This window comes from Pan paniscus, chromosome 18 (assembly GCF_029289425.2).
Source record: "Pan paniscus chromosome 18, NHGRI_mPanPan1-v2.0_pri, whole genome shotgun sequence".
NCBI classification, from domain to species: domain Eukaryota; kingdom Metazoa; phylum Chordata; class Mammalia; order Primates; family Hominidae; genus Pan; species Pan paniscus.
In genome coordinates, this window is record NC_073267.2 from 26,625,305 (window position 1) to 26,696,709 (window position 71,405).

General features: G+C 45.1%; 2 protein-coding genes across 2 annotated transcripts; one reads left to right on the forward strand and one right to left on the reverse strand.

The window, feature by feature from the left end:
* The first annotated feature begins 313 nt into the window (after positions 1-313).
* On the forward strand, positions 314-13,728 carry AQP8 (aquaporin 8). Its single transcript, XM_034950905.3, has 5 exons — positions 314-2,312; positions 6,325-6,451; positions 9,143-9,357; positions 11,862-11,996; positions 13,240-13,728. Exons 1-5 carry the CDS (start codon positions 2,071-2,073, stop codon positions 13,286-13,288), a joined length of 768 nt encoding a protein of 255 aa, XP_034806796.1. The 5' UTR covers positions 314-2,070; the 3' UTR covers positions 13,289-13,728.
* A 7,107-nt stretch (positions 13,729-20,835) lies between these two features.
* ZKSCAN2 (zinc finger with KRAB and SCAN domains 2) lies at positions 20,836-44,800 on the reverse strand. Its single transcript, XM_003813687.5, has 7 exons — positions 41,508-44,800; positions 39,980-40,166; positions 37,716-37,807; positions 36,676-36,802; positions 31,539-32,222; positions 28,617-29,108; positions 20,836-25,549 (listed from the first exon to the last, which is right to left on the reverse strand). Exons 1-7 carry the CDS (start codon positions 41,904-41,906, stop codon positions 24,627-24,629), a joined length of 2,904 nt encoding a protein of 967 aa, XP_003813735.3. The 5' UTR covers positions 41,907-44,800; the 3' UTR covers positions 20,836-24,626.
* Between the last annotated feature and the right edge of the window lie 26,605 nt (positions 44,801-71,405).

The window sequence follows — 71,405 nt, forward strand, 5'->3', positions numbered from 1 at the left end:
TATCATCCATCCCAAAACTTTCCTCCCAAACAGGAAATCTGTACCCGCTAAACACAAACTCTTCATTCTCCCTTCCCCTCGGGCCGTGGAAACCACCATTCTACTTCTGTCTCTATGAATTTGACTAGTCTAGGTACTTCATACAAGTGGAATCAGATACAGTATTTATCCTTTTGTGACAGCCCACAAGTTCTGTGATCATATAAGCTGTGTAATCTTGGGAAACTCAATCTTCCTGACACTCCACTTCCTCGTCTGTGAAATGGTTGTAATAATAGTACCTGCTTCACAGGGTGGCAGTGAGGTTTAAATGAGATAATAGAAGGCACTTAGCGCCAGTGCCTGGCACATAGAAAGTGCTCACTATTAGCTATTAGTTACAGCTAAGCATGTATTGTAAATTAGTGGACACTGGTATTGTGTGTCTAGCACTGTCCTGAGCACTTTACCCGTATTATCTCATTTAAACTTCTCAACGACCCTATGACATGGTGAAACCACTAACATCCACACCTAACAGATGAGAAAACAAAGGCCCAGAGAGGCCAAGTCATGTGCCCAAGGGTTACATAGCTAGTTTACAGCAGAGCTGGGATTGAACGCCAGGCAGCCTGTTTCCAAAGTTCGTGGGTCTTGCCGCTGCATTGCATTACCTCTTGCCAGTCTCTGCTGCCTCTGTCTGTGAAGGATCGTCATCTATACACTCAGTCCTGGCTCAGGCTGTCAGGTGACTGCAGGTGTTTGAAGCTGTGGGACTCATTGGAAAAATAATTGAAAATGGGATTGCTGTTTCTTTCTTTTCTTTTTTCTTTCTTTCTTTCTTTCTTTCTTTTTTTTTTTTTTTTTTTAGACAGGGTCTCACTCTGAGGCTGAAGTGCAGTGGCGCGATCTTGGCTCACTGCAACCTCTGGGTCCTGGGTTCAAGTGATTCTCATGCCTCATCCTCCTGAGTAGCTGGGATTACAGGCAAACACCAACACGCCCTCTCTTTCTTTCTCCTTCCTTCCTTTCTTTTTCTTTCTTTCTTTTTCTTTTTTCTTTCTTTCTTTCTTTCCTTCCTTCTTTTCTTTCTTTCTTTCTTTCTTTTTCTTTCTTTCCTTCCTTCCTTTCTTTCTTTTCTTTCTTTCTTTCCTTCTTTCTTTCTTTCCTTTCTTTCTTTCTCTTTCTTTCTTCTTTCTCTTTCCTTTTTTTTTTTTTTTTCAGAGCCTTGCTCTGTTGCCCAGGCTGGAGTGCAGTTGCACAATCTTGGCTCTGCGCAATCTTCGCCTCCCAGGTTCAAATGATTTTCCTGCCTTAGCCCCCCAAGTAGCTGGGATTACAGGCGTGCACCACCATGCCCGGCTGATTTTTGTATTTTTAGTAGAGACAGGGCTTCGCCATGTTGGCCAGGCTGGTCTCGAACTCCTGACCTCAAGTGATCCACCTGCCTCGGCCTCCCAAAGTGCTGGGATTACAGGCGTGAGCCACTGCACCTGGCTGTTTGCTGTTTCTTAACATGTGAGGTTCCAACCCAGTGGGGCCCACTAACATGTGCTGTTCTGCTTTGGACCGTGGGGAGCTGGAGTGCTGGACCCATCTCCCACCTTCTACAGCCTGGAGTGTGCTCCCAGATGACACAGCCAAGCTGGCGTGTTTTTCCCTCATTGGCGGAAAGTTCAGCAATCCCTGACTCCCTCACCCTGCCCTGTTGAGATTTAAAAAAATTTCCTCTTCTGGGCCTCAGAGCCGCCTCCTACCTGAGGTTTATTGCTTTCTCTGCACTTGCATTGAGCCTCTGCAGCCCTTTAAAAGGGGCAGAGCCCATAGTGTGATCAGCAGGTCCTGTCCCTAGGAGATAAGAGTATCTTGCACAGCAGGTGCAGGTTTCCCAGCAGCTCAGGCAAGAGTCCGATGTTTGTGCCATCTGATCCTGATGTCTGGAGAGGTGAGCCCTCTGTCGGCATCTTCCTCTCCAGGCTGGCAGAGCAAGGGGGGCTGTGAATTAATTCAAGGTTGGGGGTCGGGGCCTTCTATATCTGGACTTGCCTCCCACCCGTGTCCTCTGTCCCTTTTTCCCTACGGCAGATAGCCATGTGTGAGCCTGAATTTGGCAATGACAAGGCCAGGGAGCCGAGCGTGGGTGGCAGGTGGCGAGTGTCCTGGTACGAACGGTTTGTGCAGCCATGTCTGGTCGAACTGCTGGGCTCTACTCTCTTCATCTTCATCGGGTGCCTGTCAGTCATTGAGAATGGGACGGACACTGGGCTGCTGCAGCCGGCCCTGGCCCACGGGCTGGCTTTGGGGCTTGTGATTGCCACGCTGGGGAATATCAGGTGAGACCAGCTCTGAGGATTCAGCCTGATGCTGACTTGGGGCGCTGGGTGTGGAAAGCAAAGCCGTTGTCAAGGACCCCTGGGTGCATACGTATTTGGGATTTCAAGGAGCGCTCTGGATAACTATGGGGTTGGGAGTCAGACTGGGGTCAACTCCAGACCCCGCAGCCTGTGAGCTTGTGACTTTGGGCAAGTCATTCTCTTTTTGAGTAGCTGGATCACAGGCATGCACCACAGCACCCAACTAATTTTTAAATTTTGTTGTAGAGATGGGGTCTCACTATGTTGCCCAGGCTAGTCTTGAACTCCTGGTCTCAAGCGATCCTCCTGCCTTGGCTTCCCAAAGTTTTGGGATTACAGGCATGAGCCACCATGCCTGGCTGGCAAGTTACTCTCTAAACCCAAAGTTCCCCGCCTATAAAATGGGAATAGTAGCTTTTAAATGTTTTTTTTTTTTCAAGCCAACATATCTATATTGCTAACCATGTACCAGGCACTAGTCTAATTACTTTATAGATATTAGTTATTTAATCCTCACAAAAGCCTTGTGGGGTAGGTCCTGTTATTAGCCCCATTGTACAGCTGCAAAAGTGAAAGGCCGTGTAATCTGTCCAAGCTTAGAGGGCCAGAAAGTGGCAGAGGCGGGAGTCAAGAACAAGCTCTCTGGCTCCAGCGCTCAAATCCAAGTGCCTCATGCAGAAGTGATGAGAATTAAATGAAGTAGAGTGCCTGGCACACACCAAACATACAATAGGCATTGGTTGCTGTGTTATTGTTACCACTAGAAGGGGGTTTTAGGGAAAGCAGAAATGCATAGAAGACCTGAGCCAGGTTTTCCCACTTGGGTATGCAGAGATCTGCAGTGGTCCTGGCTTGTCAAGAGGTGATCAAGAAGGAGGGGCAGGGAAAGGGACAGGCTTCTCTGGCTTAGCTCTCGTCTGGGTAGAGGCTCAATGGGGAGGTCTGTGGACATGGCTGCTGGTTCCCAGAAAAGCCAGCCATCACGACAAAGATCTTGAATGGGGTGCCTGGCAGGGTGATCTGGGACATGGTTGGTCTGTATTAAATCTCACTCAAAAAATAGATCTGAATGAGGAAACAGAAATACTGTTTCTGAGAAAACCAGAATGGGAAAGAGCTTTAACATCTCTTTAGGCCGGCTGCAGTGACTCACGCCTGTAATCCCAGCACTTTGGGAGGCTGAGGCGGGTGGATCACCTGAGGTCAGGAGTTGGAGAGCAGCCTGGCCAACAGGGTGAAACCCTGTCTCTACTAAACATACAAAAATTAGCTGGGCGTGGTGGCAGGCACCTGTGGTCCCAGCTACTTTGGAGGCTGAGGCAGGAGAATTGCTTGAACCGGGAGGGAGAGGTTGCAGTGAGCCGAGATTGTGCCACTGCACTCCAGCCTGGGCAACAGAGTGAGACTCCATCTCCAAAAAACAAACAAACAAACAAACAAAAAACAAAAAAACCACATCTCTTTAGACGTCCAAGGGAGGCTGCAAGTGAAACAAAAAGTACATGATCTTCCCTTTGGACGGATCTGAGATTGAAGGCAACCTTTATCACTTCTTAGCAGGGTGACCACAGCAAGTTGCTGCAGCCTCTGTGTGCAGTGGTATAAATATGAGTAATAATAATAGCTGATGTTTTTTGAATGCTAACTACATAGATACTACTATGGGCTGTACAAATATTAATTCTTAATATCTTTGCAATAGCTTTATCAGGCAGAGATCATTGAGGCACAGAGAGGTTATGTAACTTTGCCAATGTCACACAGCTCTTCAGTGGCAGAGTTGAGCTTTGAACCCAGGCCAGCTGGCTGGAAAGACCATCTCTTTGGCACTGCAAATACTGCCTCTCTGTTTGGCTTTTTTGACAAATATTTATTCAGCACCTACTGCGTGCCAGACACTGACTTTGAGGTTGTTCACTGGATCCAGGATAAGCTATGTATGTAAGTTATAAGCACCCAGCATAGCACCTGGCACACAGTGTCAGAGAAATATATGCTGAGTGAACAATGAATGAATGAATGAATGAATGTGTCTTGATTGTTTTATTGCTAATGAGTGTAAACCAGGAAATGTGTGGTTTTCATCACCTGGCCCTCCTGGTAGAGCCATGCTCTGGGTGACAGTTTCTCTCCCCTTTGGGGCTCCCCTGGGAAGCCGCCTCACCCTGACTTCATCTGTGTATCTCAGCAGAGCCCAGGCTAAGCTACTTGAGGCCAAGTAGGCCTGGCTGCCCCTCTTCCCAACCTGTGGAGTCTGAGCACTGGCTGGTGCTTTCAAACCATGCATGGAGGTCAGGCGCGGTGGCTCACGCCTGTAATCCCAGCACTTTGGGAGGCCGAGGCAGGTGAATCACCTGAGGTCAGGAGTTCGAGACCAACCTGGCCAACATGGTGAAACCCCGTCTCTACCAAAAATACAAAAATTAGCCGGGCGTGGTGGCAGCCCCGTTATCCCATCTACTTGGGAGGCTGAAGCAGAAGAATCGCTTGAACCCAGGAGGCGGAGGTTGCAGTGAGCCGAGATTGCACCATTGCACTCCAGCCTGGGTGACAAAGGGAGACCCTGTCTCAAAAAAAAAAAAAAAAAAAAAAATCAAATCAAATCAAACCATGCATGGAGCTTTTCTGAGGGCCTGGGCCCAGAGCTGAGCCAGACAAGTTGGGGTAGCTGGTCTCGAGCTATCAGGGTGTTGGACAAAGTCCTTTTGGGCAGAGCTGAGGTCCTCTGCCCAGTCTCAACTGAATGTCCTATGTCCGTTGGAGGATGGGTAAGCTCATTGGTGGGCTCTTTACATTTGGGGGGCACTTTGGTTCTCGAGTGACATGGGGAGTCTTGGGGTCCCTTTCTCTCTCATTGGGGAGTATCCATTCCTGGAAACCAGATGGATTCAGGAGGCCAAACTGTGACAATATTTTCTCCATCAGAGTGGGACTGGTTGGGACACTGATGTGAGTGCAGCCACCCTGGCTCTGGGGCCTGGGCTGGTTGAACATCTTGGTGAACATGAAGGCTCTTTACCCATGAGCCAGGGAGTGGCTGATCAACTGCAACCTGCCCTTTGACCTCAGGTTCTGACTTGTCTAATTCCCTTCCACACCCCAAACTCCCAATCCCAATCCCTAACCTGGTCATGAACCTCCAACTCCACCCCGTGATTCTCAATGCCATTTTCAGCCTGAACTCCAAATCTGCATTTTACACCCATCACACTTTCAGACCACAAGTAGGGTTTTCACTGGCTGAGCAGTTCAACCAATCAGGAGGTCTTATTCAGGGCCTAGCTACTCATAAAGGGAGACCCGGGCCGGGCACGGTAGCTCATGCCTGTAACCCCAGCACTTTGGGAGGCCGACGTGGGTGGATCGCTTGAGGTCAGGAGTTTGAGACCAGCCTGACCAACATGGTGAAACCTCGTCTCTACTAAAAATACAAAAATAAGCCAGGCGTGGTGGCACACACCTGTAGTTTCAGCTACTTGGGAGGCTGAGTCAGAAGAATTGCTTGAACTCAAAAGGTGGAAGTTGCAGTGAGCCGAGATCACACCACTGCACTGCAGCCCGCGCGACAGAGCAAGACTCCGTCTCGTAAAATCAAACAAATCATAAGGGGAGGCCTGGATACGGCTCTTGGGCTACTAACTTGGAGCCTTGGTGTCTCAATCTGACCTGTGGCCACATCTCTGAAGGGCTGGAGGGAGGCTTGGAGGGAGTCAGGGAGGAGTTAAGGGATGGTCTCCCTACACGCTCTTCCTCCAGGGCCATCCTGGGGGCTGGGCTTTGGACTTAGAGGCTGCCCTTTATCTCTTACCCTCTGCCTGGCATCTCAGGGAAAATGGAAGCAATTTGGTGCCTCTTTGTATTTGAGCTGGGCCCCGGACTGACTCTCGCCCTGAGAGGCCAGCCTGGTGGGTTGGCTGGGACACACTGTCTCAAGTGCCAGCCATGTGGTCAGCCCTGGGCTCATGACTTCCTCTGCTCTTGTGGGTTACAGTGGTGGACACTTCAACCCTGCGGTGTCCCTGGCAGCCATGCTGATCGGAGGCCTCAACCTGGTGATGCTCCTCCCGTACTGGGTCTCACAGCTGCTCGGGGGGATGCTCGGGGCTGCCTTGGCCAAGGTGGGTGAACCCCAGGGGCTGGGCTAGTCTTCCTCTCTGATGGGGCTGCTGGAGGTGCATATGTGGGTGTGTGGGGGGGACAGTGGGGAGTGGGGAAATGTCCAATCTTTTGCTTCTTTCTGCCAGTGGAATTGGTGGACGTTTTTCTTCTCTCTTTCTTTCTTATTGCATTTTATTGTATTTTTTATTTGTTTGTTTTTTTGAGATGGAGTCTCGCTCTGTCACCCAGGCTGGAGTGCAGTGGCCTGATCTTGGCTCACTGCAACCTCTGCCTCCTGGGCTCAAGCAATTCTCCCACCTCAGCCTCCTGAGTAACTGGGATTACAGGCGCATGCCACCACGCCCAGCTAATTTTTGTATTTTTAGTAGAGATGGGGTTTCATCATGTTGGCCAGGCTGGTCTTGAACTCCTGAGCTCAAGTGATCTACCTGTCTTGGTCTCCCAAAGTGCTGGGATTACAGGCATGAGCCACTGCGCCCGGCCTCTCTTTTTAATTTTAGAGATAGGGTCTCACTCTGTTGTCCAGGCTGGAGTGCGGTGGTGCAATCATAGCTCACTGCAGGCTCGACCTCCTGGGCTCAAGTGATCCTCCTGCCTCAGCCTCTTGAGTAGCTGGGACTACAGGTGTGTGTCACCACACCCAACTAATTTTTAAAAATTTTCTGTAGAGGCGGGCTCTCACTGTGTTGACCACATTGGCCTCCAACTCCTGGCCTCAAGTGATCTTCCTGCCTTGGCCTCCCAAAGTGCTGGGATTACAGACATGAGCCACCGAGCCCGGCCAGCCACAGAGTTTTCATAAATGCATAAATCCATGGATAGACCTTCTCCCTTCATCCCTCTTTTTCTTGTTTTTCCCTCTCTTTCTTTCTTTTCTTTTGCCCTTAAGTCTTGGTTCAGCCAGGGATACTTCAAGCCCTTCAAGATGTGGGCCTTGCTTGGTGTGTGTGTGGGGGGTGGTGGATGGGGGAGCTCTGAGCTTGGCTGTGATAGGGTCTGAAGCTGTAAGTGCTGTAAGTGCTGTAAGCTGTAAGTGCTGTAAGTGCTGTAAGCTGTAAGTGCTGTAAGAACAAAGTGCTCAGACTTTGTTCTCAAGCCTCACTTTACTGTCATCCCCTGCTGTGGTCTCTCCATGTCCCAATTTGAGAGCCACAGCCTGTTCCCCTGTCTATGGAACACGCCCGGGACCTTCCTTCTCGGCTTCTGCTCTGAAAAGCAGTGGCCAGACTCGAGCTCAAGCTCTGCCACTTAAAACCTGTCAAACATGGTTCTGACAGCTGCGGGGCAGCAGGGTTCCCTAAGCACATTCTTCCTGCTAAATGTTTTACACATATTCTCTTATTTCATCTCCCAGCAACTTTATGAAAAACCATAGTCAGTTCATAGAGAGCGCTTACCTTGTGCCAGGCACACCAACGGCCTTGTCTGTGAGCTGGGAGCTGTCAGTATCATCCCTATTTTATAGATGAGAAAACAGAGGTGCAGAGAAGCAGGTAACTTGCTCAAGTTCAGATGTGCCTGTAAGCAGCACAGCCCCGACTGGATCCAGAGTCCAGAAGCTTGTGCACTGCACTGTCTTTCCCCTTCGGGGCTGTGATAGCCCTGAGGCCGATCGCCCATAGAAATAATTGAGCTCAGGCTTCAGGGCTCTCCTGCACATGCCCCTTCCATGGTCCTATGGGGGCTTAGCAATGAGTTCACCTGATCATATGTGTTTGTAAAGTTTCTAAGAGTAAGGTATTTTTAGCCGCGCATGGCGGCTGGTGCCTGTAATCCCAGCATTTTGGGAGGCAGAGGCGGGAGGATCACTGGAGCCTAGGAGTTCCAGACCAGCCTGGGCAACATAGTAAGACCTTCCATCTCTACAAAAAATTTTAAAAAAACATTAGGTGGGCATGGTTGGTATGTACCTGTGGTCCCAGCTACATGAGAGGCTGAGGTAGGAGGAACACTGGAGCCCAGGAGGTCCAGGCTGCAGTGAGCTATGATCGTGTCACTGCACTCCAGCCTGGGTGACAGAGCTAGACTCTGTGTCAAAGAAAAAAAAAAAGATAGTTTATGTTCTTTTTCTCAAAGAGGATCATCTAAGTTACATAAGTTTTAGGTCTGTAACCTGGAGCCATGACTGGGTTATCCCCATTTTTCTTTTTCTTTCTTTCTTTTTTTTTTTTTTGAGACGGAGTCTCGCTCTGTTGTTCAAGCTGGAGTGCAGTGGTGTGATCTCAGCTCACTGCAACCTCTGCTTCCAGAGTTCAAGTGATTCTGGTGCCTCAGACTCCTGAGCAGCTGGGATTTCAGGTGCCTGCCACTTCACCCCGCTAATTTTTGTATTTGTAGTGGAGATGGGGTTTCACCATGTTGGCAAGGCTGGTCTCAAACTCCTGGGCTCTAGTGACCCACCCATCTCAGCCTCCCAAAGTGCTGGGGTTGCTGGAGTGAGCCACCATACCTAGCCCCATTACTATTTTTCAGCTGAGCAAAGTGAGGCTCAGAAAGGTTCAGTAGTTCACGCAGGGTCGCACAGTAAAATCTGGCAGAGCTGGGATGTGGATGCAGGTATATCTAACTGAAATTGGACATAACCCTTCACTGGCTCTTAAGGTGGGTAGCATGCGTTTTTTAGGCCCTCTCCCCTCAGTTTCCAGCTGTCTCTCTGCCCCGCTGTGAGGCTCAACAGCTTCTCTGTGCAGGCGGTGAGTCCTGAGGAGAGGTTCTGGAATGCATCTGGGGCGGCCTTTGTGACAGTCCAGGAGCAGGGGCAGGTGGCAGGGGCGTTGGTGGCAGAGATCATCCTGACGACGCTGCTGGCCCTGGCTGTATGCATGGGTGCCATCAATGAGAAGACAAAGGGCCCTCTGGCCCCGTTCTCCATCGGCTTTGCCGTCACCGTGGATATCCTGGCTGGGTGAGTGTCCCTTGGCAGTGGGGTGACCATGCCCAGATCTGTGCTGTTCAGCTCTGGGGGATTTCAGGCCTGAGGGTCACAGATTCAGTTGCTATTAGGGGCCAGGAAGGTGCTGCAAATGGGGAGGTGGGCTGGCATCAGGCAGACAACAGGGAGTGGTGGGGACTGCGGTATCAGAGGTGCTGCAGTCAGTTCAGCTCTTGTCAATTATTGCTGGGTACATGGGTCTGGGGTGATGCTTTCATTCAAAGGAAGTCAGAAATTTAAATCTGTATGTGATGTTTTCCAATGTTGGTAGCGTAAATACAACATTTCTGTGAACTGTGTTCATTCGGTCAGCGGGCAGCCGGGTTTTAGCCTCAGGCTTACAAAGAGCATGTGTAGCTGTTGTCTCATTTATTTTTAGACTCCCAGCAGGCTTTGGAAGGGATTAAGGAGACAAGATTGGGGATGATGTCTCCTGTTTTATAGATAAGGAAACTGAGGCTTAGAGAGGACAGAAGTGACTTATTTAAGGTCAGTGGGCAGTGGCAAATTAAGTGATAGATTTGGGACAAGAGGCTGAGTGAACCCTTTTAATTTTTGTTGTAGAGATAGGGGTCACGCTCTGTTGCCCAGGCTGGTCTTGAACTCCTGGCTTCAAGCCATCCTCCTGTGTTGGCCTCTCAAAAGTACTGGAATTACAGGCATGAGCCACAGTGCCCAGCCCAGGGAGCCCCTCCCTAATGTCTGACTCTTTCCTTTCTTTTGGACACAGAACCAAGTCTAACCTTTCTCCTGGGTCAGCTCTCCCTCAACTTTGGGAGGTGGAGCCTGGAGGTGGAGCCTGGGGCAGGCTGGGGAATGTGTGTGTAAAGCTGTGGCCATGCTTTGCTGCCCCCTAGTGGTCTCTGATTCACTTACAAGCCCCTTTTTTTTTTAGCTCCGCTTCCCGGGTTCACGCCATTGTCCTGCCTCAGCCTCACGAGTATCTGGGACTACAGGCGTCCGCCACCACGCCCGGCTAATTTTTTTTTGTATTTTTGGTAGAGACGGGGTTTCACCGTATTAGGCAGGATGGTCTCGATCTCCTGATCTCATGATCCGCCCGCCTTGGCCTCCCAAAGTGCTGGGATTACAGGCGTGAGCCACCGTGCCCGGCCTACTTACAAGCTTTTTGACTTCGAAGCTGGACACAGGGTGGGGATGAGGTCTACAGGCCCCCAGCTGGAGAGAATGGGGTAAAGACGGAGCCCCAGAACGAGAGGAGTGCACCTGGGGAAGAGTCTCCCTGTAGGAGATTCTGGGTCTTAAGCTTGTGGTGCAACAAGGGTCTCATCTGGACCAGCTAGATTAGTTAATGCTTTTTGTACATTAATTATATTCGAGGTGTGGGCTCCATTTGCATTTTCTCATTCGCTCCTGATGACAACCTATGGGATAGTCACTTTCACCTCACCTGAACACAGAGAGGTTCATGGAGGTTCCCACACCTAGAACTATCTGGGCTGGGGTTTTTCTTTCTTTATATGTATATTTTTAAAGTTTTGTGGGTGAACCTAGTAGGTGTATATATTTCTGGGTTACATGAGATGTTTTGGTACAGGCATGCAATGCATAATTATCACATCAAGGTGAATGGGGTATTCATCCCCTCAAGCATTTATTTTTTGTGTCACAAACAATCCACTTATACTCTTCGTTATTTTATTTTATTTTTAGTTTTAGTTTTTGAGACAGAGTCTTGCTCTGTCACCCAGGCTGGAGTGCAGTGGCATGATCATGGCTCACTGCAACTTCCAACCCCCAGGTTCAAGCGATTCTCCTGGCTTAGCCTCCCCAGTAGCTGGGACTACAGGCGTGTGCCACTATTCCCAGCTAATTTTGTATTTTTAATACAGACAGGGTTTCACCATGTTGGCCAGGCTGGTCTCTAACTCCTGACCTCAAGTGATCTGCCTGCCTTGGCCTCCTAAACTGCTGGGATTTCAGGCATGAGCCTCTGTGTCTGGCTGAGGTTACATGAGATGTTTTGATACAGGTATGCAATGTGTAATAATCACGTCAAAGTAAACGGGGTATTCATCCCCTCAAGCATTTATTCTTTGGGTCACGAACAATCCTATGATACACTTTTTGTTATTTTATAATGTGTGGGCTGGGTTTTGAATCTAGGTCAGCTTGACTCCAAAAGGATTGAAACTGATTGACTTTCCTTTGTAGACTTTGGAGCAAATGTAGCTCCAGCTTCTCTTCCTGCCATCACCCAGTAGGCATTTTTGCTGGGCATTCTAGAGGAGTGTGTGGGGAGTGCTGGACTGCACGCCCAGCGGGGAGCCATGCCTTCTGCTTCCTGGTGCTAATAGCCCCTCTGCCTTCTTTAGGATCTACCCAGGAGCTCATGATGTAGGAGTTTAGAGAGGGTTTCTGGGTGGTGTGTGACTAGGCCTAGTTGGGGACATGAGTGTGAGGTGAGGTGGGGTCTGGCTGGGATCCTGGTGACCTTGGTGCCTGGGTGTTTGCAGGGGCACTGTGTCTGGAGGCTGCATGAATCCCGCTCGTGCTTTTGGACCTGCGGTGGTGGCCAACCACTGGAACTTCCACTGGATCTACTGGCTGGGCCCACTCCTGGCTGGCCTGCTTGTTGGACTGCTCATTAGGTAGGAGTGTGACACAGGGTCACCGGCCCATTGGATGGGCACTTGGCAACATCTCCCAGGGAGTCCGGGGCTAGAGGGCTAGGCTCTCACTTGGGTTTGGAAGAGAAAAGAGGGAGCCTCTTTAGAGGCAAAGAAAATGGCTCCATCTAGGAGCTTTGGTTGCAAGTGACAGAGATCTATTTCAAAATAGCTTATGTCATAAAGAGGAATTCATTGGCTCACATCATCAAAAACTTCACAGGTAGCAGTGGTTTCAGGTGGCGCTCAAACAATGTCTTTAGGACTTGGTCTTTCTCCTTTTCTTTTTTTGACAGAGTTTCCCTCTGTTGCCCAGGCTGGAGTGCAGTGGTGTGATTCTGGCTTATTGCAACCTCCGCCCCCAGGTTCAAGAGATTCTCCTGCCTCAGCCTGCCAAGCAGCTGGGACTACAGGCGCCGCCACCACGCCCAGCTAATTTTTATATTTTTAGTAGAGTCGGGGTTTCACCGTGTTGACCAGGCTGGTCTCCAACTCCTGACCTCATGTGATCCACCTGCCTGGGCCTCCCAAAGTGCTAGGATTACAGGCATGAGCCACCGCGCCCAGCCAGTTTTTGTGATTTTTTTGGTAGAGATGGGGCTTCACCATGTTGGCCAGGCTGGTCTCCAACTCCTGACCTCAAGTGATCTGCCTCCCAAAGCGCTGGGTTACAGGCGTGAGCCACTGCACCCGGCTTCATTTAATTCTGGGCTTTCAGAGTGGCAGCAATGAGCATCTTCAGGAAAAGGGTTAGAAACCAAGCAGGACCCGGGCATGTGGCTCACGCCTGTAATCCCAGCAGTTTGGGAGGCCAAGGTGGGTGGATCACTTGAAGTCAGGAGTTGGAGACCAGCCTGGCCAACATGGTAAAACCCTGTCTCTACTAAAAATACAAAAATCAGCCAGGTGTGGTGGTGCTTGTCTGTAGTCCCAGCTACTCGGGAGGCTGAGGTATGAGAATTGCTTGAACCCAGGAGGTGGAAGCTGCAGTGAGCTGAGATCATGCTACTGTACTCCAGCCTGGGTGAGTGAGACTCTGTCTCAATTTAAAAAAAAAAAAAGAAACCAAGCAGGAAACTGTCTCTCTCTCTGCAAGGGGATCTGGCTATTAAGGCTGGGGAGGCTCAGGAAGTCATCTTTCTGGAGACTTCTGAGCCTGGAGACATGGCGAAGGGCTGGGTCTCACCTCTGGGGCAGAGACCTTACTGGGTCATCTTTCTTGCAGGTGCTTCATTGGAGATGGGAAGACCCGCCTCATCCTGAAGGCTCGGTGAAGCAGAGCTCGTGGGATTCCTGCTGCTCCAGGTGTCCTCAGCTCACCTGTCCCAGACTGAGGACAGGGGAGTTCCTGCATTTCCTGCCAGGGCAGAGGCCCAGAGGAGCGACCCCCTGCTTCCACTGCTTGGGCCTGCTTTCTCAGATAGACTGACTGCTGAGGAGGCTCTAGGTTCTTGGAATTCCTTTGTGCTCATCAGAGACCCCAGCCTGGGGAACACGCTGCCTGCACTGCCCAGAGAGCAGTGCAAACACCACAACACGAGCGTGTTTCTTGAGAGGAATGTCCCCGAGTTGGACAAGGAGGCTGTTTCTGCACATCAGCTCATTTCCCGCACCCCATTTCTCTCTTGATTGCTTTGTTGGGGGCCTGGCCACTTCCTTGCTTCTCAAGCTGACAATTCTCACTTTGCAATAAATAGTCCAGTATTTCCTTCCACGTGCTTACTGGCTTGCCTTTCATTTGAGAAATGGGCACTGCTGAGGAGAAAGCAAGCAAAAAAAAAAGTCTGGGGTTAGGCCTTGGCTGGGGTTAGTTAGGCCTGAGCTGATCCTACAGCCCAACTCAGAGTCCTGGGCCACGGCAGGCTCTTGAAGTTGAGGCCAGACCAGAGCCTGTCTCCACTTGGACGGGCCCATCCTGGAGCTCTGTCTGGAGCTCAGAGTGCATATTGAGTCCAACTTGGAGTCTAGTCAGAGTCAATTCCAGATCACAGACCTCAGGACCCTGCTGAAAACCCCCAGGCAGAGTCCAGGGTCTGGCTGAGTGCCCAGTGCTGTCCCTACTCGAGTGCTTGGTGCTGTCCAGGACATGGGTCAGCCCATTCATTCACTCTAGGTGGGGAGGTGGGGGGGTGGGTGGGATTGGGATGGGCTGCAAGAATTTCCTGAGGAAATATTAGGTTGGTGCAAAAAAATTTTTTTTTTTTTGAGACAGAGTCTTGCTCTGTCACCCAGGCTGGAGTGCAGTGGCATGATCTCAGCTCACTTCAACCTCTGCCTCCCAGGTTCAAGCGCTTCTCTTGCCTCAGCCTCCCAAGTAGCTGGGATTACAGGCATATGCCACCATGCCCAGCTAATTTTTGTATTTTTAGCAGAGACGGAGTTTCACCATGTTGGTCAGGCTAGTCTTGGACTCCTGACCTCAAGTGATCCACCCACCCCGGCCTCCCAAAGTGCTGGGATTACAGGCGTGAGCCACGGTGCCCAGCCAGTTGCCCAGCCAGCCCATTACTTTCAATGGCAAAAACTGCAATTACTTTTGCGCTAACATAATAGAATCCTGAACAAGTGACACAGTACAGGCCTGAAGAACCAGTGGCACTTGGGTGGAAGATAGGAGTATAACAGATAAGAAAGGACAGAAAGACACACCCCGGAAGTCACCCCTTCGAAGTGGAGTATGTGTCTTCTCCATAAGAATCGATGGGTCATTTATGGAAGATGATCATTATAACACCAGAAAGAAGGGCCAGGGAGAAACCACTCTCAACAACAACCGAAAACTCACCCACTTCAACAAGATGAGCAAAATGCTCACTTGAGCAAAAATGAAGAAAATCACCACTACAATAAGAGACTGTCCATGGAGGAAATAGATTCACGATATAGCCACACATCCAAACCATTCTCAGGGAAAAGGAGAATAACAAACAAGAATAACAATGACAACCCGACAGAATAGAAAAGGGGAGGAAAAAATATGATATAATCAGAAACAAGCAAATTAGGACATTTACAGAGTTCAAAATGGGTCAGCCATGGTGTTTCACGCCTGTAATCCCAGTACTTTGAAAGGCCAAGGCGGAGGATTGCTTCAGGCCAGGAGTTCGAGACCATCCAGGCAACATGGCAAGACCCTGTAACTACAAAAAACAAAAAAATTAGCTGGGCAGGTGGCACATGCTTGTAGTCTCCTCTACTTGGGAGGCTGAGGTGGGAGGATCGCTTGAGCCTGGGAGGTTGGGGCTGCAGTGAGCTATGACAGCACCAATGCACTCCAGCCTGGGCAACAGAGTGAGATCCTGTCTCAAAAAAAAAAAAAAAAAGGCCAGGCGCTCTGGCTCACACATGTAATCCTAGCACCTTGGGAGACTGAGGTGGGCGGATCACTTGAGGTCAGGAGTTCAAGACCAGCATGGCCAGCATGGTGAAACCCCTTCTCTACTAAAAATACAAAAATTAGCCAGGCATAGTGGCGGGTGCCTGTAATCCCAGCTACTTGGTAGGCTGAGGCAGGAGAATTGCTTGAAACCGGGAGGTAGAGGTTGCAGTGAGCCAAGACCATGCCACTGCACTCCAGCCTGGGCAACAGAGTAAGACCCTGCCACAAAATAAAGTAAAAGAAGAGTAAAAAATATTAAAAGTTACTATTTTGTTTGGTGAAATAATGAAATAAATCTTTGATTAATCTAGTAAATAACAAAAGTTATACATCCATACATATGTATACTTATATGTATATAGCTAACATTTATGGAGAGTTTATTACATGTTAGGCACTGTGCTGAATGCTTTACACGTATTATGTCATTTACTCCCTACGACAATCCTATGAGATAGTACAGTGGGTTGAATAGTGTCCTCCCGAAATCTGTGTCAGTCTACAGTCTTAGAGTGTGACGTTATTCGGAAATAGGGTCTTTGAAGATGCAATTAAGGTACGGGTCAAGACGAAATCCCACTGGATTAGGGTGCCCTTTTCTTGTAAGAGATAGTAAAAGAGGCGCAGAGACACAAAGGAGAAGGCCACGTGAAGATGGAGGCAGAGGTTAGGGTTATACTGCCAAAAGACAGCACCAGGAGCCGCCAGGAGCAGGGGGAGGGAAGGAAGGTTCTCCTCTAGAACCTTCGTGGGAAGCCTGGCTCTGCTGACATTCTAATTTCAGACTTTCTGGCCTCCAGAACGGAGAGAGAATAGTTTCTGTCATCTTAAGCCACAAGTCTGCGGTGTTTGTTCGAGCAGTTCCAGGAAACGAATAGATAGATTCTCTCATTATTCTCATTCTGCAGAGGAGCCAGTGGAGGTTCTAAAGGATGGTGTTAATGCTAAGCTGCATGGTTAGTGCACTGGTGGGCAACTGTAGAAGGTCAGGTATATCTGGCTGCAGGGTCCATGATCTTTGTCATCATACGTTTCTGTTTCTGAATAAACGACAATATTTTGTCCTCTGCCTAGTCTCCTACTTGCCTATTAGTTCCTCATTAAAAAGGGGACAGAGCCATGGTGGCGCATGCCTGTAGTCCCAGCTACTCAGGAGGCTGACATGGGAGGATCGCTTGAGCTTGGGAGATCGAGGCTGCAGCAAGCTGTGATTATATCATTGCACTCCGGCCTGGGTGACAGAGCAAGGCTCTGTCTGGAAAAAAAAAAAAAAAAAAAGGAGGACAGAAAGACATTCATTGTTAACTCCTCATTTCAAACTTGCAATTGGATTTTAAGTTGTGGCTTTCATTTCAATTTCTAGACCATAAGCTCTCAAGAGCAAGATGGATATAAATTCATATTTGTATTAAATAACTGTACATTATGTGTTTGGCATTTGCTGAATAGAAGGGACTCAGTTCTTTTCTTTTCTTTTTTTTTTTTAAACGGAGTCTTGCTCTGCCGCGCAGGCTGGAGTGCAGCGGGGTGATCTTGGCTCACCGTAACCTCCGCCTCCCGGGCTCAAGCGATTCTCCTGCCTCATGTTGGCCAGGCTGGTCTTGAACTACTGACCTCAAGTGATCGGCCCACCTCGGCCTCCCAAAGTGCTGGGATTACAAGCGTGAGCCACCGTGCCTGGCCAGAAGGGACTCAGTACTCACTGACTGGAAGAATGGCATAGGCTGATCCCAGTGATTCCCAAATTCATTCTGACCCTACAGAGTGGAATCCAAAACTGATCCAGATCACCAGGTTCATCTCTATCCCAGCTCCCTTTTCCTCAGTAACAAGGAAGTCACAGAATTTTGGGGTGTTAGAGCTAGAAACTCTATTACAGTAGTGAAATATGGTGGCTGTAAGTTTACATCCTGAGGAAGATCCAAGTTTAAATTTCAGAACTGTCACCTTTTTGCTGTATGTGCTTGAAGAAGCTATTGAAATTCTTTAGCCTCAGCTTTCTCATCTATAACATGCAACTACTACCTCAGACTGCTTATGACAATATGTTTATAAAGCATTAGCACAATGCCCAGTACATAGTAAGTACACAATGTATTAGCTCTTATATTTATTATCAAAGGTTTTGCAATTTGCAGGTATCAGAATAATGACAACGGGTGGGGTTTGGAACTTCTTCTTTTTTTTTTTTTTTTTTTTGTTGAGACAGCATTTCGTTCTGTCATCCAGGATGGAGTGCAGTGGTGCAATCACAGCATGCTGCAGCCTCGACCTCCTGGGCTCAAGTGATCCTCGAACCTCAGACTCCTGAGTAGCTGGGACTACAGGTGTACATCACCACAGTGGCTAATTAAAAAAATTTTTTTTTGTAGAGATGGGGTCTCACTGTGTTGCCCAGGCTGGTCTTGAACTCCTGTCTTCAAGTGTCCTCCCACCTTGGCCTCCCAAAGTGTTGGGATTACAGGCGTGATTACCAGCCTTGGCAAGTAACTTCTAAATGGACTTGGGACATATGTATTTTCTCAGTCAAGTATTCTCATATAGGGACTATTAGGGCCTCCCAAGTGAAAAAGGTTGGAACCCCTTCATCCCGTCCAACGTCAAATTTCAAAACCCAGAGAAGCTAAATAATTTGACTGTAATTACAGAGTTGTCTAGCAGCAGAGCTCAATTAGAATCCAGGATCTTGGACACACATCTAGTGCCCTTTCTACTGCAACATGTGTGTACTTAATTCTCCAGACCCTTGGGGTACAAGTACCGAGCCATTTCCTTTTGCCAGAATTGTGTTGAGGTCCTCACATGCCATGTTGTTGGGAATCCTAGTATCCCTACTAGGATTATATTTTCCAAGAACCCTGGGGGTTTAAGCAAGCCAAAAGGGAAGTGTACCAATCTTTTATTAATACTTGCATGGGCTGGACGCGGTGGCTCACACCTGTAATCCCAGCACTTTGGGACGCCGAGGTGGGTGGATCACCTGAGGTTAGGAGTTCAAGACCAGCCTGGCCAACAGGGTGAAACCCCTTCTCTACTAAAAATACAAAAGTTAGCCAGGTGAGGTGGCGCACGCCTGTAATTCCAGCTACTTGGGAGGCTGAGGCGGGAGAATCTCTTGAACCTGGAAGGCGGAGGTTGCAGTGAGCCAAGATGGCGCCATTGCACTCCAGCCTGGGTGACAGAGTGAGACTCCATCTCAGACAACAAAACAAAACAAAACAAAACAAAACAAAACGAAACATAACACCTTGCATGATGTCGTAGGGAAAATTTTACTTCGCGCCGCAGCTGCTGTTCTCTCCGCTGCCACATGGTGCCGCTGTTGGAAGAGGTTCTCAGAGATGCTGTATGCTATAGCAAAGTCACACTGGTGTCTTCAAAGAGGGCTCCTTTACTGATAATTCCACAACTTCCATGCCAAGCACACTTGCATGCGCCATGGACTCTGCACATGTATCCAAGCAAGGCTTATGGCCTTTCAGGTCCCTCCTCTCCCCTTGGCCTACCTAGAGCCCTATACCCACCACCACCATCAACATCATTTTCCTTCCAGAGTCCGACCACCTCAGAGTGAGTAAGATATTTACTTGTCTTGGAACCCAAAGCCACTGTTCCCCCTCCAAGTCCCTGGACTCATCATAAAGTTTGGGGGTTATGATGAGCAATGCTCCTTTTAGTGCTTGGAACACAAAGCATTCATTCTCCTCCCTTAATGTCTAATTGCCTCAACTGATTTTTAGGAATTGAAAATTTGTAATCCTTAGAGATTTTTTTTTCCCCTCAGAGACTTAAAGTCTCTCATCCAATTCCCAGACCTGAGTGAGTTCACAGACTTAAGTCTCTGTGAAGGAATGGGAGGTCCGGTAACCCTGCGGAAGAACCCTGATGGAATTCGGCCTGTGAAGATAATGAGCTTTTATCTTGGCTTTCGCCAAAAAGGTTTGTGGCCATTTACTCAAGGAAAATACAGGGGGACTCTTCTAGTTATGGATACTCTGCAGACACTGGCTCTGAGCAGCTACACCTCCTGAGGTCTCTGGGTCCCATTGAAGCACGCTGCATAGAGCAGAGGCTTATCAAGTCCATGTGACAGATACTTTGTCTGGAATCGACCTCATGTTTAGGTGGACTGGCTCTTGGAACGCATCCTATAGTTCTCTCTACAGTTCCTGATGGTGTAGTTGGAAATAGTGCCTCAGCAAGTGCTAAAATCTCTACCCTGCCTTTACAACCCATGGAGCTGGAGTTATGGTAGGAAGAGCTAAGTGGAAGCCACTGGAACACTTCCTGTATGCCAAAATTTTCAATCAAAAGCAACGCTCAAGGATGACAGAAGATGCCACCCCCATATGTGCCACTTTTGGGAATAACGATTATCTTGAGTTAAAGGCACTTGAGAAACAGCAGGTGCCACAGGGCACTCTCACTCCTCTTTTACTCCCTGAAAGCAGGAGTTGAACCCCCAAGTGAAAGACGCCCTCCCTGTCCTGGGAAGAAAGAAACGTTCTTATCACAAGATGGGGAGGCAAGGCCGAGGGAATCTGTACAGACCTTGTTAAAATAATCCTTATCTTCCTTTGGTCTTCCCATATATTTTAGGTACTTTTTCACAACTGACTCTTTGTTCAATCCATAATACAGTTAGGTTTTGCTACTTCTTTGGGTCTTCATTTCTTTTCTTTTCTTTTTTTTTGAGATGGAGTCTCGCTCTGTCACCCAGGCTGGAGCACAGTGGCGTGATCTCAGCTCACTGCAAGCTCCGCCTCCTCGGTTCACGCCATTCTCCTGCCTTAGCCTCCGGAGTAGCTGGGACTACAGGCGCCTGCCACTACGCCTGGCTAATTTTTTTTGTATTTTTAGTAGAGACGGGGTTTCACCATGTTAGCCAGGATGGTCTCGATCTCCTGACCTCGTGATCCACCCGCCTCGGCCTCCCAAAATGCTGGGATTACAGGCATGACCCACGGCGCCTGGCCGGGTCTTCATTTCTTGTGGAGACTCCCGTGTATGCTTTTCTCTTGTTTATCTGTTTTGTGTTACTTTAATCCTCAGGCCTAGCCTGAGACCCTAAAAGAGTAAAGTTTTGTCTCTCCTGTTACTCTATCTTCGAAGAAACTTTTAAGACTTCTTCCACCATTAGGCTATGGGGGAGTGCCTCAGAAACACAGGCAGCATGTGTATCCAAGGCTAATTAATTCCCTCCTAGCACTGGAGATGACCATTACTGGGACAATGGCAGGGACAACCACCAGAGGACTGCTGCACACAGCTGTGGACTCACAAAAGACCCCTGCTACTTGTGGGGGACAGCACTGAACTAGAATGAGACTGGAATTCTTTTCATTGGCTGGTAAGATCAGCTTTTATCAACTTCTTGGTACATTATATTTTCTCTTAATAGAATGACGCCCTTCAAATTATGGCAGAAACCAGTGGGAGCCATTTATTTTAGACATTTATTCCACAAACAAGTTTTCAAGAAGACATCTAAGTGAACACTGATACAAAACAATGAATGGACATCCATTTGCACCAGGTCTTGGAATGCATTCAGAGGCAGAGGCTTCCAGTTTCACAAGTTACTCAGACATTCCTTTAGCCAGGGCTGCCCCAGCTCCCTCACAGCTGTCTTGTCTGTCACTGGGCGTCAGACCTCCTGACAGAGGCTTCCTTCACTTCAGCCTACCTGCCACTGGTGATCGAGGTGCTTGGGGGGCTGCCTGCTGTGGACCACGAGGGACTTGCCCTTTCTCCTTCCCCAACAAGCTCCTGGGCTGAGTTTGCTGTCACAGCATCCCCTCCCTTTCCTGAAGCATGCGATGGATTTGGTATGGCCAGATGCGGCAGGCACAGGAGAGCTGGGCCGGCAGCCTGGTCTTCTAACCTCTTCCGCGTCTATATCACGCTCCACAGCCTCATGAAACATTAGAGCCAGAGCAACTCAGCAGTTAAGTTCAACTTCTCTTCAGATGAGGAGCCGAGGCCCAGAGAGGCTATGATGTGTCAAACAACACTCATTTAGTGACAAGATTAAAACTTGCTTCTTTCAGCTTCCGGTCTCATGCTCATTCCACCAAGGCCAGGCTGCCCTGAGCCATTTATGTGTGAGGTTTCCCTTTTTAAAAAACTGTTTCTTTCCAGATGAATGAATTAGGTTGAATGCATAATAACATCACTGGTAAGAACTGGAGGTATTTGTGGCAGTAACAAAGCAAGCCTAGGTGGGACATACGACCCCAGTTTCCAAAATGCCTTCGATAAGATGATAGTGAAAAGTTGTCAGTCTATGCTGCTTTTCAAAAACAGGATTTGACACAATTTACAAGGAAATAAGACGAAATTAAATAAATATAGGTTGGGGTAGTTGGTTGAGGTGGGCTGTAAGTTTTGTTGAACTTTCCAGCAGCCAGAACAAAGAGAGAAAAAGCAGCTTAAGTTACAAAAATCACAGTGTTTGTAATACATACATACAGATCTACACACACATGTAGACGTGTGTGTGTATACATACTGCGCTTAGGATCAGAGCTTTCCTTGGTACTGAGATTTAGATAAAAAAACCTTTTTCTATGAATCTTCATAAAGGCGATGTTATGTGATCTAAAAGACACATTGGTCAGAACATGATTATTCATTTTGACTTACATGTACCAGGTGAAAACAAATAAAATGCAGGAAGACAAGCAGTGTTGGTCTAAAATGGGGGGGAGACCTTCCATTTCTTCAGAACAAAGTTCATCAAATTAATGTAACACATGTCTAGACAGCCCATTTACAATTAGGAGTAGAGGTAGGGGAACCCAAATTCCACCTCAGCTTGCTCCCAGGCATATGAGAGTTAAACAGAATCAGTTTGTCCCACTAGAGAGGGAATGGGTCTTGCTTGACCCTTTCCTGCCACTGGGGAAGGTTGAGAGATGAAGGTACAGAATATGATTCTGGGCAACTTAGCGCAACTCTTCTGCAGGGGAAGGTGATGTTCTCATGACTGAGCTCCTGGCCTTCTGTAACGGCCATGGTGTAAGTGGCCCCAACTTTTGCTGTGATGCTTCCTCTATCAAACTGTGAGTTCCTTGAGCCCAGGCACCATGCCCCTTCCTTCCTTTTTGTATCATTCACTGTGGCTAGAACATGGCCTTACATGTAACAGTGCTTCATATTTATGAATAAGTCATCTACTTTCCTGAATCATGCTTCCACATAATATCAATCCTGTGTACATATTACTAAGTGGTGATTTCTATTAATGTACATCTTCTCTAGAGCTGGAATTCCAGAACATCTACACAATATAAACACAAGCCCACTGGCACCACAAACATCTTACTGTGCTACGCACACTACCAACATGGAACTGTACTTAGCATTAGAAATCTATAACTTGGACAACACAGAAAAATCAACCTATTGAGATGTGAACAGTGATAATATTTCCAACAAACGTATATCAGAAACATTTATCAATGTTTACCTGAGTCACCTGCCTTCCAACAGGCCACACCCTATTCTGGCACCATAAATTAGATTTCTTTCTACAGTGCCTACCCTCCTAGGTACTTTGCTGAACAAGTTTCAAAAGATTGAAACATACCAAAAGGAAAAATATCATTTCCAGATGGCTTCAAATAAGAGCATTTGACAAAGAAAGGGAGAGAGAAGAGCAAAATAATCACCCACAAACAGCCCTAACTCCGGTTCCCTTCCCATTAAACTTGTGACTTCTCCCTTGCCAAAGCAAAGCCACCCTGGGTCACCTACATACTAAGGGAATAAACGCCACTGACTCCATCCTGAAGCAACTGGCCATGGAAAATCAAATCTCTGGGTTTCATCTGTAACTTCAAAAGTCAATTAACCATCCCCCATCAGAACTTTTCCTTCAGTGTTTACTGGGTTACTGCCGGGGGTTCTCAAAGAGATTTTTCAGACAAAACAAGTAAATGAGGAAAACAAAAACGGTGTTCTGGATCTCTGGATTGAAGTTTTTATAAATGTTCCCACTTTTCACCCAGTGAGCTCTAGAGTTGTGTTAAGTTACTTGGTACACTACAGTTAGGTTTCTGATGCGGTGAAAAGGGACTAGAAGCCTCAGGAAAAGAGACTGGGAGATTAAACAGCCAGACCTGAGAGCGCTGGTCTAAGCTGAGGTGGCTATCTGATCGACAGCAGGCCAAAGGAGTCCAACTGGTCTTAGAAATGCTTCAGGTGTCTATTACCTCTTCCCTATCCCCTTAAAGTTTTAGAAACACTATTATTATACTGCAGTGCGGGGGTGGGAGGTACGAAATATGCCAACATGCCAGTCATGTTCTAGATAAGAGCCAGAGAAGTTAGAGGATAGAACTAGAACGCATCTGAAATCCTACTTTGCTTTAGTGAGACACACCACGAGCAGGCCTCCTATGTTATCTGAGGAGGGCATGGTAGTTCAGAAGAGGCCGGCAGGAGCACCCAGAGCAACTGAGAGGCAAGTGCAGGGCTATGAGAAACAGTAGGAGGACCTGGGATTACTTATAGGCTGGAGAAGCAGCAGCCAGGGGATTTAAGTCTTCGGGTACAGAAAAGGATGAGGGGTGATCAATTGCTTCTCACCTCCATGGAGGGCAAGGCATTAGTAACAGGATTTCAGTGACAATACAGGGATTCTGCCCTAGCTATTTGGATCAACTTCTTGACAAAAAAAAAAAAAAAAAAAAGGTACACTGTAACAGACTTCTGAGGAAAGCTATAAAATCTTCACTCTTCTTTTGTGGATCTCTTCAAAACCAAGATGGATTTGATGTAGTTCTGATCAGACTCCTCAAAGTTCTATCTAAATGTGAAAATCTGTTATCAAGTTGCATCCACGATCTCACGGAGTAGGTAATAACAACAAAAAAACTTTTGGCGTTTTTTATATCCTTGAAGACAACTCTCACCCATATGGAAGATCTTGAATGTTGCCGAACTTAGCAATCCAGTTGCAGTGGCCTCAATGTACTGAAGGGTATTTCATTCTGAACTCGGACAATGTATCTTCTCCACATTCTTAAAGGAGAAGCTGAGACACACAGAAGAGGAGGAACAGACTGATGAAGTTAGAGGCAGAGGTGAGAACAGGATGAAAGTGTTTAGTTTATTTATATTCTCAAGTTTATCTTGGAAATTACACTTCATAGCTAAGAAAAGATTGCTTCCAAGAATGAGATTAGGGTAAAATGGCTAAGGGGGCATTTAGGAAGAGAAGATCATCATCAAAAAGTTTTCCTAAATTCATCAGTCTTTCCCTTATGTGGGTTCTCAGGGCAATACAGAGATGGAGGGTGTGGCAGAGGCTTTTCTCTCACATGAACTTCCCGATGTTTGGTAAGAACAGAACTCTTACTGAAACGTTTGCCACACTGGGCACAACCATAGGGCTTCTCTCCAGTGTGTATTCTCCGATGTTCTCGAAATCTCGTACAGTTATTGAAACTTTTTTCACAGTCCACACATTTGTAGGGATTCTCCCCAGTGTGAACTCTCCGGTGGGCGCTGAAATGAGAACTGTTGGTGAAACTTTTCCCACACTCTCCACACTGATAGGGCTTCTCACCAGTGTGCGTTCTCTGATGTATAATAAGACTAGAGCTCTGACTAAAGCATTTTCCACACTCTCCGCATCTGTAGGGTTTCTCTCCTGTGTGGATTCTCTGGTGGGCACCAAAATTTGAGGAGTCATTAAAGCTTTTTCCACAGTCAAGACATTTAAAAGGTTTTTCGCCTGTGTGGATTCTTTGGTGTCTGATCAGGCTCCTGCTTCTACCAAAGCACTTCCCACAGACACCACACTTGTAAGGATTCTCCTTGTGGTGGGTCATCCGGCACATCAGACGAGTGCTCCTTCCAAAGCTTTCTCCATATTTGAGAAGTCTGTAGGGTCTCTTCCCCACAAAAGGCCTCTGATGCACAACGGCTTTCCCTAAATCTCTAGGCTGAGACATCGGCTTTCCCTGTCTAATTCCTTGAAGATTTTCCCATTGTCTTCCTGAGATGCATTCCCTTTTGCGATATTTGCTGGGGTCGGTACTCTGGGAAACAACTCTTTTGGACTTTTCTATTAATGCCCTATGCTGTTCCATGTCCTTATATACTATCTGTGTTGGATCCTCCTTGATGCTACTTCCGATTTCAAAATCTGAAAAAATGAAAGACAATACAAATTTTATACAAGTCTGATATTAACCATAAACCACCTGGCTTGCAAGGCTTGATCCGCTTGCTTTCCATACACTTCTCTAACCTCAGATCCTGTGACTCTTCCCTGATTCATTCTGCTATATTTCTTTCCATTCATAAACAGGCCAATAACAGCCAGTACAGAGTAGGCCTTCAGAAATGTTTCCTGCATTATAATCCAAGCCATCATTCCCCATCCATATCCCGATTAACAAGGGGGCAACCTGGCTTATCTCCCTGAGGTTCCACTCGAATTCATCCTATTTTCATAATTTCACCTCTGTACTAAAGCACACTACACCACACTGATCTCTAGATTAGATTCTGACTAAGTCCAGGTTCCTCGAGGGACTTGACGAACTAAATTCCTCTACATATCTAATCATATCCCACCCAAGGGTACCTGTTTCTTTTCAAATGTTCTTCTCACTTTGTTTTTCAGGCTGTCCCATAAACCACACTAAATGAAATCTTAATTCTCACTGTTACCCAAATTGGATTATTTTCTCACTCTTTTCACCTACATCCCACGTTCACTACATCTTGGATCCAGATTTTCTGTTAAGTTTTCTGGACAGAGAGCATGACATGGTGAACAGAGACAAGTTTTGGAATTACACGGCTCTGAGTCTGGTCCCATCTTGGTGAGTTATTAACTGTGTGATTTTTGTATTAACTTATGGAAAATTCAAACACAGAAAAGTCTGGAGAACAGTATGTATAATGAACTCCCACAAACCACTTACCTACATTTAACTATGGCCTATTCATGGCCAATCTCGTTTCATTTCCACTCCCACATACTCCCTGCTCCCTCCATCCAGACTACTTTGAAGCCAATTCCAGATATCACGTTATTTCATCCATAAACATTTCACAAGCTGTGCAACTTAGGCCCAATTCAGGTTAATCCTTGTTCTTAAGCATCTGCTCTCCTGCCTTGTTTCTACTGCCAGTTTCAACATTACTTTCCTTCCACACATTCAGTAGAAACCACAGATAACTCTCAATCCCAAGTGTGGAGGCTGTGGCATGGGACGGGGAGAGGAGGGCAGCCATCAATCAATCTAGACACTTAAGTAAAAAGCCCTAACAATTCCATCTTTCACTTATTAGTACTTTTTTTGTCACCCAGGCTGGAGTGCAGTGGCATGATCATAGCTCACTGCAGCCTTGACCTCCCAGGATCAAGTGATCCTCCCACCTCAACCCCAGAAGTTGCTGGGATTACAGGTGCACACCACCACTCCCAGCTAATTTTTTATTTTTTGTAGAGATGGGGTGTATGTTGCCCAGGCTAGTCTCAAACTCCTGTGCTCAAGCGATCCTCCCACCTTGGCCTCCCAAAGTGTTAAGATTATAGGTGTGGGCCACCACACCTGGCCTGTCAGTACTTCTTTTGAAGTTTTCTGATTGAGTTCAACATTGTTCTGGGATTTGGAGGAAGTCACAGCCTAGGAGTTGGCTCAGAGAAAGCTTGATAATTTGATGATAGGTTTGGAGCTCACTTTAAAAACAAGATTCACAAGGACTTTGTTTCCAGTTATCAAAGCCAGGGTTCTACAGGACTTAATTCAAGCCTTCATACTATAATTTCCCATATATATACTAAGCTAGAGTCACTTGCTTCAATAAACTAGTCCTGAATTACCCTGCATATTCAACTGATTGCCGGGGGCTTAATCTAGTGTTATGGGAAGACGGAGCTCCTGTCCTTCAGGAGCTCACCATGTCTGGGAGATCTTACATACAAAGTGTTCAGTGCCATAAGACAGAGACAGACAAAGTATGGGAGGTGAGAGAGAATTTGGACATGGAGATATGTAGAGCCAAGGACATCCAAGGTGGAGGGAACATCGCAAGCTAAAGTTTGGATGTGAAAGAGCTTGAGGTGCATGTAGGAAATAGCCAGTAGTTCCGCTCTGAATAAGCAGAGTTGAGGAAGGAAAATGCTGACATGTAGACTAGAAGAGTAAGATGAGCTCAGATCAAAAATGGCTGTGAAACCTTAATAAAAGTGTGGGTGGAGAAAACTGGTTTGGAGGCTTTTACAACAGTCTAGGCAAGAGAGAGAGAAGACTAAACTAGACAGTGGCTAATGGTAACTGAAGAGGGGACAGATAGACGTGATAGTCTGGATGAGGGCGGGAGCCCACAGGGAAGAGCCGTGGTGTGGTAAGGAAGATGGTGAAGTTAGTTTTGAACATCTTAAGCCTGAGTTACTAGTGACAGGCCCACGAGGGCGTAAGTCAGTGGGAAACATGCAGGTGGAGCTCAGGACCAGAATAAAGTCTTTTATTTAGTCTCTGCCTATCTTTTTTGTCTTGCACACCCCATATAACCATAAGATATTCTTCTTTTGTGCTTACTGAAACACTTTCTTCATCCAAGTTTTTTCTCATGTGTAATTCCAAGTTTTTCTTCCCCACGGTACTTCCAGGAGATACAAAACACTGTCTGACCCATACCAACAAAAACCAAGGCTGAGAACCCAAGGACTGAGTCACTCTAACGTGAGTTCCTCCTTTGAATAGAAGCACCATGAGAACAGGAACTTTGTTTTTTTCAGATGGAGTCTCACTCTATCACCCAGGCTGGAGTGCAATGGCACGATCTCGGCTCACTGCAACCTGCGCCTCCCAGGTTTCAAGTGATTCTCCTGCCTCAGCCTCCTGAGTAGCTGGGATTACAGGTGCTCGCCACCACACCCAGCTAATTTTTGTATTTTCAGTAGAGACAGGGTTTCGCCATGTTGGCCAGGCTGGTCTTAAACTCCTGACCCCAGGTGATCCACCCGCCTCAACCTCCCAAACTGCTAGGGTTACAGGTGTGAGCCACCATGCCAAGAACATCACTGCTATATCCCCTGTTCTTCAAGTAGCACAGGCACTCAAATATTTCTTGAATGAAGGAATATTCATGAGCTATGTGCAAGATCTACTGATTTTTCAGTAAATCACACTTATTCCTCTTTTGGACTAAAACTCCTTGGTTTTGCACCAAAACTCCTTGGTTTTGCACCTTACCATTTGGGCTCTGCAGTAGACCTGGAGGTCCCTGGAACTCTGGCTCTTGCACAATTTCCTCCTCGCTCATTCTCTCACTGCAAGAGTCTTCTATTACTGCCTCCTGTGAGGTCTCTTCAGGTTCCCAGCCTGTAGGTTCCTGGGGTTCAACCTCAATACCCCCTCTTTCTTGCCTTGAAGGTGATGGGACTTCCTCTGGGGTGCTGGGGGAAGGAGCAGATGCCCGAGAGTTAATCAGGGCATCCATCTCCTTGTAGAACGCGCAGGACTCTAGCACGTGGCCATTTTTCACCTTGCGGTAACTCTTCTGAAGGCTTTTGAACTTGGTTCGGCACTGTTCTGGTGTCCGGAGGAAGCCGCACTCTCGAAGCTGTTCAGCTACAGCCCCATACAATTTGCTCTTCCGATGACAGGCTTGAAGCGCTTCATAAAACCGAGTCTCACGGAGGATATCAAGAAAAGTCTTGGTTTCTTCATAGCCCCAGTGCACGCCTGCCATTTGGGGATAAAGTTCACAATGTAACAAAGAAAAGGAGTCTGTAGCCTCTATACTATATACATTAAGAAATGTAGAGGTAAAAAAAAGTCCCATTCACAGTGGCAACAAGAACTACATATGCCTAGGAATAAGCTTTGCAAGAAATGAGAAGGTCTATATCAAAATGTGTAATATCATACAACTAGAAAAAATGACAAGACACTGTTTATGAATAGGAAGACTCAAGTTGTACAGATATCATTTCTCATATGAATCTATAGTCAAAATCCCATTCAGATTTTTAAAATTGAAATCGGTAAACTAATCTCAAAGCTTATTTGGAAGAATAAAAATGCAGTCCCCCAAATCTGCCATTGCTATGGTGATTAACTAAATGATTTAGTTCTCTAGAAGTCTCTTTCCAAAGTGGTTAAGAATAATGACTAGAATTTCCAATAGGAACTTTCCCCCTCAAATTTCCTACCACTTCTGTAAGCAGTCTTCCTTGAGGAGCAGAACTATGTTCAGAGTAGTTTTTGGATGTCATTGAATCCTCTACTTTGAGATGAAATGATCTGTAAGACAAGACTATGTTCTGCATTTATAGCAGAATAAAACTTTTCAGGGCATATCTAAATATAATTTGTAAAACATGCTTTTTGTATGTTTTGTAATCTATTGTAGGAAAAATCTCTATCCTCTATCTTACTAGGTGGTTTCTTCCAGGCCTATGACTGGATTCCCATATTTGAGACCACCCCAAGAGTCCCAGCCTCATGTTGATGGATTTTCAGTTTGGTGAGACCTGTCTAGGCATAATGCATCTTCCCATCTTAGCAGATGTTTATTTTTTATTTTTTGAGACAGAATCTCAGTCTGTTGCCCAGGCTGGACTGCAGTGGCACAATCATGGCTCACTGAAGCCTTGAACTCCAGGGCTCAAGCGATCCTCTCGCTTCAGCCTCCTGAGTAGCTGGGACTACAGGAGTGTGCCACCATGCCTGGCTAACTGTTTTATTTTTTGTAAAGACGGAGTCTCGCTGTGTTGCCCAGCTGCTCTCAAACTCCTGGCCTCAAGGGATCCTCCCATCTCAGTCTCCTGAAGTGCTAGAATTACAGGTATGAACCACCACATCCAGCCAGATATTTCTTTTGAATGGGTTTAGTCATGGATACATTCCCTAGCCTGATTTAGTTTTCCATTCTATGTAAGAATTTATAGGCTGGGTGCGGTGGCTCATGCCTGTAATCCCAGCACTTTGGGAGGCCGAGGTGGGTGGATCATTTGAGGTTGGGAGTTTGAGACCAGCCTGACCAACATGGTGAAACCCTGTCTCTACTAAAAATATACAAATTAGCCAGGCATGGTGGTGGGTGCCTGTAATCCCAGCTACTTAGGAGGCTGAGGCAGGAGAATTGCTTGAACTCACCCAGGAGGAGGAGGTTGCAGTGAGCCGAGATTGCGCCACTGCACTCCAGCCTGGGTGACAGAGTGAGACACTGTCTCGGAAAAAAAAAAAAAAAAGAATTTATCTCTAGCTGTAGTAAAGAAACATTACTAATAACAGTGATACCAGGCAATGCTGTATTATATTTTAGCATTTTCACAGTGCCTTCATTTATATTATCCTATTTAACACTAATAACAACCCTATGAGGTATTCTTAGCCATATTTTACGGATGAGAAAATTGAAGCTCAAAGTAGTTACGTGATGTGTCTACTGTCACACAGTTATTAATTGGCGATTTAATTCTGCATGTCTCAGTCACAAAATATTTAACACCAGCTCTCTTTTGCATGGTGTATCTGTCTGCCTTTTTAATTTTAATGTCTCTGTATTATATTTAAGGTGGATCTCTTATAAGCAATTAATGTCTGATAATCTTAGTTCTTTAAGTTTGTAATTAATTATATATTTGGATTTATATCTTATTTTTTTCCATCTGACTCATCTATTTTGTATTCTTTTTTCTCTCCTTTGTCTTCTTTTATATTACACAAAAAATGTTTATTTTATTTTTAATGAAAACCTGTTGAAACTGTTACAAAATTTTGTACTGGTTATTTTAGATAACGTAATAATGCATGCTTGACTTATAATGCAATATAATTGATTGCTTTATGCCAATTATCAGATAATACAAGATCCTTAGAACCCTGTAACTCCATTTGTCTTCCTTTCACAAGGACCCAAACACTCAAAATCCATGCTGTGCTCTAAAGTGAAAACGACTCCTCCACGGCCACTTGGAGCTGTTACTCTGACTGCAATGGGGGCAGCAGCAAGCACCTGAGAGTACTTCAGTGATGTGGCCACACCACAGTGAAAGTGGTGAGGTGTGCGTGACAGCACCCCCCGAGTTTGGCCACTTCTGGTCTACTCCTTTTTCCACAAGATCACACATCTGTTTTCCTACCAGAGAAACAAAGCACAATTCTTACCACTGAGGTTCTGAAACAAGACAGGGGCACCATGGATTTCAGACTTGCGGATAAATTCGATGCCTATTTCATCACCATCAGAATCTTCTGCAGCTTCCTCCTCCTCCACCAAGCTGATGTGTTCCTTAGCACTGATGGCAATTCTCTTCAGTCTGGGGACAGGTATCATCTCCTTTGGTTTATCAGTGGACGGAGCACGGGCTGCAGGGTTCAACAAAGCATCCATGTCCTCAAAGAAGGCGCAGGGTTCTAGCATGTGGCCATTTCTCACCTTTCGATAGCTTTTCTGGAGACTTTTGAACTTGGTTCGACACTGTTCTGGGGTTCTAAGGAAGCCACATTCTCGCAACCATTCAGCCACAGCACCATACACTTGGCTATTTCGGGGACAGGCCTGAAGTGTTTCATAAAAGCGAGACTCTTTGAGAATTGCCAGGAAAGTCTTTGTTTCCTCATAGCTCCAATGCACACCTGCTATCTTTTCATCTTCTAAACCCCACTGCTGCTGCTCTCTCCATGTTTTTCCTGCACTCCTTGCAGGGACCTGAATAGCATGAACTGACTTTTCCTTGACGTAGTTGCTTCGTAGGATACTTCTCTTGTTAGAGGAATGCAGACCTAGAGTCCATGGCTCCTTTCTCTGTTCCAACCGGGTTATCTTGTTAGATGTAGACACTGCACTTCCTACAGTAAAATAAACATATTTCATGGTAGACATAGAAGTCATTACTGCATGCCTCAATCTTCTGCTGTCACATGCTCTCCTGGGCCACTTGTTCACACCCAAACCTTCCTCAGCTGTGACACTGCACATTTATTTTTACATGACTTCCTTGGTACAAACATCTACTAACTTACACGATCATTTTACTTCTCATATATGTACCATTTCTTTTCCTAGCTAGTTCTTACAGGAAAACCTTTAAGGGTAAGAATATATATTTTTAACCTTTGATTCTCTCTCAGTAGCCAGTGTTGTGTTAGGTTCAGGGTATGCTCCTACTCAGTATTTGTTACTTGTAAAATAAAGTGTATCTTTTCCCCACATTCCCCTCCATGCCCACCCCAACATACATAACATACATACATATATAGGCACTGGGACTATAAGAGATAAGAAGCCAAGAATTTTTTGTTAAACTATATTACAAAGCCACAGTAATCAAAACAGTATGGTACTGGTATGAAAACAGACACAAAGACCAGTAGAACAGAATAGAGAGCATAGAAGGAAGTCCACACATGTATAGCTAAATAATCTTTGACAGAGTGCCAAGAACACATCACTGGGAAAAGGTCATCTTTTCAACAAATGGTGCTCGGAAAACTGGATATCCAGATACAAAAGAGTGAAACTGGACCCCTGTCTTACACGACTCACAAAAATGAACTCAAAATGGATTAAGCCTTAAATATAAGACCTGAAACCATAAATCTCCTAGAAGAAAACACAGGGGACAAAGCTCCTTGACACTGGTCTGGGCAATAATTGTTTTGGATATGACATCAAAGCACAGGCAATGAAAGTAAAAATAAATGAGTGGGACTACATCAAACTACAAAGCTTCTATACAGCAAAAAAAAAAAAAAAAAAAAATCTAATCCAAAACAACAACAACAACAGAAACAGTCAACAAAGTGATGAAAAAATCTATGGAATAGAAAAAAAGATTTGCAAACCACTCATCTGCTAAGGGGTCAATATCTAAAATCTATAAGGAACTCCTACAATTCAATAGCAAAATAACAACAACAAACCAAACAAATAATCTCATTAAAAAATAAGCCAAGGATATGAATGGACTTCTTCCCAAAGAAGACATACAAATGGCAGATAGGTACATGAAAAGGTGCTCAACATTGCTAATCATCAGGGAAATGAAAATCAAAGCCACAATGAGATATCATTTCATACCTTTCAGAATGGCTATCATCAATGAGACAAAAATAAGAAGTGTTGGTGAGAAGAAAATGAAACCTCTGAATACTGTTGGCAGAGCTGTGAATTGGGAAGAGTCATTATGGAAAACAGTATAGAGGTTCCATAGAGAACTAAAAATAGAATTACCATATGATCCAGCAATCCTGCTACTGGGTATATATGCAAAAATATTAAAATTAGTAGGCCAAAGAGGCACTACCATGTTCACTGCAGCATTATTCACATACAGCTAAGATACGGAAGCAACCAGGAGGCTGAATGGATAAAGAAAATGTGGTCTATATACACAAAGGAATATTATTCCGCCTTAAAAAAGAAGAAAATTCTGCCTTTTGCAACAACATGGACGAACATGGAGAACATTATGTTAACTAAGGTAAGCCAGGCACAGAAAAGACATATATCACATGACCTCACTTTTTTGGCAGTATCTAAAAAAGTCCAACTTATAGAAGTAGAGAGTAGAAGATGGTTACCAGAAGCTGGGGGAGGAGGAGGGAAGATGGGGAAAGTGGAGATTTGATCAAAGGGCACAAAATTTCAGTCAGATGGGAGGAATAAACTTTAGTAATCTATTATATAAATTTAGTAATCTACTATATAGTGACTATAATATGTAGTAATGCTTTGTCTATTTCAAAATTGCTAGAAGAGTAGATTTTCTTTTATTTTTGAGACAGAGTGAGCCCAGGCTGGAATGCAGTGGCACGATTTTGACTTGTCTCTGCCTCCTGGGTTCAACAGATTCTCCTGCCTCAGACTCCCAAGTAGCTGGGATTACAGGCACCCACCACCACACCTGGCTAATTTTTGTATTTTTAGTAGAGATGGTGTTTCGCCACGTTGGCTAGGCTGGTCTCAAACTCCTGACTTCAGGTAATCTGGCTGCCTTGGCCTCCAAAAGTGCTGAGATGATAGGCGTGAGCCACTGTGACTGGCCTAAAAGAGTAGATTTTAGATATCTTCACCATGGGAAAATAAGCATGTGAGGTGATGAATTTTTTTTTTTTTTTTGAGACAAATTCTTGCTCTGTCGCTCAGGCTGAAGTGCAGTGGCACGATCTCAGCTCACTGCAACCTCTGCCTCCTGGGTTCAAGCAATTCTCCTGCCTTAGCCTCCCAAGCAGCTGAGACTACAGGTGCATGCTGCCGCGCCCGGCTAATATTTGTATTTTTAGTAGAGATGGGGTTTTACTATGTTGGCCAGGCTTGTCTTGAACTCCTGACCTTGTGATCCGCCCACCTCAGCCTCCCAAAGTTCTGGGATTACAGGCATGAGCCACCATGCTCTGCCGAAGTGATGGATTTGTTAATTAGCTGATTTAATCACTCCCCAACGAAAACATGTATCAAAATATCACATTGTACCCCATAAATATACACAATTATTATCTGTCAATTAAAAAAAGACAAATGATAACAAGGTTGTGGAGAAAAGGGAATGGTCATGCACTATTGGTGGGAATGTAAACAGGTACAGCCATTATGGAAAACATTAGGGAGGCTCCTCAAAAAATCAGAACTACAATATGATCCAGCAATCCCACTTATGGTACATATCCCAAGGAGACAAAATCAGCATCTTGAAGAGATAGCTGTACTCCCGTGCTCAATGAAGCATTATTCACAATAGTCCAGACATGGAAACAATCCAAGTACCTGCTGACAAATGAATATTGAAAATGTGAAAATATAGGAAAAAAAATATAATGGAGTACTAGCCAGTCATAAAAAAGAAGGAGCCTGGGCGCAGTGGCTCACACCTGTAATCCCAGCACTTTGGGAGGCCAAGGTAGGTGGATCGCAAGGTCAGGAGTTCGAGACCAACCTGGCCAATATACAGTTAATAATATTATAGTGTATACTTGAAATTTGCTGAGAGTGTAGATCTTAAGTGTTCTCAACACACACATACATAACTATGTAAGGTGATGGATGTGTTAACTCAAATGTGGTAATTATTTTACAATGTATATGTACATAAAATCATCAAGTTGCAATATGACATTCTTAAATATACACAATTTTATTTGCATTTATATACATATATATAGTTTTTGAGATGGAGTTTCGCTCTTGTTGCCCATGCTGGAGTGCAATGGTGTGATCTCAGCTCATTGCAATCTCCGCCTCCTGGGTTCAAGCTATTCTCCTGCCTCAGCCTCCCAAGTAGCTGGGATTACAGGCATGTTCCACCATGTCCAGCTAATTTTGTATTTTTAGTACAGATGGGGTTTCACCATGTTGGTCATGCTGGTGTTGAACTCCTGACCTCAGGTGATCTGTCTGCTTTGACTTCCCAAAGTGCTGGGATTACAGGCATGAGCCACTGTGCCTGGTCTTATTTACATATATTTAATAAATAAATATTAAATTTATTTGTACCCCAATAAAGCCGAAAAAAATTTGGTAGAAGAACCTAATTTCCAAACAAAACTTACAGGAACCCACAAATACATATATCAAAGAAATAAAATTGAGTTGTTTTGCTTAAGGAGGTTGAGGGTAGGTGGGCAAAAAAAAGCCTTATATCTTATTATAGCTTTGTGGTCCTGAGACACGTCAAAGATGTCTTTCTCCTTAAAAGAGACTGAAATCCACTTTTCTATTACATGAAGGGGAAAAATAATCTGTGACTTCACATTTGAAAATTATTGGTACAGATATATTTTCGTAAGTATTTATTGAAAACAAAATATTTCATTAATAAAATATTTCATTAATTAAAAAAAAACTTCTGAAGACATTTTGGTGAGGTTAATAGGAAAGAGCTGTTAAGAACAGAAAGCAAATTGAGAATTTGCCAGCTTATGATACAAAAGAGATGAACATGTCGTCATTTGAATCCTAGCTACATTGCTTACTTTACTTTGACCAGGGGAAGTTTCTTAAGCTCTCTAAGCCTCAGTTTCCTAAGGAATAATACCATTTACTGTACTACACCATTTTATGTAATACAAATATGATAGTCATATGTAACTCCTCTCCAATGTTTTAATCACTAAATTATTATTATTATTTTTTTACTGGAAGGAGGAGTGGGTGAGGGAAGAGAACCTGGCTAAGTGATTACACTAGACAATCCTTAGAGATCCTTTAAGTGTTAACATTTCTATCTGCCTATCTTCTAATCAGTAGAAATGAATACATTAGAAAGCTCCAAGTCTTATATTTGGAAAGGGAAGGAATCCTTACCCAGGGAGACCACGTTCCCAACATTCTCCTTCCTGAAATCCCGGTAGAGGTCCCTTTGGGCAGGAATCTGATGCACACTCTTTCTGTAGGAAAAGCCTCTGGCCACGTGGACATCTTTCACTGGTTCCTGTAATGACACTAACACCAATGACTACCAAGATAACTGCACAGGTCTTCAAAGGATGAGCAATCATAGATGAGGCAGAGAAGAACCCTAAAGAAGAACTGAAATCAAGGAACAAGTGGATAGTTTGTGCCAAATGAAGCAGAATAGAAAGAATCATAAGATGACAAGATAAACAAGATGATCCAGCAAGGAGTCTCATTACTCAGAAGACTGGGTCCCATCTTTTCAGGAAAAGGAATAAGGGGGAAATATACTTATACACTTGTGACGACTATAAGTATATTTACAGTAAGTAAAGTAAGTATATTTAAAGTAAGTATAAGTAAAGGAATAAGGGGGAAATATACTCTTGTGGGGAGTATATTTAAGGTAAGTAAAGTAATTATATTTAAAGTAAGTATAAGTAAAGGAATAGGGGGAAATATACTTTTATACTCTTGTGGGGAGTATAAGTATATTTAAAGTAAGTATAAGTAAAGGAGTAAGGGGGAAATACACTTTTATACTCTTGACGGGAGTATAAAAATTTGAGGACAGTGAAGGCACAGAAAGCATTGCGCCTAAACACCCTAGTAAGGAAGGCCAGAGAAGATAATTACGGCAGGGCATGGTAGCTCACACCTGTAATCCCAGCACTTTGGGAGGCCGGGTCGGGCGGGTCACTTGAAGTCAGGAGTTTGAGACCAGCCTAGGCAACATGGTGAAACCCTGTCTCTACTAAAAATACTAAAACTTAGCCAGGTGTGGTGGCATGCACCTGTGGTCCCAGCTACTCAGGAGGCTGAGGCAGGAGAATCGCTTGAACCCAGGAGGCAGAGGTGGTTGCAGTGAGCTGAGATTGCGCCACTGTACTCCACCGTGGGTGACAGAGTGAGACTCCATCTCAAAGAAAAAAAAGACAATTACAATGTACCTGGGACCCAGCAGGAAGCCGTGTGGTTGTCACTTCCTGATCTAGGGTATTCCATTCATCAGCAAGGGCAGGAACCCAGGGAGAAGGCCGAGCTGTAAGAATAGAAAGAAACGATTAGTAATCTGGGCTTTGACCCTTTAATTCATGCTGTCTCTCTTTTTAAGAGATGAGTACGTATTGAAACACCAACAAATATAAATTCATCATTTTCTCTGTGAGTTCAGAACAATCCCCAAAAACACAGTACCCTAAAGCTGGGATCACAGCCTCAAATGCTTTCCGGGGGTAAGCAAGTAAATACAGGATGAAGGGGACCAGGTAAGGACTGTGGGAACTGGAGAGCACACATCTGATTGAAAGGGCACTGCCAATGCCAATGCTCAGGTCCCGCTCATGTCTCAGTGTGAGACTATGGCTGTGGTACCTTCCCTCCTTCCCTACCCCCTTTCCCTTCCCCAGCCTTCCTTTTCCCCTCCCTTCCCTTCCCTTTCTCCCTTCCTCTCTCTCTCTCTCTCTCTCTCTCTGTCTCTCTCAATCATGGACATTTGCAATGCATTCCATCATAATATAAATTTGGGGAGGCATAAAACAGTATAGTAGTACTGAATCTTGCCTCTCAGTGAAGGGCTGGGTAAATCAGACAGACTTGAGGTTTAAAAATAATTGTGCCATTCTGGGGGAAAGGAAACTAGCATTTATTGAGCACTATTATGCACTGGCTCCTTCATGCTGCCGCATTTAATCTGCACGAATAGCCTTGCTATATCCCTCTTAAAGATGAGAGGACTGGGTGTGGTGGCTCACGCCTGTAATCCCAGCACTTTGGGAGGCCAAGGCAGGCAGATCACCTAACGTGAGGAGTTCAAGACCAGCCTGGTCAACATGGTGAAACCCCATCTCTACTAAAAATACAAAAATTAGCCAGGCATGATGGCACATGCCTGTAATCCCAGCTACTCGAGAGACTGAGGCACGAGAATTGCTTGAACCTGGGAGGCGGAGGTTGCTGTGAGCTGAGATCGTGCCACTGCACTCTAACCTGGAACAAGACTCCACCTCAAAGAAAAAATAAAATAAAATAAAATAAAGATGAGAGAATGGAAAGTTTGAGAAGTTAAGTATCCTGACCAAGGCCACATAGATAAAAAAATGGCAGAGCTAGGTTTTGAATCTAGGTCTGTCTGTCTCTAAAGCCTAAGCTCTTAGCCTCTGTGCATTCATGCGTCTTTTCATATTATTTGCCCAAGATCACAGACAGAGGGTGGCAGAGACAAGATATAAACAGAAGACTTCTGACGGCAGGTTTAGTGATGTTTCCATTCCTCTCTTTAAGACTGAGATGAAGCCACACTTCAGGAGATGGAGAGATCACTGTGGACTGGGAAGGACAGGGTATTCATTTCCTAGCATTTGACCTGAGTCATTAATGTGCAGGGCAGCTGTGAATGTCAGTGGTCCCTTCCCTGTGAAATCTTAACTGTTTATCTCTCTTGTATGCCACTTCTGTGATGGCCTGTGAGTCAAACTTTGAACACAAATGCCTTGTTCCCTTTCAAACAGCTTTTTGACTTATTTATAGTCAGTCAAGAGCACATACACATGGCAGGACTGAAAAACACAGGATGATTGTAGAATGTAGATCTTATTTTATTTTTTTGTAGAGAAAATGTGTTTGTCTCGCTATCTTGCCCAGGCTGGTCTTGAACTCCTGGCTTCAAGAGATCCGCCTGCCTCGGCCTCCCAAAGTGTTGGGATTACGACGTGAGTCACTGTGTCCAGCCGTGGAGAGTTTACCACCACAGGATCTCATAGCTGGCCCAGGCAATCTAAGTTTCCCCAGTTTGGATCTTTTTTTTTTTTTTTTGAGACAGGGTCTCGCTCTGTCACCCAGGCTGGAATACAGTGGTGTGATCACGGCTTACTGCAGCCTCAACCTCCTGGGTTCAAGCAATCCTCCTGACTCAGCCTCCTGAGTAGCTGAGACCACAGGTGCATGCCAACACACCTGGCTAATTTTTTTTTTTTTTTTTTTTTTGCGATTTTGTAGAGACTGGGTTTTCCCATGTTGCCCAGACTCAGTTTCCACCTTTATGATACCTTTTCACTTATATTGCACATGTTCCTAATTCTTGAAGTGAATGAAACCTTTCTCCTATTCTGAATATGTATCAAGGAGGCCCTCCACTGCACATTCACAGCGTTGGGGTACTGCGGAAATCTGCCCCAGCCTCTGCACTGGGCGTGCTCCGAGTCTTCCCTCTTACCATTCTTGGGTAAGGGCCGACGTTCTCGCTTTCGGTTCAGCTGTTCCTGGTGTCCTGAGTGGAGGCTTCCAGGTTCCTCCCGAGACACCGCCCTGGGTTGGGTCTCCACCTGCTCTGGCGGCAAGTCTGCCACCTCCCACGCTGCTCCAAGTGGGGCGTGCTTCTCCCGGTGCACGGGACTGCTGACCTGAGAAATGAAGTCAATACCATAAGAGGGAGTAAAACAGGCCCATATCAGGGCGAAATTCTCCCAGGAAAGACATCAAAGAAGGACAGAGACATGAGAAGGAATGAAAATTCCACTCCATTCCCAGTGGAGTCTCTGAGAGCGCTGGGCTGAGAGTACTGTCCAGCAGTCTGGGTGTAAGGTAACAGAACAGTGTTCTTTTTTCTGAGACAGAGTTTCACTCTTGTTGCCCAGGCTGGAGTGCAATGGCACGATCTTGGCTCACTGCAACCTCCACCTCCCAGGTTCAAGCGATTCTCCTGTCTCAGCCTCCCAAGTAGCTGGGATTACAGGCATGCACCAACACGACGGGCTAATTTTATATTTTTTTAGTAGAGTTGGGGTTTCACTATGTTGGTCAGGCTGGTCTCGAATTCCTGACCTCAGGTGATCAACATGCCTCGGCCTCCCAGAGTGCTGGGATTACAGATGTGAGCCACCGCGCCTGGCCAGAGTAATCTTTAATACTAAACAGAGGAGGAAATCTGTCAGGAGTGAAAGAGCCTCCTTGTTGCTAGAATAGATATTATTTGACTCTATATCTGTTACGTTCGCAAAGAAGTTACCAGGACATGAATATATTCAGTAGTGATATGAAAACTTACAAAATTAATATCCACATCTATCTGTCTATCCCTGACCAACACAGCAACCTGCTGATAGATCTCTACACAATGCAAGTCCGATGCAAGGTGAAACTGCAAATCTTGCAAATGTTGCAGGATTTCACGAGGTTCATGAAAGTGAGGTTGAAGAACAACTAGAAGAGCATGCAAGCCACTGAGAAATGAAGATGTGGCAGTTAGACTGGAGGAGAGTGACAGAAATGACGGCATGAGAGCACTTCAGAAGACACTGAGTGCAACAGTAAAACGCTTGGAGACGGCTCTGGGATAACGGATGAAGTCCTTTTTTTTTTTTTAAAGGGGGAACAGAATAGCCTTTTTTGATCAAAATGCGTAAGTGAACCTCTGTGACGCAAAACCATATTGTTCTCTTATATTGTTTTGTTGCAAACATTATGCCAAAGATGACGATAAATGCTTAGGTGAATAACGTCTGGTTTCCATTGTAAGATAATATTTCAACCAAAGCTTTTATTTTTGTATTTCACGTGAAATTCTGATCCCCTTTTAAGTGGATTCACTTAAAGTGAAAAGACCCCCTTATAGGGTCTTTTATTAGCACCATTTATCTTTCTCTTTCTCTGAAGAGCACGTCTTTCTGCAATACATCCCTGCCCACATGCCTTTCCCATTCCCTTTTTTTCTAAGTACAAAAATTTGGAAAATCCTCTCTCACCTGCTGTCTTAGTCCTCCAGTCTCTTTCTCCAAATGCACTACCAGGGCCACCGCTTCCTCTCCACTTTGCGGACACTGCTTCTGTGCCCAAGCCTGAATCTTCTCGGGTAAAATGGTGAGAAACTGCTCAATCACCAGCAGCTCAAGTATTTGCTCCTTGGAACGCATTTCTGGCTTCAGCCACCGGCAGCAAAGTTCCCAGAGTTTACTGAAAGCTTCATGGGGTCCAGTCACATCCTCATAACAGAATTGCCTGAAGCATTTGCGGAAGGTCTCAGAGCTATCCGATCCTTCCAGAATGGGCTCTGATGCCCACTCGGGGTCCTTTTCCACCTTCATTATTAGGCATCCCTCAACCTCCAGGGGCGCGTCGATCTGAGAGTCGAGGGCGACAGCCATGCTGCAGCCCAGGGGTCAACTTCACGTCTAGCTCAAGGTGGGGACCCAAAGAAGACTCCAAGCGCTCCCTGCTTAATGTTCCTGGGAGTGTGATAAGGTATGGAGGTTAAAAACGGCCAGGTCGGCAGGAACAGGGTATTCCAGGCTGATTAATCAAATCTATGCCAGGCCCTTGAAAAGGTGAACGTATACTCTAAGATGCAAAAGCCTGGCCTCTTCTCCAAACAAGATGTGACCGCGCAATGTGGTTTTCCAGGGTGCATCCCTCTTAGTGCAAAGTCGGAAACCGGGAGGCTGGACGACTGGGAGAAAAATGAAGCAGGCTGAGGAAAGGCTGGGCGGAGGCGGACAGCCGGGCCGGGAGGGGGTGTGTCCGCTACTCCCGGGTCGGGCGCGGAGAGGCGAGTCCCCGAGTGGGTGGGGCCGGATGTGCAGGCCCCGCCCGGCGCCAGGTTCCGGGCTCGGGTCACCGCAGCACTTCCAGGCCGCTGCGGGTGCCGCTGGGGCCGCCGGATTCCGAGAGCGGCGCCGGGCTCTTTCGGGCCCACGACGGCCCCGACCGTCCTCAGGAAACCGCTGCCCGCCGAGAAAAGGCCGCAAAAACTGTTCCGCCCGGAAGGGAGAAGAGCTGCGGGGCGAAGCCAGGCCTCGCAGGGGGCAGCGGCAGGCTGCTCGCGTTCGGCCTCGTCCACTCGGCCCGCGGAGAGCGCGGGGGGCGCTGGGAACCGCAGTCACGCATGCGCCGCCTGCCACCGAGCGCCGCGGGGCCCGCGCGAGGCGTCCTCGCGGGCGAGGGGCTGGGGGAGGGGGGGCCGTGCGGTGGACTCTCGCGAGAGCGCGCGGCGCGGTGACTCGTCGCTGAGGGACTTTAGGATTGTAGAGGGGCGCGGAGGGTCCTCCCCGGGGCGGAGGGACACAGAGGGATTCTAGGGAACCTGCCGTCGCGAGTCCCGCTTCAGGCGGAGAATCCAGGCGGCGGCGGGGCCTCCCTGAGGCGGAGGAGTCGGCACCGGGGCCTGGCTGCCGGGGAAGGAGAGCACGGGAGCGGGGACTCGTGTGTCTGGCGGAGGGACACGGCGTTCCGGTGGAGGGATCTGTTCCGTGTACCTGGTCCAGGGCTGCGGTCGGGGATGGAGCGGGTACCCCTACCCTGCGGGACCTTCTTCCCCTGGCGGAGGTGCACGGCGCGGCGTGGTGCTTTTCTGGCGGAAGTATCTGTGCGTGGCCCCAGGCCCTTCCCGCGCGGTCTCATCTGGGGCCACTTGTTGGCCCTGGCGTTGGGGAGGTTCATGTGGTGGATCCTGATGAGAAGGGGGGTCACAGGGGTCTCGGGGCCAGGGTTCAGCCAGCCAGGCCCCAGCTTGCTCTCTTCTGGTGCTGCCCCTGTCCCTGAATTCATAGACCCGGCTTTCCCTCTCTTGAGCACCTACTATGTGCCAGGCTGCGCTTTGCGCATGTAGCAGAGGCAACAGTGTCACCTGGGAAGCTGCTTTCCCCCAAAGGAACTCTTGTCTGTCCGTTGTTGCAGAGCCAGCGCATGAGACCAAGTGTGAGTATCAGGCAGTGCAGCCTTCATTCAGTGGCCATGGAATTGGAGAAGTGGGAGGGTAGCTCGCAAATCAAGCTCTCAGCTCTTGAAAACTGAGAAGTTACAGGTAATAGGGAGTGTTGACGAAAAGTAAAACTGTGCAAAATATTTGAAGAGATTTATTCTGAGCCAAATACGAGTAACCACAGCCTGTGATACAGCCCTCTCGAGGCCCTGAGAACATGTGCCCAGGTGGTCGGGGTGCAGCTTGGTTTTATGTTTCAGATTGGCATGAGACATCAGTCAAATACATTAAATACATTGGTTTGGTCCAGGAAGGCGGGACAACGCAAAGGGGTGGGGGTGGGGGCTTCCAGGCTATAGGTAAATTTAAATATTTTCTAGTTGACAATTGGTTGAGTTTGTCTGAAGACCTGGGATTGATAGAAAGGAAGTGTTCAGGTTAAGATAAAAGATAGTGGAGACTAAGGTTCTTTTGAAGTCTTATGGTGGCTGCTCTTAGAGATAATAGATGACAAATGTTTCCTATTCAGATCTTCAAAAGGTGTTAGACTTTTAGTTAATCCGTTTAGGATTGGGAGGGCCTGGAAGAAAAACATCTAGCTATGTTAATAGATGTTCTTTACAGATGCACATTTTACCCCACAAAGGATAGCTTTTGGGGGAAAATGCTGTCCTTTATGGAAGAAATTGCAAAATAGGGCAAAGAAACATGTTTTGGGGTAAAATATTTTGACTTTCTGTCACGTAATGTTATGCCAGAGTCAGATTGGAAAGTAAGTCATCATATATAGGATTAAATAAAACCCATCTGATGAGAATTTATGGTTTGTAGGTCATGACTCCCCAGATCCCTTAGATAGGAATTTGAGCAGGATTAAAAAAATCAAGAGTTTAGGCTGGGCGTGGTGGCTCACGCCTATAATCCCAGCATTTTGGGAGGCCAAGGCAGGTGGATCACTTGAGGTCAGAAGTTTAAGACCAGCCTGGTCAACATGGCGAAACCCCGTCTCTACTAAAAATACAAAAATTAGCTGGGCATGGTGGCACACGCCTGTGATTCTAGCTGCTTGGGAGGCTGAGGCATGAGACTCAACTTGAACCCGGGAGGCGGAGGTTGCAATGAGCTGAGATTGTGCCACTGCACTCCAGCTTGGGTGACAAAGCGAGACTCTGTGTCAAAAACAAAACAAAACAGAAAAAAAAGGATCAGAGCTTAGTCCTCAGGTGTCCTTAATGAAGGGGCTGGGCATTAAGAGCAAGGCGAGGAGGCAGAAGGAAAGCTTGAGCCCAGGAATTGGAGACCAGCTTGGGCAACATGGTAAGACCCTGTCTCTAAAAAAAATAAAAATTAAGAACAAGAGGAGGAATATTCATGTTTTTTCTTGGGAAGGGAGGTAGAATTTCCTGGAATCAAGGAGCTGCCCCTTTTTTTGTCCTTTTTTTGGTCTCTTCAGGTCATCATGGTGATTGTCAACTGTCATGGCAACCAGTGGGAATGTCATTTAGTACTGAAGTTGGATTAGAATGAAGCTAGAGGTTCTTCAGAGGTCGAGTAAGCTAAGAAGGAACCTATGACCACAGACAACCTGTTTTCTAAAAATAAGCAGAGTTAAATCTGAGTAGGAATTTAGCTATGTCATGGAGGCATTGCATTGGGTAACAAAAGCCAGGTAGGCGTCCAGCTAAGTCCCCTAGGCCCTGCAACGGGTAACAGCAGTACTGACTCTATGTTAGAGAAAAGCTTGCTTGCTTGAGTATAATTATTGTTTTGCCTGAGTTTGTAAATTATTCACTAAAAACAGCCACAGAGAAAAACAGGACCTTCTTCAACAGATAAAACACACAGACCCGCAGCTTTGGGAACAGGCTGATGGCCCCTGCACAGTCTAGTCACAAGGCATCGACCAAGAAAGTAATGATTAATTGCCCATCTGAGACTGCGCATGATTCAGAAGAATGTTTCTTTGTTTTGTTTTTTGAGACAGTCTTGGTCTGTCTCCCAGGCTGGAGTACAGTGATGTTGGTTCGCTGTAGCCTCTGCCTCCTGAGTAGCTGGGACTACAGGCGTGTGCCACCGCACCTGGCTAATTTTTGTATTTTTAGTAGAGATGACGTTTCACTATGTTGGCCAGGATGGTCTCGAACTCCTGACCTCAAGTGATCCACCTGCCTCGGCCTCCCAAATTGCTGGGGTTATAAGCGTGAGCCACCGCTCCTAGCCCACAAGAATATTTTGATCATTATTTCTCCTAATTTTCCTTAAAATCCCTGGATCTAGAGGCACAACTGAGAAAGGTGGTCTTTGAACGCTAGTGCACTGCCTTTTGCAGGTTGGTGGTTTCTCGAATAAAGCTAACTTTGCTTTCACCAAAGCTTGTCTTTTGAGTTTTTGGCTTTCAGGCAACGAGTGGCCTGGACACCAGTTCGGCTACACGTATGTCAGTGGGCAAAACAAAAATCCTTATTCTGGGAGGTAGATAGCTTATTAGAAAACACAACCTAATCACTTGTTTCCCAAATGTTAAAAATTGAGCCAATTTTAGCCCCAGAAGCTTAGGGTACCATGTACATAACAGGCATTACCTGGGGGTGGGGCAGAGAGAATCAGTGGGGTACCTCGTATATGCCAGGGGTTGTATCAGCATCCTTACACAGCTCATTTTTCTTTTTAAATAATACTTATTGAGGACCTATTTAATGCCAGATATGGTGGTAGGTAGGGAGCAAAAGCAGGATTCCCCTCCCATTATTGAGTTTTCAGAGTGGTGGGAGAGGCAGGAATTAAACAAGTAATCCACAAACTCAAGTACAATTCTAAGGGAGATGGGTGCCACCAAGAAGAGACATGGTGCTGAGAACCTATGTCTGTCAGAGGGATTTGATCTATTTGGGAGGTCTGGAAAGGTGTTTTTGAAGAAGCAGTGCTAGGGGTGGGATCCAAAGGAGAAGAGCTAATTAGGCAAAGCCTAGTCCTCACAAAAATCCTATAAACCAGATATGATTACCTTCATTTTAGAGTTTAGGGCATTGAGACTTGAGCAAGGTGATGTCACTGCCCAAGGTTACATCAGATTAAATGGCAACCCAGGATTCAGATTCAAATAAGAGTAGGGTTCTTTATATTCTCCTTGGGCTATTTGGTGGTTTTAGGATAGGCAATTATCACAAACAGCTTGGGGACATGAGGGAGCAGGAGTCACAAACTTGAAAGCCTGCAGAGCTCAGGCAGATAGCATAGAGTGAAGTAAGGCAGAGTGTAAGACAATAGGGAATGGTGGGGAGTGTGGTGAGCTGAAGGCCACATTTCCTGTCTAAAGGAAGCAGCCACTAGTTCCAGTCTCTTGTTGTCATGCAGGAATACAGACCAAGCCTTGCTGGATCTTCTGATAATATTATTTTGAGGGCTTGGCGCGGTGGCTCACGCCTGTAATCGCAGCACTTAGGGAGGCCGAGGCGGGCAGATTACAAGGTCAGGAGATCGAGACCATCCTGGCTAACACGGTGAAACCCTGTCTCTACTAAAAATAAAAAAATTAGCTGGGCGTGGTGGTGGGCGCCTGTAGTCCCAGCTACTCTGGAGGCTGAGGCAGGAGAATAGCGTGAACCCGGGAGGTGGAGCTTGCAGTGAGCCGAGATCGCGCTACTGCACTCTAGCCTGGGTGACAGAGGGAGACTCCTCAAAAAACAAAAAAAATATTATTTTGAGAAGGAATCTCGCTCTGTCACCCAGGCTAGAGTGCAGTGGTGCAATCATAGCTCACTGCAGCTGGGACTGCAGACACATGCCACTACCCGGCTAATTTTTATATATTTTTTTGCAGAGACAGGGTCTCACTATGTTGCCCAGGCTGGTCTGAAACTCCTGAGCTCAAGCGATCAGCCTGCCTTGACCTCCCGAAGTGCTGGAATTACAGGCGTGAGCCCCTGTGCCCGGCCTAGATCTTCTGATTTCTAAAAAGAAGCTGGCAGTATTTTTAGGTGAAGTTATCACACTTCTAAATAATTGGCAGTTACGTCAGTTTGCCTCACTATAATGTTAACTCAGTGAAGCAGGACATTTTATGTTTTTAACCACTGTGTACTGGGAGCTTATAAAGTGCCTTACGCATAGTAAGCACTCAACCTCATCTGTGGTATGTAGCCTCTGAGCGATTCCTCCCTTGTGCGCATGGTTTCACAGTTTTTGAAGCAGTTTTATGGTCATTATTTTATCCACCAGTCTTTCAGCTGGCACCTCATTTGTCCTGATGTGGCTGCTGCAGGAAAAGTCCCCCGAAAGGCTCCCCAGGGAAATATTTAGTTGTGCCTTCCTTTTGTACCTTTCCGCCCTCTTCGTATTTTACATTTTCTCCATCCTAATGTGCTTGGCATTATATCTTGGCTCCCTCTAGTTATCCAGCCCATTTTATATTTAATATTTTGTTGTTGCTTTGGTTCTCACCTAGACTTTATGTATTGACCTGGGGCCCATGACCACACTTAGGTATACTTTCACTTACTCTTGGCCCAGCCCCTGCTCCCAGCTGCTTGTCAGGGAAAAGTGCATGAAAAGGTTTCATTTCTTAGAAATTGCTGTCCTGAGACATCTTGCGAAAGTGATCATCCCTGGACATCTGAACTTCCTACTCCATCACATGGACTTGAGCAAGAGAAAAATCTCAGGTCTGCATGGGGCATTTAGAACCTTGCCTCCTGAAAGCTCCTCAGGGTGCAGAGGGAATCAGGCTTGCTCTTTATTATTTCTTAGGTGCAGGATCATAAGTTGTTCAGGAATTGTTACAATTTTTTGGTAGCCTCTCAGTAACACAAGTGTGCACACACAGACTCATATATACGCGCGTGTGTGTGTGTGTATATATATATTTTGCATATGTATATATTTAATGGAAAATTTCGAACATAAAATAGAATCCTCATGTTTCTGTCCTCCAGCTTTAACAATGAGCATTTCATGGCCAATCTTGTCTCACCTGCTCTGATCCTGGATTATTTTGAAGCAAATTCTGGACATGATATTTTTTATTTGAAACTATCAGAATGTATTGCGTAAAGACAGGAACTGTTTTTTTTTTGTTGTTTTTTTTTTTTGAGACAGAGTCTTGCTCTGTTGCCCAGGCTGGAGGGCAGTGATGCGATCTCGGCTCACTGCAACCTCCACCTCCCAGTTTCAAGTGATTCTCCTGCTTCAGCCTCCCGAGTAACTGGGAGTATAAGCGTGCACCACCACTCCAAGGTAACTTTTTGTCTCTAGTAGAGGCAGGTTTCGCCTTGTTGGCCAGGTTGGTCCTGAACTCCTGGCCTCAAGTGATCCGACTGTCTCAGCCTCCCAAAGTGCTGTGCCCGGCCAGGAACTCTTATTTTAAACATAGCTTCAATATCATCATAAGCTCTTCTCAATTGTATCAACAATTCCTTAATACCATTTAAAGAAACAGCTAATTTGGGCCAGGCATGGTGGCTCATTCCTGTAATCTCAGCACTTTGAGAGGCTAAGGGGGGGATGACTGCTTGAGGCCAGAAGGTCAAGACCAGCCTGGGCAATATAGTGAGATCCTCATCTCTACAAAGATAAAAGTTAAGCAGGTGTGGTGGCACACACCTGTAGTGCTAGCTATTCAAGAGGCTGAGGTGGAAGAATTGCTTGAGCCCGGGAGGTTGAGGCTGCAGTGAGCCATGAGGGAACCACTACACTCCAGTTTGGGTGATACAGTGAGACTGTTTCTTCAAAACAACACAACAACAACAAAAAGAGCAAACTCAGGACAGCTAATTCGTTTGCAAAAGAAAAAAGGGTTATAGATGCTGGACATGTAAAAAGAACAGATGTCCTCCACATTTGCTAACTAGGTGTTTACATTTAGTTCAGCATGAAAATGGTGTCTTGGGAACAGAAGAGCAGATTGTCGAAGAAGTAGTGGATCAATATGTGGTCAGTAAATGAAGCAGGTCATGGTACTCTGAGGTATCTTTAAGAAGTGGTTATTTTCTCAAGACCTCAATCCTCTGAGTTGATCCAAACCCAGAGCCACTCTCTTTGATGCCAAGAACAATGTTCACACTAATCTTTCTTTGGTAGAACATCATATATCACAGCTGTTATTTTCTAAGTAGGCGCAGATCCAACTTTTGCACCAGATTCCTCTGTCCATGGTGCTGAGCCACCAGCCTTTTGGCCAGCAGACTGATGAACTATAACTTGGTATTGGCCAGTGGGATCTAATTTAGGGTCACCGTAAACGTGAATATTAAATATGCATTAAAGTCCTAAGAAATTATATCTGTGCCTATGTTAGATAAAAAATAAAAACTCCAAGATAGAGAATTTTTTAGTAATGCCTGTTATTTCTCTTTTTTTTTTCCTTTTTCTTTTTCTTTTTTTTTTTGAGACAGAGTTTCACTCTGTTGCCCAGGCTGGAGTGCAGTGGCACAGTCTTGGCTCACTGCAACCTCTGTCTCCTGTGTTCAAGTAATTCTGCCTCAGCCTCCCAAGTAGCTGGGATTACAGGCACATGTCACCACGCCCAACTAATTTTTGTACTTTTGGTAGAGATGAGGTTTCATCATGTTGGCCAGGCTGGTCTCGAACTCCTGACCTCAAGTGATCCGCCCACCTTGGCCTCCCAAACTGCTGGGGTTACAGGCATGAGCCACCGTGCCAGGTTATTTCTCATTTCTTTCATTTTCTTTTCCTTCCTTCCTTCCTTCCTTCCTTCCTTCCTTCCTTCCTTCCTTCCTTCCCTCCTTCCCTCCTTCCCTCCTTCCCTCCTTCCCTCCCTCCCTCCCTCCATCACCCAAGCTGGGGTGCAGTGGTGCAGTCTTGGCTCACTGCAGCCTCCACGTCTTAGGTTCAAGAGAGTCTCATGCCTCAGCCTCCCGAGTAGCTGGGATTATAGGTGTGTATCACCATGCCTGGCTAATTTTTGTATTTTTTTGTTTTTTTAGTAGAGACAGAGTTTCACCATGTTGGCCAGCTGGTCTCAAACTTCTGGCCTCAAGTGATTCACCCACCTTGGCCTCCCTAAGTGCTTGGATTACAGGTGTGAGCCACCGTGCCCAGCCTTTTCATTTCTTTTATGCCAAATCTGATCTACTTCTTAAAAATTGAAAAGTGGAAATGAGAAGATTGGGTATGTGTGTACTGGTGTCTACTTCAGACATAGTATTAATATTTTCAAATATGATTCCTTAACTAAGCTACATGCCTCTTTATAAAGCATCATGCCAGGCACTAATGGGATAGGCAGATACATAAGACATGACCATTTTACTTAAAGTGTTACAGTAAAGTGGAAAAAATTTGAGACAGTGTCTTGCTCTGTCCTCAGATGATGTCCTCAGGCAATTGATTCCCCTCTATTTTCAGCTCTGCTTTTTCCTGAATCAACCTTATTTTCAGTAGGTTCTCCCCATGTAGTAGCTGCTGGTCTTCTGAAAGAGAGTACACTCCCCTGAACCCCCAGTAGTTTCAGCAAATGTCCTGGGGCTGACCCTCATAGGGTTGACTTGGGTCATGTGCCCATCCTGAACCAATCACTGTGACCAGGGAGAGGGAATTCCTGATTGGTGAGGCCTGGGTCACATGTCCACTCTGGAGCTGTGGTGTGTTGTCAGCTCTTTCTGAGCCGCCTGGTCCAAGAGTTTAGAAGGGTTTTTTTTTGTTTGTTTGTTTTTTCTCCCTAAAGAAAAATTGAGTGGTCAATTTTTCCTAAAGAAAAATTTTCCTAAAGAAAAATTGCTACTACCAGAAGAAGGGATAAAGGATGCTATACAGGTAAAATGAAGGGATGTTCACTTTCCCTCGAGGCCCTAGTAGAAGAGGTGTCATAAAACCGTTCATAATTCCATATAATTATATCAGGCAATTAGAGCTGTCAATTCAGATGTTTTGGAAGTGGTCAAAACAAACTTCATGGATGAGACTGAAATTTAGTTAAGCTTGAGGAATGGGCAGGAATTGATAAGAGGAGTTCTAGAGGTGGGCAGGACTAGAGTACATTCAATGGACCAGGGTGAACTGAGTGGGTAGTTGGTGAAGGGAGAGAGGTTGCAAATGCCAGAACTTTGATTACCTTGATAGGATAACCTTGGCCAAGAGAGCTGCAAGCAAACCTTTTGACAAAATTTGCTTGAGCCAGCCTGTGGTCTAATCCTTATTCTTGTCTGTGATGCATGGATAGCCCTTTGGGTTCTAGCTGGCCTTTGTCTCTGGAGTTCTGGGAACACCTCTTACTGACCCCATTGCCTACTTTGTGATGAGGCTTCTAGTTATTGGAAAAGTCTGATGTCCATGTATGCCCTCGTGTGACCAATCCGGTTCACCCCTTGTAGTTGATTGTGCCAAGTTATTTTAGCCTGGGACACAGAAAATATGCTGCAGGCCATTCCCTATTTTCAGAGTAAAGCCTTGGGAGAGCTTGCTGCAACACTGTCAAACAGAAGAAAAATCCCTCTTAATCAGAAGAGCAAATGCAGCTGTTTTCAATGGCAAAGTCATGGAACCAACCTAAGTGTTTGCCAGTGGTTGACAGGCAGAAAATATGGTGGGCTGGACACGGTGGCCCATGCCTGCAATCCCAACACTTTGAGAGGCTGAGTCAGGAGGATTGCTTGAGGCCAATACCATCCTGGGCAACATAATGACAAAAATAAAAATAAAAAATTAGCCAGGTGTGGTGGCATGCACCTGTAGTCCCATCTACTAGGGAGGCTGAGGTGGGAGGAGCACTTGAACCCAGGAAGTGGAGGCTGCAGTGAGCTATGATGGTGCTATGATGGCTGGTGGAGTGGGACCCTGTCTCAAAAAAGAAAAAAAAAAAAAAAGAATGTGGCAGATCTATAACATGGAATATTACACAGCCATAAAAAGGATGAAATCACGTCTTTGCAGCAACATGGATGGAGCTGGAGGCAATTATCCTAGGTGAACTAAACAGAAAATCAAATACTGCATGTTCTCACTTATAAGTGGGATCTAAACAAAGGTTACACATGGACATAAACATGGAGAGAATAGATTTTGGGGATTCCTAATATGGGGAGGGTGGGATGGGGGTGAAGTTTGAAAAATTACCTATTGGGTACAATGTCTGGTATTTAGGTGATAGGTCCACTAGAAGCCCAACCCACACCATTATGCATGTAATACCCTTGTAACAAACATGCACATGTACCCCCAAATCTAAAAAAAAAATCAAGTGAAGCACAAGCAAGGAACAGCTGCAAGGAAATCAAAGTTCCTTATGTGAAAGCCACACTTTTATTGGGTGCTCCCACTTTGCCTCTGTGAGTCCCTAGAGAGGTCCAGTGTTCCTCCTGGGGGATTCACCCAATCAACCATGTGCGTGTAGACAAGGGAATTTCCCTGGAGGCAGGGAAGTCCAGGTTGCTACTTGTCTAATAGCTAAAATGTATTGAATTTTTATTATGAGCCAGGTATGGTTTTGACTATTTTATATGCAATAACTAATTTCGTTCTCATGCTAACACTGGGAGGTAGATGCTATCAATATTCCCATTTACTAACAAGAAAATTAAAGCAAAGGGAAGTAACATGTCTGAGTTCTTCTAGCTGCTGAGTAGAGGATCCTGGATTCAAATTCAGGTGACTTGACTCCAGAGTTTGTGCTTTTAACCATTACTTTATGCTGCATCTAACCCTGTTATTTTAACTTACAATGACTGAAAAAGAAGGCAAATAAGCTCATTTAATTAACAGAAAGGACTTAATGCTCATCATTGCTAGTCAGGAATAGATTGAGAATGCAGAGGCTGCTGCCAACATCTCTTTGTTCTGTGCATTACCTGTCAGGCTGAGTTTGCCTTTTGTAGACACAAGGAAATTCCCTTTATCTTGATTTCCATCCCCCTATTATTTTCTAACAAGGGCTCCAGCCTTTATCTGCACCTGCTCCTTTTTATCTGTCTTGATAAGACCCATTTTCCCTGAATTCTCACATTTTTCAGAGCAGGATACCCAAAGACCATGAAACCTCTATGGCTAATATTGGTCAACTCTCATAGAATAACTTTCATGTATTATACTAATGATCCTCTTCCCGCTAGGAAAAAAGTTGAAGAGGAGGAACAATGGAAATGAAGGGGTTAGGGGATAGGATCTTGCCCCAATAGGATGGGATAAAGGGGCTGTGTGATTAGGTAGAGCCATGGGTTCTATACTTCAAGACCAGAATCTCAGGCTGGGATTCTGTGAGTATTTCCTATAAGAAATGCTATAGAGGCCAGGCGCAGTGGCTCATGCCTGTAATCCCAGCACTTTGGAAGGCCGAGGCGAGTGGATCACCTGAGGTCAGGAGTTTGAAACCAGCCTGGCCAACATGATGAAACCTCGTCTCTATGAAAAATACAAAAATTAGCTGGATGTGGCAGCACTTGCCTGTAATCCCAGCTACTCGGGAGGCTGAGGCAGGAGAATCGCTTGAACCCAGGAGGCGGAGGTTGCAGTGAGCTGAAATCGCGCCATTGCACTCCAGCCTGGGCAACAGAGCAAGATTCCGTCAAAAAAAAAAAAAAAAAAAAAAGCCATAGAGACTTGGAGCGGCTTAGAAACAGAAAATGGCAAATAGCGACCTTGGCCAGATGTGCCTGGATTTGAGTCTGTGAACTGCCCATTTTCCACTGTTGGCCCAGGACTGAAACAAGCATGTGTAAAAGGGGCTGACCGGTTATTTCCAAGTTAAGTATACTTCTCCCTCTTGTCGCTCAGCACATGAGTTTGTATGGGAGGTTGAGTATCATTCGTGAAATCCATATCCTGATGTTGGAATCCCCGATTTTTTTCTCTTATGAACACTGTCAGATGGTGCCAGGCTGTCCCTCCAACCATCTGGTTTGGTTTGGGGGTCAGAGGTCTGGCAGTGTCTTCATGTATGTGGCTGATTCTGTGCATGTCTTGGGAGTTTGGGTAGGTGTAAGCAAGTAGGCAATTAACTCTACCTAAATCAGGAGGTCTGAGAATGGGCTAGTGGACAGAGCAGGAGCATTGCTATCTTGGACAAACCCCACCATTTTAAGTTCCCCTTGATTAAAAAAAACCTGCCTAAATCCAGCCCCCAAACATCAACCTAATGGCTAATGTTAGCATAACCAGAAACATTCCAACCCTAAGATAAACGCCACTCCAACCAGAAACATGCTGACCCCAAGATAGCTTCACCTCCAACCAGAGACTTTCCAACCCCATGATAAACTTTCCCTCACATCGAAACATTGCGAACCTACGATAAGCTCCCCACTTCCTATATCCTTAAACATCCTTAGTCTGTAAGAGAGAGTGCCCCCGATCAAAATTGGTCAGAAGCCCCTCTCAGGTTTATTCTCCAAAAGAAACCTGACTTTGAATGTTAAGCCGCTTTTCATGTTTCTTTGCTCTTTAACTCTTACACTAGTGGGTCATTTCCCAAGTGTGATGCTATCTACGCTAGTTTACCATGGTTGCTGAGAAGATAAAATATATGCCTGGACCTATGGTTAGTCTACTAGGTTGCTGTAAGGAGAGTCTTCCAAGAATGAGGCAAGATAAAAAAACAGGGTGCCACAGAGTTTGAAGTCATTATTTGAGCTCCTAGATGCAACTGCACCTGAAACTAGACCCTTGTCTCTAGGTTTTTGAGCCAATATATTCCTTTGTTTTGCTTAAGCCACTTTGAATTCAGTTTCTGTCACTTGCAACCCACACAGTTCTGACTGATATACAAAATAAACATATTACATGTTATCTTCTGTGACTCAGAAATTATTATCCATTTTTACAGATGAGGAGTTGGAGGTTTAAAGGTGCAGGTAACTTGCAGTGAAAAGCTAAGGTCTGGCACAAGATTGATCTTGAATCTGAAGAAGAAATGGTTCAAAGTCTCCTTTAGAGATGCTACCTTCCTGCTGCTCGCTTCCAGAATTTAGTCAGGGAATTATTGGGCTGACTTGAGTTGTTGTGTATACAGTCTGTGAACTTGCAGTTTATGGTATTTTATAATTTTGTTTTCCCTGCCGTTCTGCTAATGCAGCTTTGTGAGCAAACATTGCCTGTGATTTAAATCCACCACCGTAATGAAACACACACACACATGCACACACACTTCCTTGGAACAGTCCACAGCTCTCTGATTAATCACATGTGTACAGTACAGTGTTTACAGGAAATCAGCAGGTGGCAATTAGCATCTTGGAAATTATCTGGGAAACACAACTGGAGCTGCCACTTCAGGATGGAAATGTGGCAACAACCGGCAAAGTGACAAACCCCTTGGAGTTGGAAATGAATGGGGCTGAAAGCAGCGCTGCCAGGCACACAACAGCTGGTGGGGGCAGCCCGGTGTGGACTGCAGACTGCCTGCTAGCTTCTTCCTTTTCTTCCCAACGCGTAAGAAGCAATCCTTGAGTAGAGACATGTAATAGATGCTCAGACCTGGCTGGACATGGTGGTTTATGTCTGTAATCCCAGAACTTTGGGAGGCTGAGGCAAAGCCAGGAGTTCAAGACCAGCCTGGGCAACATAGTGAGACCCTGTCAGTGCCCCCCTATCCCCCACCAAAAAAAAATTAGCCAGGTGTGGTGGGGCATGTCTGTAGTCCTAGCTACACAAGAGGCTGAGATGGGAAGATTGCTTGAGACCAGGAGTTTGAGGCTACAGTGAGCTATGATTGCACCACTGCACTCCAGCCTAGGTGGCAGAGTGAGACCCTGTCTAAAAAAAAAAGGAAATGTTTTCAACAATGACCAAATGGAATAAAATAATGTTTATTCAGTATGTATCACAGTATCTGCCACATAATTCTCAATAAATAGTAGGTATTTTCAATTATTATTTAGATCAAGGCACAGGCAGACACTGGCATTACTGTAACACTTGTTAAAATATTAAGCTATTTCCATATCAGTTGGAAAACAGCTGCTTTCTTGAACCCTCTGAGTGGCTCCCCACTGCTGCCCTCCCTTGGGAACCACACTCTTCCGGATCCAGTGATCAAAACGTTAACGTCTCAATCCTGCTCCAGGATAAGTCCAGTGTCCGTTCTGATTGGTCAGTTTCTGTGCTGTCTGGACTCTTACTGCTCAGGAGTTTCAGTGACCACAAGAGAAAGCAGCAACACGAGGATGGATGTACTGAAAGGAGTGAGGAGAGGAAACAGTGCCAGTCTGTTTTATACATGAGATGTTCTTCATCAATAATTGAAAACAAATTCAATGCTAGTTGATACGGTTTGGCTCTGTGTCCCCACCCAAATCTCATCTCAAATTGCAATCCTCACATGTTGAGGGAGGGACTTGGGAGGTAATTGGATCGTGGGGGCAGTTTTCCCAAAGCTGTTTTTGTTTTTTGAGACAGTTTTACTCTTGTCGCCCAGGCTGGAGTGCAGTGGCACGATCTCAGCTCATTGCAACCTCCACCTCCTGGGTTCAAGCAATTATTCTGCCTCAGCCTCCCAAGTAGCTGGGATTACAGGCGCCCACCACCACACCTGCCTAATTTTTTTTGTATTTTTAGTAGAGATGGGGTTTCACCATGTTGGCCAGGCTGGTCTGGAACGCCTGACCTTAGGTGATCCACCTGCCTTAGCCTCCCAAAGTGATGAGATTACAGGTGTGAGCCACCACCCCAGCCCCAAAGCTGTTCTTGTGATAGTGAGTGAGTTCTCATGAGATCTGATGGTTTAAAAGTGTAGGCTGGGTTTGGTGGCTCATGCTTGTAATCCCAGCACTTTGCGGGGCTGAGGCAGGCAGATCACTTGAGATCAGGAGTTCGAGTCCAGCCTGGCCAACGTGGCAAAACCCTGTGTCTACTAAAAATACAAAAATTAATTGGGTGTGGTGGTGCACACCTATAATCCCGGCTACTTGGGAGGCTGAGGCACAAGAATCACTTGAACCTGGGAGGCGGAGATTACAGTGAGCCAAGATCACACCACTGCATTCCAACCTGGGTGACACAGCAAGACCCTATCTCAAGAAAAAAAAAAAAGTGTGGCACTTCCCTCCTAGCTCTCTCTCTCTCCTGCCACCACGTATGATGTGCCTTGCTTCCCCTTCTCCTTCCACCATTATTGTAAGTTTCCTGAGGTTTCTCCAGCCATGTGGAACGATGAATCAGTTAAACCTCTTTTCTTTATAAATGATCTAGTCTTAGTTAGTTCCTTATAGCAGTGTGAAATGGACTAATACACTAGGTGTATGTATATCTGTACTTATGTCTACATATATTGATACCACTATCAACATCTATATCTATATCGTCTTCTGTAAATGAAGTGGCAGTAAAGCCCTGAATTCCAGTCTCTCTAACATTCACATTGGTTCTCAGCCCTGGTTGCACATCAGTGTCACCTCTGAGAGCACTTACAAAATACAGATGCTTGGACACCATCCACAGAGATTCTAATCCAGTAGACTTGGGATGAAGTCCAATCATCAGAATTTTTTTAAAAATAAAACCTCCCAAGATGATATTAGCATGCCATTGAGAGCCACTAACTTAAATTTACTAAGCTTCATGTTCCCATGTAATCAGTACAAACACCCATCTCCCAGGATTACATAACACAATGTACATGAGGCTTTTTATCACAATGTGGGACCTAACCCTGTAAATGTTAGTTCCATTAATAATTAATATTCATTACTTTTTTCTTTTGAGATGGAGTCTCGCTCTGTTGCCCAGACTGGAGTGCAGTGGCACTATCTCGGCTCGCTACAACCTCCACCTCCTGGGTTCAAGTGATTCTTCTGCCTCAGCCTCCTGAGTAGCTGGGATTACAGGCACCTGCCAACATGCCCGACTAATTTTTGTATTTTTAGTAGAGACGGGGTTTCACCATGTTGGCCAGGCTAGTCTCCAACTCCTGACCTCAGGTGATCCACCTGCCTCAGCTTCCCAAAGTGTTGGGATTACAGGTGTGAGCCACTGTGCCCAGCCTTTAAATTTTTTTATTGGAAAAAATTTTTTGCCCATGACACAGCCCTCAGGAAACCCTGAGAATATGTGCCCTAATTCATTTTTTTATATGAAGTAGAGGTGAAAGTTCTTTTATATTTTTTCTATATGGATATTGGATGGTTCCAGCATCATTTTGTTAAAAAATTCTCTTTCTCCATTGCATTGACCTGATACCTTTGTGAAAAATAAGTGGATTCAATATGTGTGGGTCTATTCCTGTATTCTATTCTGTTCCATTGATCGGTTTGTCTATCCTTACGTTGAGTCCTTGTCTTTTAATTGGAGATTATTGATGCAGTTTGTTGACTCCTTCTGTATATCCTAATTTCTCTAATCAGGCCAAATCTTTCTCAGTAACAGCAAGGGATAAAGAAAGCAAACAAGGCAGTGAGCTGAGTGCTGCTAAGCCAATTCAAAAAGCCGTCAGCGGAATGAGCCCTGCTTTGACTTGTGCAGGTGTTTCTTTCCACTGATCAATGGTTATCAGGTCAAAAAGCAAGGCAACACGATTAAATAATCAACATTTTCTACCTAAGTTATGACCATGCCAGTGAAAGGTAAAGTAAGGCTGCAGTAGCCAAGAATGTCCCGAGCTCCCAGCTGCAGCCCAATCCCTTGAACTTACACCCTAAGCCCATCACTCACTCTTAAACTCCGTCCACTGTTCAAAAGCCTCCAGAACAACCTCCCGGAACTTCCGCCGAGGTAGAACTGGTTGGCGCGTATGCTGTTCTGACTGTAATTACTGTTTGCTCTGTTCACTTCATTTGTATGACTTTTCTAATATCATAATGATCATATCATTATCAAGAAGAGGAGACCCTTTGTAGTAATTTGCTATAACAAAGTCCTACAAACTGGGTGGCTTAAACAATATAAATGTATTTTTTCACAATTCGGGAGGCTAGAAGCCTGAGATCGAGGTATTGGCAGGGCTGATTCTGTGGTCTCTCTCCTTGACTTGTAGATGGCCGTCTCCTCCCAGGGTCTTTATCTGGGCTTCTCCTTGGACATGTCTGTGGTTAAAGTGAGGAAAACTCATGGCTTTTTATCTTGGATTTGTTGCTTAAAATCTGTGTGATGTTGAGCAAGTCGTCTACACTCTTTGCACTTCAGTTGTACCAAAGTGGGTTGGAAGGTTCTTATTTATTTATTTATTTTTTAGATGGAGTCTCACTCTGTTGTCCAGGAGGGAGTGCAGTGGTGTGATCTTGGCTCACTGCAACTTCCGCCTTCTGGATTCAAGCCATTCTCCTGCCTCAGCCTCCTGAGTAGCTGGGACTACAGGTGTCTGCCACCATGCCTGGCTAATTTTTGTATTTTTAGTATCCACCTGCCTTGGCCTCCAAAAGTATTGGGATTACAGGCATGAGCCATCATTTCCGGCCATATATTTTTTTTTAAGAGGTAGGGTCTTGCTCTATCACCCAGGCCAGAATACAGTGATGCAATCATAGCTCACTGCAGACTCAATGGTTAAGCAGTCCTCCAGCCTCATCCTCTTGAGTAGCTGGGACTACAGCTGTGTGCTTCCATGCCCAGCCAATTAAATTTTTTTGTTGTTGTTGAGATGAGGGACTCACCATATTTCCCAGGCTGGTCTCAAGCTCCTGGCCTCAAGCGATCCTCCAACCTTGGCCTCCCAAAGTGTTGGGGTTACAGGCGTGAGCCACCGCACCCAGCTGAGTTGGAAGGTTCTGACTGTCATCCTGGTTTTACCATGCACTGGCTAATGAGACTAAATGCAAGTTCTACAAGTTTCCAAAGTCTCAGTTCTCTCATCTGCAAAAAGGGCTAACAATGCCCACACAGCTCACCTCACAGGCATTTGCAGAGCATCATGTGAACAAGTTGGCGAATATTTTAGATCTTTAAACAGTTTTGCCTTTTCCAGGAGGTCATATAGTTGGAATCATACAGTATGCAGCCTTTTCAGATTTTCAGGCAAAACCATGGAGACAACAAAAAGGTTAGTGATTGCCAGGGTTTAGGGGTGGGTGGGTAGGGATGAATAGGCGGAACACAGAGGGTTTTAGGGCAGTGAAAATACTCTGTGTGATACTGTAATGGTGGATACATGGCATTATACATTTGTCCAGACCCACGGAATATGCAATGTCAAGTGTGAACCCTAATGTAAATTAGGGACTTTGGTGATAATGACGCATCAGTACTGGTAGGTGTCTCAGTTGCAACAACTGTACCACTCTGGTGGGGGATGTCGATCATGGGGGAGGCTGTGCATGTGTAGGGAAGGGGGTGAATGGGAATTCTCTCTGCCTTCCTCACAATGTTGCTATGACCCTAAAACTGTTTTTAAAAAAATCTTAAAAAAATAAAAAATAAGGCCAGGTGTGGTGGCTCATGCCTGTAATCCCAGCACTTTGGGAGGCTGAGGCAGGTGGATCGCGAGGTCAGGCATTCGAGACCAGCCTGGCCAACATAGTGAAACTCTGTCTCTACTAAAAATAGAAAAAAATTAGCTGGTCATGGTGGTGGGCGCCTGTAATCCCAGCTACTTAGGAGGCTGAGGCAGGAGAATCGCTTGAACCTGTGAGGTAGAGGTTGCAGTGAGCCGAGATTGTGCCACTGCACTCCAGCCCGGGCGACAGAGTGAGACTCCATCTCAAAAAAATAAAAATAAAGAAAATAGGCCAGGGCTGGTGGTTCATTACTGTAATCTCAGCACTTTGGGAGGCTAAGGCGGGAGGATCCCTTGAGCCCAGGAGTTCAAGACCAGCCTGGGCAATATAGTGAGACCCTGTCTACAAAAAATAAAAAAATTAGGCAGGCAGGGTGGTGTGCACCTGTAGTCCCAGCTACCTGGAAAGTTAAAGCAGGAGGATCGCTTGAGCCTGGGAGTTTGAGGCTGCAGTGAGCTATGATCACGCCACTGCACTCTGGCCTGAGTGAGATAGCAAGACCTGTAAGGCAAGGCAGGGCAGGGCAGGGCAGGGCAGGGCAGGGCAGGGCAGGGCAAGGCAAAAGACAAGACAAAAAAGAAAGAAGAAAGAAAAGAAAGAGATAATGTAATATTTGGATAGAAATGAATGACGAAGATTTGGGAGATATCCTTTCCTCTTATATTGTTTTTTAAGAGCTTCCGGAGATAGTCAAACTTATTGGCAAGGAAGATGGGGTGTCCTGATAACTGGTTATCTGTTTTCTACCAGGACAGCATTTGCTTCTTCAGGTGATAATGGTGGCTGTTAATCCAAAAGTGAACAGCAGAGGGCAGTTTGTGCCCAAAAATGACATCACTCTCTTGCTGTCTCCAGCAAGCTCTATGAATATGGGGCCAGGGATTATAATAAAATTCATGTAGAGTCCACTAATACTGCAATCCACGGGTGCAGCTCAGGATTGCTATTTGTTTTTGACACACACACACACACATATATATATATTTTTGAGACAGAGCCTCCCTCTGACACCCAGGCTGGAGTGCAACGGCGCGATCTCAGCTCACTGCAACCTCTGCCTCCCGGATTCAGGTGATTCTACTGCCTCAGCCTCCTGAATAGCTGGGATTACAGACGCCTGCCACCATGCCTGGCTAATTTTTGTACTTTTAGTAGAGACGGGGTTTCACTATGTTGCCCAGGCTGGTCTCGAACTCCTGACCTCAGGTGATCCACCCACCTAGGCCTCCCAAAGTGCTGGTATCACAGGCGTGAGTCACTGTGCCCAGCCTGTTTTTGATCTGTATATGTTTTTTAAAATGATCAACCACACGCGTCGTTAAAATATTAGATCTATACAAGAATTTACAAAAGATTCCTTAGAGTCACCACACGACCCTACGCAATCAGGCCCCCCTTTTACTTCTCTGTCTTTGAATCCTATACACTTATTGGCCCCAGCGCATCCTCAGAAAATGTTCTCGCTGTTCCCTCACTCTGGAAGACTCCTCCCCAGATATCAATGAGGCTCATTCCCTTACCTGCTTCAGATCTTCACTTGATCATCTTATAGAGGTTTTATCTGGCCTTCTCATTTACTATTACAGCCCCTCTCAACACTCTCCACCCTCATTTGAAAAGTTCCTGGATCATAGGGTTATACATAGTGTTATTCTTTTTCTCCAGAGCACTCATCACTCTTGCTCAATCTGTTACACTTAGTAATTAAAAAAAAAAAAAATTCTGTGGTTGGGCATGGTGGCTCACGCCTGTCATTCCAGCACTTTGGGAGGTGGAGGTGGGAGGATTGTTTGAGCACAGGAGTTGGAGACCAGCCTGGGCAACATAGCAAGACCTCATCTCTACCACAAACAAATAAAAAATCAGCTGGGCACAGTGGAGTGGGCCTGCACTTCCAGCTACTCAGGAGGCTGAGTTGGGAAAATCGCCTGAGCCTGGGAGGTGGGGGCTGCAGTGAGCTATGATCGTGCCGTTGCACTCCAGCCTGGGTGACAATGCAAGACCCTGTCTCAAAAAAACAAAACAACATTCTGTCTCTTACCTCTAGAATGTAAGCTTCGTGAGGGCAGAAACTTTTTTTTATTTTTATTTTTTTCATTTTATTTCATCAGTGCCTAGACAATCCTAGCATGTAATAATAGGCTTAATAAATATTTGTCAAATGAAGCTACAACACAGCTCTGCTTATGAAAGATGCTGACCTTTATGAGAATGTAATAAAATGAATTGGCATCTTTTACTAGCTCATGCATAATTCTGGGATTTGGCAATTAGGGGTGGGCTCAGGTGGTTGGCTTTTCTGTTCTAGACCAGGCTTAGCTGATCTTAGCTGGGCATGCTCAAGCTTCTAAGGTCAGCTGAGGCACCTCAGTTTTCCTCCACGTGGCCTCTCATTCTATAGCAGGCTGGCTTGGGCTCATTCACATGGTGGCCTCAGGCTTCCAAGCACAGCAAGGGAGGCAATTCCAATGTACAAGCCCCTGTTTGCATTATATTTCCCATTCTCTCCTTGGCCTAAGCAAGGCCCATGACTAACCCAGATTCATGGAGGTAGGAGCTGCTAAGTAACATTGCAAACAGGAGTGCATACAAAGATGAGAAGAATTAGGGGGTATTTTTGCAACCCACCATGATAAGTATGATTCAGTTGCCCTTGGAAAAATAGAATAAAATCCCACCAAGAGCATATTCAGTTGCCTGTTTCTTTGCTGTATTATGCACTGTGTATTATTACATTTTAAAAAAACTTCACTAATCAGATAGATGAAAAATAGTGTCTTATTTGCTCAGAGAACTTAAAAGACATCAGTGTAGCTGGTAAGAAGTAGAGCTTGACCTCAAAATGCAGGTTCTTGCTTATACACTGTTGTTGGGAATGTAAACTAGTTCAGCTACTGTAGAAAGTAGCTTGGAGATTTCTCAAAGAACTTAAAACAGAACTATCATTTGACTCAGCAATCCCATTACTGGGTATATATCCAAAAGAAAACAAATCGTTCTACCAAAAAGGCACATGGACTGAAATGTTGATTGCAGCGCTATCCACAATAGCAAAGACATGGAATCAACCTAGGTGCCCATCAGTGGTGGTTTGGATAAATAGATTATGGTGTATATACACCATGGAATACTACACAGGCATAAAAAAATAACCCAATCATTTCGTTTGCAGCAACATGGATACTGCTGGAGGCCATTATCCTAAGCGAATTAATGCAGGAATAGAAAACCAAAGACTACATATTCTCACCTATAAGTGGAAGCTAAACGTTGGGTACTCATGGACATAAAGATGGGAACAACAGACACTGGGGGTACTATAGTAGGGAGGAAGAGATGAGGGGAGGGGTTGAAAAACTAGCTATTGAGTACTATGCTCACTACCTGGGTGATGGGATCAAGCATACCCCAACCCTCAGCGTCATGCAATGTACTCATGTAACAAGGCTGCAAATGTAGCCCCTGAAACTAAAATAAAAGGTGAAATTATTTTAAAAATATTGCAAATTCTCACTTGGCTTGCCATGCTTTCTCACTGTAGGCAGGGCATCAAGACCTGTCCTTGACTCCAGGCTGCGTCCTGTGACTTGCTTTGGCCAATATGGTATTCACAGATGTGATGCAAGCAGAAGCTTGAAATAGGCTTGTGCGCTGGCGCTTGCTGTCTCTTGTCCCTCTGCCATCACCATGAGAACATGCCCAGACTAGTGTGCTGGAGCATGAGAGACACGAGGAGAGCTGAAGCAGCCCAGCCACCCTGCAGAGGCCAGTCCAGGTGCCTGGATAGCCAGCTGACACCTGGACATGAGAGCAAGCCAGCCAGGATCAGCAGAGCCACCTGGCTGACCATCAGCTGCCCCAAGATCTGTGCATTGGTTGCTTTCATCTCACTGGTCTCCCCAGAGGACCTGTGAGTTTAGAGCAGAGAAATGGCATCCCACAACTCTAGATGATGGAGGAGCCTAATTCAATCCCAGCATCCTCAGGCCCTGGGGACTCCCTGTTGTTGTGCTTGGACCTATGAATTTGGACACGCTCCTGGGACATCCTTTATAAAACTATTAACCCTTTCCTGATCTCTTGTAGTTTCCTTAGCTGGAGTGTTCTGATGGTGCAGAGGCTGTTGGGCTGGGTTAGAAAAATCTTCATAATTATCAACACTCTGGCCAGAGTCAGACCCCGACATCTGATGGAAAGGGTCACGAATGGCAGAAAAGGAAGCTGGCTGAATTTGCCCAGAGCCTGCCTGAGATGATGGATGAGCGGCCCGGCAGGCCAGGAAGGATGGAGATGTTTCTATTTCTTAAGGCAGGGCATTTTCTCCCAGGGCACAGGATGAGTGGAAACAGGGTCAGAACAAATCACTTTACATTTTTTTCTCTCCATTTTTTTTTTCCTTCTGATGAGAAATAACTCCTACTCCCAAGGCATGATAGACTAGTAAAACTGCATCAAAGCTACATTTATGCTCTGAACATTTTTTTCCATGAATTTTAATCTTCTTGTGGGACTGTAACCTCTCTGAGAATCTGATGAAAGACATGGACCCATTCCCCAGAAAAATATTCATAAATACAAATTTTTACTTAAAATGTTAGGGGATTTACAGTTTCTCTGAAACCCACTCATGGAACCTAGATTAGGAGATTCTAAGAGAAGAAAAGAGGAAGGGAGGGAGGGGGAGACAGTGGTGAGGAGGGAGTTGGAAAAAAATGGGGAGAGTTTTGAAACAAACGTGTCGAGAAGTTTGAACCACAGATCCTCTGCCCCCTCTTCACTCTGTACTAGTTCAAGAACCTATACTTTTCCTACAAATCACTTCTCTTAGTCAATGATATCATAGTCCATGTATCGTTCTGCAAACCTGCCTTTTCCCATCAAGTCTGCCTATTTCATATCTATTCATATATGGTATATTTTGATGTAGTCTATTCACTTTAACTGCTAGACAGTATGTAGTAGGAATTTACCTCATTTTATGTATCCATTCTCTAATATTGGACATTTAAATAGTTTACTGTTTCCTGTTACCTTTGGAAATATCCTTGTATATTTCTCCTTGCGCACAAGTGAGAGAAGTTTCTCTGTGGACTTTTCTTAGAGTGGAATTGCTGGGTTGTAGGGAGTGAGGATTTTTTTTTTTTTTGAGACGGAGTCTTGCTCTGTGGCCCAGGCTGGAGTGCAGTGGTGTGATCTCGGCTCACTGCAACCTCCACCTCTTGCGTTCAAGCGATTCAGGAGTGAGCAGTTCTTGAACATTTTAAGATACAATTACCTTGCTCTCTGGGGTCATTGCACAAATCTACAATAGTGTCTTGGGGTTGTGTTACCCACGTCCTTTCCAAGGCTTGTTATTTTCTGACTTTTATACATTTAAAAAATGAATCTGATGGGCTTAAAATGATGTGTGTATATTTTTAAAATGTGTGTTATATTTGCATTTATTCACTTTTTTTTTTTGGCGTTTGTGTGCCTCTTCTGCAAATTTCCTATGTCCTTTGCCCATTTCCCTTCCCCTACTAGCATATTGAAGGTGAAGTCTTTCTAGGTCTTGGTTTTGGTTTTTAAAATTTGGCCATAGCCCTACCTCCTCAAAACTTGGTAAAAAAAAAAAAAGTGGCATGCATGGGAGACGAAGTCAGAACTTGAATTTAGGGTATTCCAGTTGCAGTCCTGGCTCTGATGCTAACTGGCTGTGTGAATTTGGGCAAGTTATTTAACCTCTGTAAACCTCAGCTTCCTCACCTGGAGAATGGTGATAACCATCTCTACTTCTCAAAGTCAATGACAGGCTTAAATACACTGGTGCCTATGAGTCGTCAGTAAATAACAGTTGAGTTGAAGAGCCCAGATAAAGTTCTCACCATGTCCAGATGCCTTCATATATAGCTCTGAACGGATCTATAGCACAGCCTCCATGAAGGAATTCAGCTATCACAGTGGGGCACAGCCCTCCCATAGGACGGTTCTTCTGTCTGCCAGGTGGCCCTAGAACTGACACACAGTTCTGGAGACCCGTAGACTGTTCTAGGGAAGCCCCCTCCCCACTTTCTCTGCTACTTCCAGAGAGGTCTCATGGGACATCATTAACCTCACATCGGAACAGTAGTGGCTCTGGAATGCCAAACCAGCATCTATACCCTCCCTTAATGCCCACTAAGGAAACCAAACCATTTGGAATTAGTAATAATAACAAAAGAAACAACAATAGCTCATCATTCTTGAATGCTACCTGAATAGATATAAAGCACTTAGAACATTGCCTAACACATAGGAAGCACTATGTAAGTGTTAGCTATCATCATTATTATTATTACATGGTGATGATGATGATGTACTAGGCACTGAGTTAAGCATAATGGACATTAATTTGTTTAAGCCTCATAACTGTAAAGATTTTTGTTTAATTCTCATAAGTATAAGTGCTGGGGATGGACACCCCTCCCAGCGCTTTTCTAAGTTCTTTCTCTAAGCACAGAGATGTTGGACTAGGGGAGAATGATTTTTTTTCCTTAAGATGATAGTAATACTTCATGTAGTATTTGTTCATCAATTAACAGCTTACAAAGTGCTTCCATAGGCATGCATTCTTTCAGTCCTCACAAACTCCTAGTGCAGGAGTATCTTATCTCCCTTTTGAAACAGCCCCCTCTCAGCTTCCAGGAGCCACATATCCTGGTTTCCTTCCTCTATCATTGTCCACTTCTTTCCAATCTTCTTTTGCTTGATCCTCCTTTTCCCCCCGATCTCCACATGTAAGTGTTTCTTAGAAGATCTGATGCCTGAGTTCCATGCGCAGAGATTCTAGCTTATTAAGAGTTGATTTGCTGTTAAGGCTTAGGCAGCAGCACTTTTTTGGTGGGTGCAAATTATTATTATTATTATTTTTCACAGAGCAGTATGAACATTTATTTGTACAAATTTATGGGCCAACACTCTCACCGCTTCTATTCAACATAGTGTCAGAGGTATTTGAACCAGAGTAACTCCATCTTAAATAGGAGCTGTGTAGAATGAGGCTGAGACCAACTGGGCTGCATTCCCAGACAGTTAACGCATTTAAGTCACAGGATGAGGTAGGAGGTTGGCACAAAATACAGATCATAAAGACCTTGCTGATAAAACAGTTTGCAGCAAAGAAGTCAGCTAAAACCCACCGAAACCAAGATGCCTACGAGGGTGACCTCTGGTTGTCCTCACTGCTACACTCCCAACAGCGCCATGACATTTTACAAATTCTATGGCAATGTGAGAAAGTTACCCTATATGGTCTAAAAAGGGGAGGCATGAATAATCCACCCCTCGTTTAGCATATCATCAAGAAATAACCATAAAAATGGACAACCAGCAGCCCCCAGGGCTGCTCTGTCTATGGAGTAGCCATTCTTTTATTCTTTCACTTTCCTATTAAACTTGCTTTCACTTTATGCACTTGCCCTGAGTTCTTTCCTGTGCAAGATCCAAAAACCCTCTCTTGGGATATGGATTGGGACCACTTTCCAATAACAATAGTACTGGAAATCCTAACCAGAGCAATCAGGCAAGAGAAAAAAAAAGTCATCCAAACAGGGAAAGAATATGTCAAATTTTGTCCCTTCCCTGATGATATAATTCTATATCTAGAAAATCCTAAAGTCTCTACCAAAAGGCTCCTAGAATGGATAAATGACCTCAGTAAAGTTTCAGGATACAAAAATCAATGTGGAAACATCAGTAGCATTTCTACACATCAATAATGATCAAGCTGAGATCCAAATCAAGAATGCAACCCCATTTACAGTAGCCACACCAAAAACAAAATATCTATCTGGGAATACCTCTAACCAAGGAGGAGAAAGATCTCTAGAAGGAGAACTACAAAATACTGCTGAAAGAAACCATAAATGACACACAAATGGAAAAATATTCCATGCTTATGGACTAGAAGAATCAATATTGTTAAAATGGCCATACTGCCCAAAACAGTCTATGGATTCAATGTTATTTCTATCAAACTATCAAAGCCATTCTTCACAGAATTAGAAGAAACTATTCTACAGCTCATATGGAACCAAAAAAAAAAAAAAAAAAAGCCCCAATAGCCAAAGCAATCCTCAGCAAAACAGAACAAAGCTGGAGGCATCATAGTACCTGACCTAAAACTATACTCTAAAGCTACAGTAACAAAAACAGCATGGAAGTGATATGAAAATAGAAACATGGACCAGTGGAAAAGAATATAGAACCCAGAAATAAAGCCACATGTTTACAATCAACTGATCGTTGACAAAAATAAGCAATCGAGAAAGGACCCTTTATTCAGTAAATGGTGTTGGGATAACTGGCTAACCATATGCAGAAGAATAAAACCGGACCTCTATCACCACATACAAAAATTAACTCAAGATGGGTTAAAGACTTACATGTAAGACCTAAAACTAAAAATTCTAGAAGAAAATCTAGGAAACACCATTTTCGACGTTGGTCTTGGGAAATAATTTATGACTAAGTCCTCAAAAAATTTGCAACAAAAACAAAAATTGACAAATGGGACCTAATTAAATGAAAGAGCTTCTGCACAGGAAAAGAAACTATCAACAGAGTAAAAAGACAACCTGGAGAACAGGAGAAAATATTAACAAACTATGCATCCAAAAGAAGTGTAATATAAAACTTAAACAATTCAACCAGCAAAAAAACAAATGACCCTATTAAAAAGTGGGCAAAAGACATGAACAGACACTTCTCAAAAGAGGCGGGTAGATCACCTGAAGTCAGGAGTTTGAGACCAGCCTGGCCAACATTGTGAAACCCCGTCTCCACTAAAAATACAAAAAATTAGCCAGGTATGGTGGCAGGTGCCTGTAATCCTAGCTACTCAGGAGGCTGAGGCAGGAAAATCGCTTGAATCTGGGAGTCGGAGGTTGCGGTGAGCCAAGATCACACCACTGCATTCCAGCCTGGGCAACAAGAGTGAAACTCTATCTAAAACAAAACAAAACAGACATACAAGCAGCCAACAGATGTAAAAAAATGCTCAATGTTGCCAATCATCAGAGAAATACAAATCAAGACCACAGTGAGACCAATTAATAGCTCACACCAGTCAGAATGGCTTTTGTTAAAAGTGAAAAGATAATAGATGTTGGTGAGGCTGTGGAGAAAAGGGAATGCTTGTACACTTTTGGTGGAAATGTAAGTTAGTTCAGCCACCATGGAAAGCAGTTTGGAGATTTCTCAAAGAACTTAAAACAGAACTACCATTCGACCCAGCAATCTCATTACTGGGTATATACCCAGAGGAAAATAAATTGTTCTATCAAAAAGACACATGCACGCATGGGTTCATCACAGCACTATTCACAACAGCAAAGTCATGGAATCAGTGTAGGTGCCCATCAATGGTGGCCTGAATGAAGAAGATGTATACACCATGGAATACTGTGCAGCCATACAAACAAACAAAATCACATCCTTTGCAGCAACATGGGTACAGCTGGAGGCCATTATCCTAAGCAAATTAATGCAAGAACAGAAGACCAAAGACTACATGTTGTCACTTACAAGTGGGAGATAAATAAATATGCTCATAGATGTAAAGATGGCTACTACAAATAAAGTTGCTACGAACAATCACAGATCAGTTTTTGTGTGGGCATAGGTTTTCATTTCTTTGGGGTAAATGCCCAGGGGTGGGTGCAATTGCTGGGTCATATAGTAAGTGTATATCTTGTTTTTTTTTTTTTTTTAAAGAAAGTGGCAATCTATTTTTCCATGGTGGCTATACCGTTTTACACTCCAGAAACATACAAAAAATCTAGTTTCTCCACATCCTTGCTGGCATTTGATACTGTCACTGTTTTTTATTTCAAATGTTCTAATAGATGAGTAATGATAGCTCGTTGTGGTCTTGATTTGCATTTTCCTAATGACAAATTATGTTGAACATTTTTCCTGTGCTTGTTTGCTATTTGTATATCCTCTTTGGTGAAATGTGCCTTTTGCCCATTTTCTTTTTTTTTTTTTTTCTTTTGAGAAGGAGTCTTGGTCTATCACCAGGCTGGAGTGCAGCAGTGCAATCTCGGCTCACTGCAACCTCCACCTCCCGGGCTCAAGCGATTCTCCTGCCTCAGCCTCCTGAGTACCTGGGACTATAGGCACGCACCACCACGCCCGGCTAATTTTTGTATTTTTAGTAGATACGGGGTTTCACCATGTTGGCCAGGATGGTCTCAATCTCTTGACCTTGTGATCTGCCCGTCTCAGCCTCCCAAAGTGCTGGGATTACAGGCGTGAGCCACTGCACCCAGCTGCCCATTTTCTAATTGAATTATTATTATTTGTTTAATGTTCAGTTTTGAGAGTTCTTTATTCCAAAGTGGCCTTTTGTTAGATATGTGATTTGCAAATAATTTCTTCCAGTTTATAGCTTATGTTTTTATCCTTTTAATGAAGTCTTTTACAGAGTAAAAGTTTTTCATTTTGAAGTCCAATTTATCAATTTATTCTTTTATGAATTACACTTCTGGTGTCATGTTTAAGAATTCTTCATGTGCTCCAAAGATTTCCCCTTTTGTTATCTTCTAAAATATTTATAG

Excerpts from the sequence above, each read along its gene's own strand:
- AQP8 (XM_034950905.3), top strand. The coding sequence starts at position 2,071 with ATGTGTGAGCCTGAATTTGGCAATGACAAGGCCAGGGAGCCGAGCGTG. Across the intron at positions 6,452-9,142 it reads TCGGGGCTGCCTTGGCCAAG|GCGGTGAGTCCTGAGGAGAG; the intron begins GTGGGTGAACCC and ends TTCTCTGTGCAG. Across the intron at positions 9,358-11,861 it reads ACCGTGGATATCCTGGCTGG|GGGCACTGTGTCTGGAGGCT; the intron begins GTGAGTGTCCCT and ends GGGTGTTTGCAG.
- ZKSCAN2 (XM_003813687.5), bottom strand. The coding sequence starts at position 41,906 with ATGGCTGTCGCCCTCGACTCTCAGATCGACGCGCCCCTGGAGGTTGAG. Across the intron at positions 37,808-39,979 it reads TCGGCCCTTACCCAAGAATG|CTCGGCCTTCTCCCTGGGTT; the intron begins GTAAGAGGGAAG and ends CTATTCTTACAG. Across the intron at positions 36,803-37,715 it reads GGCTTCCTGCTGGGTCCCAG|GAACCAGTGAAAGATGTCCA; the intron begins GTACATTGTAAT and ends GTGTCATTACAG.